General features: G+C 39.1%; 1 protein-coding gene and 4 pseudogenes across 1 annotated transcript; 2 read left to right on the forward strand and 3 right to left on the reverse strand.

Moving 5' to 3' along the window:
• Nucleotides 1-1,417: 1,417 nt before the first annotated feature.
• Nucleotides 1,418-4,132, forward strand: LOC112314337 (histone H2A.Z pseudogene; annotated as a pseudogene).
• A 23-nt stretch (nucleotides 4,133-4,155) lies between these two features.
• Nucleotides 4,156-15,149, reverse strand: NXPE4 (neurexophilin and PC-esterase domain family member 4). The gene is given in 5 exon segments (XM_024570938.4): nucleotides 4,156-8,831; nucleotides 8,834-8,959; nucleotides 8,962-9,114; nucleotides 11,577-11,792; nucleotides 13,116-15,149. Coding segments are annotated over 5 exon segments (909 nt in total). The 5' UTR covers nucleotides 13,279-15,149; the 3' UTR covers nucleotides 4,156-8,580.
• Nucleotides 15,150-16,736: 1,587 nt separating this feature from the next.
• Nucleotides 16,737-18,366, reverse strand: LOC112314240 (spermidine synthase pseudogene; annotated as a pseudogene).
• A 6,575-nt stretch (nucleotides 18,367-24,941) lies between these two features.
• LOC112314410 (COMM domain-containing protein 3 pseudogene) lies at nucleotides 24,942-25,542 on the forward strand (annotated as a pseudogene).
• Nucleotides 25,543-71,769: 46,227 nt separating this feature from the next.
• Nucleotides 71,770-72,089, reverse strand: part of LOC112314171 (4-trimethylaminobutyraldehyde dehydrogenase pseudogene) — a 1,477-nt pseudogene continuing 1,157 nt past the window's right edge.

The raw sequence follows: 72,089 nt of genomic DNA on the forward strand, positions 1-72,089 counted from the left end.
TCCACATTTAGAAGTCAAGTAGTGGAGGTGGAATTGGCAGAATGGGAATGAACCTTTAGGGAGGTAGGAGAAAAACAAACCCTCACAGAAACAAAGGAAAGTGAGGGTTTGAATAAAGAACGCATATTCAGTTGGGCAAATGCTATTGAGACGCTGAGTCAGATGAAAGCAGAGAAGTGGCTATTGGATTTGACAACACAAAAGTGACCTTAAGTGGAACGGTATAGAACCTAAACCCAACTGGAATGTGTTATAAGAGAGAATAGGGTGTAGTGAGGACAGTGACTGTAGATCACATTTTCAGGAAGGTTTTGTGCAAAGGGAAGATATGTGAGTATCTGAAGAGAAATATCAGGAGAGATATTTATATTTGTACATTTATATATTTTTATTTAAAATTTTTAAAATTACAGTTTACATTTCAGTATTATTTTGTATTAGTTTTAGGTATACAGCATAGTGGTTAGACAATCATATACATTACAAAATGTTCTCCCTGATATTTCAAGTACCCATCCAGCACCCTACACAGTTATTACAATGTTATTGACTATATTCCCAAGCAGTACTTTACATCCCCGTGACTATTTGTGACTACCAATGTGAACTTCTTAGTCCCTTCACACACAAACACACACACATACACTTAAATTTTTGTTTACAATTTAAGATGCAAACAATTGTTAGAGCATGATCGTGTTTCCTAAGGAAATGACCCAGTAAAAAGGAATGGATTGAAGATTGTGACAGTTATCAATTCATTGTCGTCAGCTCCAAATTTACCCTTCAATAATTCTCTGCAATAAAGAACAGAATTCTTTTAAGCATCTCTCCTGTACCATGAGCAGTTGTTAAGCTTTCTCATTAGAAGGTATTGGCCGGACATGACAGGAGGAAGGAGCTTTCCTGCTATTTCTGGTGACTGAGTAGTGAGTCAGTGTTGTCGGTAAGGGGATCTAGTAGAGCTCTTCCCGAGGCTTGTTCCCAGAACCAGACAATCCCTTGGAGACCTTGCTCCTTGTCCTGGTCCAGCAATAACCTTCCCTGGTCTTCACCACACAGAAGAGGATACCCCAAGGCTTCCTGCCTGTGAAGGCCTCCTGCTGGCATGGGCACTGATTCCCAGTGCAGGTCCCTGCATAGCTCCTCTGTGTCTGGCTTCCCCACCCACTCAGGTTACCCATTTCTCTGCCCGCAGTACAGAGGGTCGCTGCAGACCAGTTATGTGCTAGGCAAACCTGCCACCTTCTCTGTTATCCAGTGGATTGAACTACACCTTCCCCAAATAGGTCTGACTCCCAGCCTTGGGGAAGGTCCCTTCTAAGCTGTTCCTTCCTTGATAACCTGGCTTCACCCTAAGGGTACCATATAGGGTTTCCTTATATCTTACAGTCACTTGTGTATCAGAGTTTAATAGTTTTATTTCAGACTTCCCCTGTTTAGTCCACTGTGTGGTTTCTACCTCCTAATTGGATCCAGACTAACACATGACAAGAAAGATTGTAACTTTAAGAATTCAGCACTAACTGGTTTCTTAGACTATATCACCTTTGAAACACGCTCCTTGGAAAGATCTTCATATGTAATTTAAAAAATTTCCTCATGTTCTCAGCAGTTTGAATCTCCGTGCGATGGAGTAGGCGGTGAGATCTTGCTGGGTGTCTGAGTAGTCCTTTTCCTGCCTTGCTTGTTTGAGGTTCAGCAGAATTAGAAATGGCTGGCGATAAGGTTGAGAAAGACTCCGGAAAGGCCAAGACAAAGGCGGTTTCCTGCTCACAGAGCACGGGCTTGCAGTCTCCAGTGGGCCATGTTGCTAGACACTTGAAATCTAGGACGACCAGTCTTGGACGTGTGGGAGCTACTGCTGTGGTGCACAGTGCAGCCACTGCGTAGTACCTCACTGCAGAGGAATGTACTTGCATTGGTAGGAAAAGCATCAAAAGACTTAAAGGTAAAGTGTATTATCCCTTGTTATTTGCAACTTGCTATTAGTGGAGGTGAATTGGACTCTCATGGAGGCTACAGTTGCTGCTGGTGGTATCGTTTCCCACATCCACAAAGCTCTGGGAAGAAAGGTCAACAGAAGTCTGTCTAAAGGATGCTGGGATTTCTCATTACCTCAGGACCCTAAATACTCTGACAGTTGTCCGGTGCTGGTGATTCCAGTGGACTACCTCTGTGAAAAGCACATTCTTGCCTTTTTGTAATTCTATTTCAGCAAGTTGGAAGTTTAACTAGTTTTCCAACCAACCAAATTTCTGCATTTGAGTCTTAACCGTATTTAAGTGTGGCTTCAAAGAAGCTATTGATTCTGAAGTAGTGGGTTTTGATTGAGTTTTCTATTTTTAAAAACTGTTTGAAAAAAAGAAAAGTAACAGATAAAAATAAATAATAAAATAAATAAAAACTGTTTGGATTTTAATTGTGATGCAGAAGTTATAGTAACAAACATTTGTACAGACATTATTTCTACTTCAGTGGGTAAGTAAAGTTCATATCCCTCCCCCGTCCCCCCACATCCAAAGTCTTCATCTTCTCTGTTTCTTCTCAGTACTGTATATTCATTAACATCCTTGTCTCTGGATAATGATTCCCTGGGAATATTTACTTCTTTGTTTCTCTTAGCAGTATTTATCCATCTTGTCTAAGAATCCATTCTATCCATTCACCTTCCCATTGTTATTGGGATAAAATTCCCATAGGCTACAATGCCATAGTAATTTGGCCCCTGCCTTCCTCTCTAACTTCTCCCTCCATATTTCCCTCATTGAGAATACTCCAGGCATAATGGTCCCCTGTTCTTTAAATAAACCAAGCTCTATCATGTCTCAGGGGTTTGTGCTTGTCATTTTTTTTACTCTAGGATCTCTGTCTGCATCACTTGAAATGCCTTCTCCTCTAAGATGCTGTCTGTCAGTGCTCTAACCAGGAACCTCCACTGCCACCACGCAGTAACTCTCTGGCATATCACCCTGTTATATACTGTGTCCATACTACTTTACCAGTATGGAATTTATATCTTTTTTGTTTATCTTTTTTCTTTATTACAATGGAAATTCTTTGATGGCAGAGAATTCCATGTTTTTTTGACCAAAATAAACCCAAAGACAAAAACAGTTCCTGGCACATGATTTTGACCATCTGAGTGTTTACTGGGCACTGGACGATAAACTGTGGTTCATAGGCAAATAAGCATAGAATTTAATATCCCTTGCCCAGAGGCAACTGGAGAAAGAGATTTAAGATTCCTATTATAATTGGTTTTTTCCTAGATGCGGCAAGAGTGGGTCAGAGGCCCAGTGGTATCTGGAGCATGATTTAGAGGGAAAAACTAAGAAGGAATATGATACCAAATTGCTTTATAATAATTATATTGCCTTATTCAATTGAAATCTTCTATCAAACATTCTTTTATTGACAAGTTTTGGGAAAGCATATTTTTAAAATTTTTATTTACTTATTTATATTCTTATCAGAGAAAATGCTTATTGATTTTATTTACTTACGTATATTTTTAAATACTTTATTGATTATGCTATTACAGTTGTCCCAATTTTTCTTTCTTTGCTTCCCTCCACCCAGCAACCTCCTCTTCCTCAGGCAATCCCCACACCAGGGTTCATGTCCATGGGTCATACATGTAAATTCTTTGGCTACTCCATTTCCTATACTGTCCTTTACATTCTCATGGCTATTCTGTAACTACCTATTTGTACTTCTTAATCCCCTCACCTCTTCACTCATGCCCCCACATCACCCTCCCATCCGGCAACCATGAAAACCCTCTCCATATCCATGATTCTGTCTCTGTTCTTCTTGTTTTTAAGATTCAATTATTGACACGTATGTACTTATTGCCATTTTATTGTTCATAGTTTTGATCTTATTTTTCTTAAATAAGTCCCTTTAACACTTCATAAAATAATAATTTGGTGATGATAAACTTTAGTTTGTTCTTGTCTGGTAAGCTCTTTATCAGCCGTTTGATTCTAAATGATAGTTTGCTGGGTAGAGAAATCTTGTCTGTAGGTCCCTGCTTTTCATGACTTTTGAATATTTCTTGCCAGTCCCTTCTAGCCTGCAATGTTTCTTTTGAGAAATTAGTGGACAGAGAAATCAGCTGACAGCCTTAAGAGGAGTATCCTCTTAACTCCTAACTAACTGCTGTTCTCTTGATGATTTTAAGATTCTCTCTGTATCTTTAACCTTTGGCATTTTAATTAAGATGTGTCTTGGAGTGGGCCTCTATGAATTCATCTTGTCTGGGATTCTCTGTGCTTCCTGGACTTGTATGTCTATTTACTTTACTAAATTAGGGAAGTTTTCTTTCATGATTTTTTTCAAATAGATTTCCAATTTTTTGCTCTTTCTCTTCTCCTTCTGGCACCCATATGATGCAAATGTTCGAACACTCGAGGTCGTCCGAGAGGCTGCTTCTACTATCCTTGATTTTTGGATTCTTTTTCTTCTTGTTATTCTGATTGGTTGTTTTTTGCTTCCTTATGTTCCAAATTATTGATTTAATTATTGGCTTTATTCACTCTATTGTTTCCCTGTAAATTTTTTTTTAAATTTCAATTAGTGTATCCTTCGTTTCTGACTGGATTTTTTTTATGCTATTGAGGTCCTCACTAAGTTTCTTGAGTATCTGTATCGCCAGTGTTTAGAACTCTGCATCTGATAGATTACTTATCTCTATTTTGTGTAGTTCTTTTTCTGGAGTTTTGATCTGTTCTTTCATTTGGGCAATGTTTCTTTGTCTCTTCATTTTGGCAACCTCCTTGTGTCTGTTTCTAAGTATTAGGTAGAGCTGCTATGACTCTCCATATTGGTAGTGTGGCATAATGTAGCAGGTGTCCTGTATGGTCCAGTGGCATAGGCTCCCCTATCACCCAAGCTGGGTACTTGAGGTGCACCCTTCATGTGGGCTGAGTATACCCTCTTCTTGTAGTTGAGTGTTGGTTTCTGTTGGCAGGTCAATAGGAGGGATTTATCCAAGCCAGTCAGTTGCAAGGATGGCTATGATCACTAACCACCAACCTCTACCCTCCATGGAGGATCAGCTGTTCAGGATGGTGGTGCTCCAATGTGGTCTATAGCTGTCCACTGGGTGTGCAGGCCCTTGGGTTTGCTGGATGGTGCAGGCCAAGGTCAGCCCCCATTAATGTTTTGCCCAGGACCTCCCTGGTGAGCTATAGAGCAATCTGAGATGGTTGCTACTTGTGCTGGGCTTGGAGATTCCCAGGCAAAGTCAATTGTGAATCTAGGCTGGCTGCTTCTAATGCCATGCCTGGGGCCTCTTAGCAAGAGGTACTGGAGCTGGGGGCTTTCTGAGGCCAGCTGTTGCTTGTTTGAAAGGATTTAGGAAGTTGTAAAGCTTGAGCCAACACCAGCCATTCATACGGAAAAGCTACTGTTAACAGCTGTAAGTTGGGTAGGATGGAGCCTCAGGGGATCTCCAGGGCAGGGCAAACAGTGTTAGCCAGGTTATGGGGTCTCAGATATGGTACCCTCCTGCCAGCTCTGTGGCTCCACCTGCCTTTCTGTCTGAGAAAAAGCTGTCTCCCAGCTCTTGCCTTGATGCCAGACATTTCAGTTCCCTCCTGCATGCCACTGGTGCCTTTCAAGCTGCTACCCCAGTGCTGGAGCTCATAGGGAGGAAGTCTGAGTAAGTCCATGTGTGGGTTCCTTAAGAGGAACTGCATGAGACTCCAGAACTTTCTTCCACCAACTCAATCCCTGATAGTTTTTGCAGCCAGAAGTTATGGGGACTTATCTTTCTGGCACTGTTACCTTGGTCTGGGGGATCTTGTGTGGGGCTGGGACTCCTAACTCCCAAGATATCCCTCCAAAAGTTTTAGCCATCACACATGTATGTGGGACCAGCCCATTCCACATCTCCACCCCTTCAACCAGTCTGGATGGATATGGTTTCTTTAATTCTGTAGTTGTCAGACTTCCATTTAACTTGATTTCTGCCAGTTCTGAGTGATGGTTGTTCTATAAACTAGTTGTGATTTTGATGTGGTTGTGTTACAGATGGGCACAGGTAACCAGGTTATTGGTGATCGGGACACAGAATTGAACCAAACACCCAGAGTTTATAGCAGAGAACATGGGAGCAGGCCAACTCCAAGCAGAGATTGACCTCATGGGCTGGAGGGATTCTATTCTTATAGGGTGTATCCTTCCTGGGTAGTTTTGGTGGGCTTTTACTGAGCATGTACAAGTAGTTGTATTACTTTAAAGCTACTACATGTGGTCTCCCATGATTTTCCCTGATTGGCTACCAGAGAAGGGGCCATACAATGTTACCGAATGGACCCCTCCTCCCCTTCTCCTGGGGTCCCTTGTACTAGGTTCACCTTGCGCACCACCAGGAAATTATAGCTCTCCATGTCAGAGATTGGTGAAAAGGAAAGGAATTATTTATTCAAAAGTTATACAGTTTTAAGAGTAATGACTTAATGTCTTCATTAAAATCCCAAAGTCCCTTAAAGCACCCACAAACAGAGTCTTTCCTTCCCCCCTTTGTCTGGTCCAGAGTACTGTATCTCAAGAAAAGAAATAGAGGTCTGTGGCTCAGGTAGCCCCTGGTTCTTCCCAGTAATCTATGCTTGGCTGGCAGGCCTCCCTCGGTTCCCAGCACCATCAGCTGTGTCCCTGGGATCTCCAGTTCTTAATCCAAAACCACACGGCACCTTCTCATGGCTGACCAGTAAAAGTCCTTTCATCCCTTTCCTTCCCACAGCGTCTCTCCTGCACTCTTCCAAACTGCTAAGAGAGAGCTCTGCATTCCTGCTACATCTTGCTTTCTGGCTTCCTAAGCTGCATGGCAAAGGGAGACCCAAAGCCAATGGTTCTTCTCCGCCAGAGCTGTGTGGTTCTTCTGTCATGGCTGCCGCACCTGTGTTTAAACCCCAGCGCCAATCTTCCTCTGCAGCCCCATTTCTGCCTCTTACCACAATTGACTACACTTGCCAGCATTCCTGGTTTTTTTTCCAGGTTTTCTGGGCTGCCATAGTAAGTCCAGGCAGGCATGGCCCTATGGTGTGGAGCCAATCATCTCCAAGCTCTTACGCAGGCTCTGTAACCAGAAGGAGTTGCCTCCCAATTACATCTTGGGTGGAAGTCACTCCACCTCCTGGCTCAAATCATGGCCACAGCTATTTAATATATCTATGAAACCAATTAAAGGCTATAGATATGTTAAATGACCATTCTAGAAGTTATCTGTAAAACTGTTACTATGCTCAACAACTCTCAATGGCCCTGCTCCATGTGTCCCATCCCCCAGTTCAGAATTGTGGGGGTGAGGACATCCCATATTTTAATATTTCCTGGACACCCCGAGTTCTGGACCCCATTACAAATCCCTATTTGGGGCCCCCAGCTGCACCCTATTACAGTAGTGCATGTAAGCAAGTCGTGTTTACCTATGCCCACTTATTGATTTTAGCGAGAGAGGAAAGGAGGAAGAGAGAGGAAGAGAGAGAGAGAGAAAAAAAAACATCAATCAGTTGCCTCTGGTATGCGCCCTGACTGGGGACTGAACCCACAACCTAGGCAATGCCTTGACTAGGAATCAAACCTGTGACTCTTTGGTTTATGAGACAATGCTCCAACCAACTGAGCCACGCTGTTCATGGTGGGAAAGCCTATTAAAATGCAAGTGAGAGTGATTAAAAGGTTAAACTACATGTGTAGATTATGGAAAACAATGTGGTTGATTATCTGCATAATGGTTTCAAACATGTTTTAAGTACTGGAGCTTGTTTCAAACCAAAGTCCTCTGAGAAACCCAGTCCAAACTTAGGTAAAAATGGCTACTGTTCTAACTGGCAGGGCAGAACTCCCACCCTGCCCCTGAGCACCTCTGCTAATTTCTGTCCCCAGGGCAGTACCTGAAGTACCACTACAGCACCCAGTATTGCACATAGCAAGGTTTAAAAATCACAAAGCTTAGACTAAACTTTTGTTTGGAAAACTGAGGCCCACAGAGCTGAAGTGACTTATTCAAAATTATAAAATTAAGGGCTACAAAAGGACTGAAGCTCAGCTCCCTGAATTCTACTGTACTTTCTCCTGCGTTATCCTATATTCCTGCAGGATAAGTTCTATCAAGTAAGATTTTTCTCTCCTAGCAGTGGGATTCCTATAGGTAGTGTAAAGTCAGAGGTTTTCAGTGCCCTGGAGGCCTTGCTTGGAGTTCTGCTTCTCCTCCAGGACTATGGACCTGGAGAACTGCCTCACAAGTCTTCTCTTCCCACTTTGAAATCATCTTGAACTTGTATTAATGGTAGAAATAAGGAAATGGAACTTCTTTTTCCAAATATTTATTTTACAATGACTATATTGTTCTGAATTTTTATGAATTATAGAGAAGTTTTAACCATTAGGTGTCTTGACTTCCCTTTTGTAAAGAGTGGCATGACCCTGATCATGGGGTGGTTTATGAATCAGCCATTGTGCAGATTATCTGATGTTAACTGGGAGTTCAGAGCTGAACACAGCATCTGGTATGACAGAAAACAGTAAATGTTCTTAATTAAGTGAATGAATTTCAGAGGTATGTATTATTTAGCAAATACAGTTTAATAATATTTTAATTTGATGTCTTACTACAGATTGAGGTAGATGGACATGATTTGTGCTATATACAATTGTTACATCCCAGGTATCAATGATGCCCATGTTGAGATCCTGGAAAATGTCCTTTATGGCAAGATATTGAATGTAACCATGAAAGTCATCAGATTTCTCCACATCACTGTGCATCTCCCTGATGTCCTCTGTTTTAATGATAAGCATAGTGTCTGGACTTCTCAGAAAAGACATTGAACAGCTTCATGCACGTCAAGAGCCTTTCACATAAAAACATCAATGGGAAAGGGTCTGAAATGCAAGCCCAGAGAAATACCAGTGACAGTATTTTTTTCTCCTCCAGTTCTGTCAAATACCTGGGGATGTACTTGATCTCTTTAACTGAATAGGTCAGTGATCCAATCAAGGACTTACCTTGTTTTTGCCACTGGATGGTGATACTCTTATCCAAGTGCACAGCAAGCTGCTGTTGAAATTTTCCAGATTTATGAAGATCCATTGACTTCAGAGCTGATGACAAATAGTCCCAAAATGAAAAGAGAATAAAATTACAAAGATCAAAAGGACAGAAGAAAAGATTTGGTGTTTGTAATTGAATAAGTTAATCATGGCTGATTTATTATAGATTTAAATGAAGAAATCGTTGTGAAAAGTGTTTGAGCAATCAAAAGTGTTATACAAATAAGAAATTACATATGCCCCCTTGTAAAACCACGAAGAACCAAATGGACTGCAGATGGTAAGCATTAGAAGATATTATGTCAATTTATAGATATTATTTTTGTAAATTAACCACAGACTAAACTCCTTTGAGGGTAGAGAAGGTACTAATTGATGTCTTTACATTTCTAAAAACAAGTAAACTCATTTCCCCAAACACTCTGTAAAGTTTCTTAAGACTGGAATTATATTTTATACTCCTGTGTTTCCTTTACATATGAGTATGCATGGAATGCTACTAAGTACATCATCTATAGTAGTAGTTTTATTATTCATTTCTGAAGGACTTTCCAGTTTACAAAGCATTTATTTGGACCAATATATGTATTTACCTCAAAGCATGTACACTCTCTCCTCCCTCTACACACACACACACACACACACACTTAATTTTCATGTTATAGAAAAGAAAATCAAGAGGAAAATGACCTGCTCAATATTACACAGCTAATAAGTAATAGAAATTGCTCTTAAATTTGAAGTTTCTCCCAATTCTTGTGAAAATAGTCTACACAATCTTAAAACTTCTGAAAATATGATATAATGTGAATAGAATGAAACCAAGTTCTTTCATTTTTTCATTGGTAATGTGATTCTTATCAAACTCTCAGGGCCAGGTCCTCTGTAGTTAGAACTTCTGAGGAAAGAGTGTTTTATTAACGTTTTGTAACATGTGCTGTCTTATGAAGTAAAGGGCTACATTTAAAGTCTTAATCCAGTAAGGTTGGAAAATGGAGATGCTGGAGGGTTGGTTGGAGGAAAATGGCAGAATTATATTCTTTATTCTGCTTCCAGCTTATTTTAATTTCCATTTCCAAAGCACACTAATGGAATAGAATTTAATTTTTTAACAGAATGTGAAATAGATGTTTTGTTACCATAATGTAAAAAATTAGTCAAAGAGGGTAGGTAGGTTAATTCAGAAATTCAGTACTTTCTATAACCTAAGAGATCCACTGTTATGGAATGTGATGCTAAAGGTTATCACCAGACTCTTAATTTTATAGATGAGAAAACTGAGGCCCTGTCAAATTCAATCATTTACCACAGGTCACAGTTAAAACTCTCCCATTCTGTTGGGAATTCCACTTATAGCTTGGAGCCAAGGACCTACAGATTTTCCCTTTTTATTGGGAAGGTAAGCTTACTCTCTAAGTTTGAGTACACAAATGTGGTATCATGTCAAGAAATCCAGAGTGGACCCTCACCAGCTGCACTGTCCTCTGTGATAAAAACCAGGGCCCAGGGCGCAGGGGGACAGGCAGTGACAATTTTTCAGGTACAAGTGCTAAGATGTACTAGTAGATTCTGAGTTATGATTGGTGCACTCTTGGTTTAAGAAAAAGAGCAACTAAATTTGGATTCTAGCAACTGGATTGTAGCCCTGATTCTAACATTAACTAATGATAATAATTGCAAAAGCTATTGTTTACTGGGCATTTTCTAGGTGCCCATGTGCCTTGCAATATGTTAAATATTTTACACATATTACCTCATACTACCTCAGATACTGTTATTATTCCTGGTTGATTGATGAACAAAATGAGAAATAGAAAATAAGTAACATGACCACTTCTAAGTGGCACAGTTTGTGTGTTAGACTCCAAATCCCATGCCTTTCACCATTGTGCCTACCTGATGCAAAGCTGTTACCTTGTTCCTGGCATGGGTCATTTCATATCATAATAGTGATAATAGCTTCCATCAAAGAGAACTTACTATGTAGCAAAAAGTATTCTAAATGCATTGCACATATTACCTCATTTTACCAGAAGGGTACTATTTTCATCTCCATTTTACAGATGAGGAAACTGGGGGACACAATGGCTATGTAACTTGCCCATGGTCACCCAGATATTGGATATAGAGAAGCCAGATTGTGATTCCAGGCAATCTGGATCCAGAATCCATACTCTTAATCATCATGGCAACTGTAGAAAATGGATAATATAATAACTTAAGTTATTTTCAGCTCCAATGATGATTTTCTGTGTATGCTGGGTGAATTCCGAGCATACTGAAGTGTGAATTCTGCAGGAATAGGGATGTAGTAAACCTTTTCTACACTGGCTCCCTTCTAGTCAGATAAATGTATTCTTTAAAGGAAAGATAACAATATCTTATAAAAAGATTTGTTGTGTTGTGATTAAGAAATATAAAAAAGAAGAAGCATTTCCCATATTCCTTTTTCTCTTTAAAATGAAAAAGAATTTTTGGAAAGGACATGAATAATGGCTTAGACTGAGACATACTGTTAATACTGCCTTTGAAGTATTCCATCCACTGGCATATCGTGAAATCTCCCATTAGATATATACATTTTCTTCTCAGGCAATCTTTCACTTCAATTGGAGCCCAACTATAAGAGACAGGATTCCATGTGTCTTTCCAGATATGTCCACTGGGGATTGAGGATGCCATTCCAAACTTGTATTTCTTTTTCATTGAAACTGTTTTTTTCTGCCAAACTATCAGCAGGAGAAGACCTTCCAAAATATCATATTATCCACCAGTATTTCTTAAGAACCTATTATTTTTTCTAAGTATGCTCTTAATAGGGCATGCAGGTGGTAGAAAAGTCTTATTGAAGCACCATCCTCTTAATGGAATAGTAATTTTTCAGTAAATTTTTCTCTGGTATGAATTTTCTAAGTGATACACATTAATATTCATTAGAGAGGACATGTTTTCTCCCAGAAAATAGGTCCTCTGGGTAAAATTGAAGTATTTGTTTGCCTTTTTATGAAAGTAAAGCCATCAATTCTTGCTTAGTAATGAAGCTCAATTATTATATTATTTAACCCACTTTACCCTTAAGCTTGTCATATACTATTACAGTGCCTTAAATGCCACCATCAAACTGTAAATCTTTTGAGTTAAATGCAAGGTGATATTTAAAAAATGAATAATTAGTTTGGCTTGGAACCTGGCCAGACCACAAAGAAATGGCTCTAGGCTGGAATACCATCCTAGAGGTCCAAGATGGGCCAGATATTATCCCACTAGTCACTGAAGAGTCTGGGAATCTGAGGGACTGAGTTGGCTAGGATGGTGAAGGAGCCATTGGTAGTCCTGTGCAGTGATTATACACTGACCAAAGAGAGTAGTTTACTATTTTAACATCTGGTATCAGTGTACTTGTATCCTTGGTGAAAATTCCATTTTATACCTCTACGTGCATATTTATGCTTCAGGGCAAATAAGTTTATTAGTGATTAGGAAGCTGAACTTGCAGAGATACAAAAGCTTCTGTCTTGAATCATTTCATTTGGGGATTTCCCAGTATGTTTGGAGCCAAATATATTGATGAGGAATTAATAAATGTTAGATATAGAAGTGCTATTTTGTATGTTAAAATAGTTTGAAAGGTGACAAAGCCCAAGAAAGGGAAATTGTAATGAAATGACTCCCAGATGGTAGGTTGGAAACCTCTAGATGACAATCTTGTGATGTGGAATGTGCTGATGGTGGTGGTATGTGGAGGTAAAAACTTAGGTGTCAACTGGGAGAGAGTTTTAACTTTTGAAAGTTATTGTGTTAAATGGGCAGGTAATCTTTTGCTTGATAAATAGATTAATGACGGGAGTTACAGTTACTAAAACAGGTTTATGGTATCCTAGTGATTTCAGTCATTTATTCACTTAAGTAACTTGTATCTTGGCCCACCACAGACAAGCTCAATAAGTGGAATACCAATAGTACTTGTAATAGTGAAGAAGTTCAGCAGAAAATAGAGTCCTTTAAGTGAGTTTAGTACTAAGTACAACCCATCAAATATAGAGAGAACTTACTATTGCATTTGGCAATATTTATAGTGTTGAAGTTTTCCATAATCTCTGTACCCACAGAGACAAACACAGAAATTAATCTGAAGGTGGACCTAAAGATCAGGAAACAGGGTTCAAGATAATAGTTGCATAGGAGGATGCTGAAGTTACACCCTCCCATGAGCATGCTGAAATATATGTATATACACAGAGCAGTTACTCCTGAGAGATGACAGGGCAGAATGAATAGTTTCTGAGCAACAAATCAGAGACAGAGGCTGAATAGAGAAGGCTGCTTAGAGCTTTCTTGGAGCCATGACAACTCTCTGTAACAGAGGTGCTAGTGAGTGCCATTGTTTATGCCCCCCTCCACCTCAATAGACAGGTGAGAGTTCTCTTCAGGTGCTGTGGCCTAGCTTTCAGGTCACCACAGTGCATTTCCAGCCACACTGCCTACAGACTATTTTAGATCTGAAGAAAGGAGCAAGTAGGATCAATAGGGTGTCACCACATGCAACTGGCCACCTTGCCTGTAGCCACTCCAGACCAGTAAACCTGTGCCCCAGGTACCATAAGCACCTGCTTGGCTCCAACTGACCTACCTAAACTACCCAAAATATACAGCCTACACAGATGTTCCTTCTATACAAGACTACTTTCTGTACAACAAATGAGAGAGAGAGAGTATAAAGAAGGCTGGGGAGACACAGGTGCTCTTTGGGAACATAAGGAATTTTCTAGGGTTGGAAGTGCTGGTGATTGTCATTGTTTAAGTCACCCTCTACCTTGAAAGAGCAGGCGGGAACTCTATCCAGTTCTCTGATCTACCTACAAGGTCCCCATAGATTGTCCCCAGGGCACATTACCTGAACCCATATAGGTTCTGAACAAAGGGAGCAAAGAGGATCAATAGAGCATTACTACAAGCACCTGGCCTTCCTGCCCAGAGCTGCTTCAGCTTGTAGACTAGTGCCCAAGACACCACAGGCACCTACTGAACTCTAGCCAGCCTGCCAAACGACCCAACACATAGAGGTCACTTCTAAACAAGGCTGTTTTTTCAAGACTGAGAGATATATCTATTTTGTGTAATTCATGTAAACAAACATAGAAAGTAAAACAAAATGAATTTACATAAGAATATCTCTCAAATAAAGGAACAGGAAAAATCTCTAGAAAAAAAGAAAAAGGAAATGGAGATAAGTAATATGCCTGATAAAGAATTCAAGGAAATGATCATAAGGATATCCACAAAACTTGAGAGGTGAATAGAGGAACTTAGGGAAAACTTGAACAAAGAGTTAAAAGGTATAATTAAGGACCAAGCAGAGCTGAAGAATACAATAACTAAAATGAAAAATACATTAAAAGGAGTCAACAACATACTCACTAATACATAAAAATGGGTTGGCAACCTAGAAGACAGACTAGTGTAAATAAACTATTCAGACATTAAAAAAAAAAAAAAGAAGAAGAAACCAAACCAAACATAGTTTAAGGGACATCTGGGACAGCATCAAGCATACAAACATTCACAATATAGGGATCCCAGAAGGAGAAGAAAGAAAAGAATAAGAACTTTACTGGAAGAAATAATCTAGAAAAGGAAACAGACATACAGATCCAGGAAGGAAGAACAGAGAACTCCAAACAAGATGAGTACAAATAAATCTATAGCAAGACACATTGTAATTAAAATGGCAAAAGTTAAAGAGAAAATTTTGAAGGAAGCAATAATAAAACAATAGTTAGTTACATACAAAGAAAATTCTATGATTTCTCAGCAGCAAATTTATAGGCCAAAAAGGAGTGGCAGGACATCTTTAAAGTAGGAACTGACAACCTAGAATAATTCCATCAGCAAGATAATTATTAAAAATTGAAGGGGAGATAAAGAGTTTCCCACAAAAGCAAAAAATGTAAGGGTTCGTTACCATTAAATCAACTTTTAAAGAAATGTTACAGCATCTTCTTTAAGCAGAAAAGTAATGATCAGAACTAGAAATAAGGAAATATGAGAAAAGAGATTGTCTTGAATCTATAGATTGCTTTGGGTAGTATGACATTTTAATGATGTTAATTCTTCCAATCCATGAACACAGTATATGCTTCCATTCATTTGTATCTTCCTTAATTTCTTTCTTCAGTGTTCTGTAGTTTTCTGAGTATAGGTCTTTACCTCCTTGGTTAGGTTTATTCCTAGGTACGTTATTTTTGTTGTTGCTATACCAAATGAGAATTTCCTGATTTCTGTTTCTGATATTCCATTGTTGGTGTACAAAAATGCCTTTGATTTCTGAATATTGATTTGTACCCCACTACTTTGCCAAATTTATGTATTAGGTCCAGTAGTTTTTTGGTGGAGTCTATAGGGTTTTCTATGTACACTCTCATGTCATCTGTAGACAATGACAGTTTTACTTCTTCCTTCCCAGTTTGGATGCCTTTTATTTCTTCTTTTTGTCTGATCACTGTGGTTAGGTCTTCCAAAACTATGTACTTGCTCAAAAAAATTAAAAATGGAACTGCCTTTTGAGACAACAATTCTACCGCTGGAATTATACTGTAAGAATCCTGAAACACTAATTCAAAAGAACCTATGTACCCCAATGTTCATAACAGCACAATTTACAATAGCCAAGTGCTAGAAGCAACCTAGAAGTCCATCAGTCCAACCTGTCCATCAGTAAGTGAATGGATGAAAAAACTATGGTACATTTACACAATGGAATACTATGCTAAAGAAAGAAAGAAGGAGCTCCTGCCCTTCATGACAGCATGGATGGAACTGGAGAGCATTATGTTAAGTGAAGTAAGCCAGGTGGTGAAAGACAAATACCATATGATATCACCTATAAGTGTAACCTAATCAACAAAACAAATAAGCAAGCAAAATATACCCAGAGACATTGAAATAAAAACAAACTGACAGTAACAAGAGGGGAAGAAGGAGAGAGATAACAGGGGAAAGAAGGGAAAGGGACATCAAGGAACATGTATAAAGGACCCATGGACAAAATCAAAGGGGGAAAGGATGGAGAGTGGGAGGTGGGGGAAAGTCATGGTTTCGAAATGGAGACAGCTCTGTTCGAACAAGAATAAAAAATGATTTAAAAACTTAGTTTGCTTGAATACTCCCTTCTAAAATTTTCTATCTCACAAAATTCATTCTTCCCTAGAAGCACCTCCTCCCCTGGATCCTCAGTTTACACATAGACATTAGAAGTTTCTGCACCCAAAAATAAATGTTACCCGTTCCCCAACTTGCTCCATTTTGCAAATATTTTTTATACCTTTATAGTTTAAAGATGTTGTTCAATCTTATTCATAGAAACTATGGTAAGCTGGGTGTTAAGGCTTTGTTCTGAAGTCACTAGTCCACTACTGGGGTATCTTCCCTCTGTGCCAAAGTAAATCATAGGTGTAAGTTGAAGTCTGCATGCTTTTACCTTGGGTCCACAACTTCCTGCTTGTTTCAGCTAAAGTGAGAGCCAGGCATGCCAGCTCCACCTTAAGGAGAGGCCTGGATCACAAACTACAGTTATCAGTTCATGTAGAGGTGGGAAGTAAAAATGAAATTCTCATATTAGATTTGATAATTTTAATGTCCTAGATTTTATTAGTCTAATTCCAGTAAGTGTACAATAAATGCCTGACAAGTAAATGAGCAAATGAAGGTGAAGTTTGAATGATTGAGAGTAGATAGCCATCCATAGAAAGTTGAACTGCCTAGTTTCCATCTTATCCTTGTCATCAAGATCCAGTTGGTAGGATTCAAGTGCACAGTATCTCCTGCATAGTAGATACTCAACAAATTTGCTGAATTGAACCAGAAGGACCTCAAATACAATAGGAAAGACAAGATATTGATTAAATCTCAGACCAACTAAATAATAGCTTCCAGTCATGAGTTTGAATCCATGTGGAATTTTTATTCTTTGTTGTTGTTATAAATACATGTGTTTGGTGAGTGAAGAGTGACGGAGGGCAGACACAGTGTTGTACACAGCTGGTATAGGCTTGGAAGCTGAACACCACAGAGAGAGAAAATGGAGACAACTGTGTTTGAAAAAATGCCATATGATCTCACCTATAACTGTGACCTAATCAACAAAACAAACAAGCAAGCAAAATATAACCAGAGTCATTGAAATAAAGCAGGGCAGGCCAGGCAGCATCCTGGAGCCTGTAACACCTGGTTGGTAAGTGTGCTGGTGGGAGTCTTGTCCAGGGCTCCCAGGCCGAAGGTCCTGGGCAGTGTTGGCAGTGGCACCTGGGCTCAGCTCACATCGTTCAGGGTTTTGGGGACAAATTTAGGCAGGATGAAGACTACCAGGTACACATCACAGTTGTAGTATCTTAGCTGCATCTATTCAACCTGCTTCTGTGTTAGCTGTGGCACTGGCTCCTGAAGTTGGTGCTTGGGTTTTTGCTGCACAGTATGCAGCCGATCTGGCCACTGGGGTAGTTGGGGATGGTGCAGTAGGCACAGACCACCATGGGGAACAGTGACCCACAGAAGTGCTGTGTGTCCTTGTGAAGTCCAAGTGGAGCCACTGGCACTCGCCCTGGCAGTGGAGGATCCCATTCACCTTGAGGGGCTGTCTTCATGAGCTGGTAATAGACTCCTTGAAGAGTATCTCAGCAGAACCCAAGGAGTCTGAGGAGTCAGGGATGATAACATCAAAGGCGTCCTGGTTCTGTTTCATGAACTCAAAACCATCACCCACGAGGAAGGTCAGCTTTGGGCTAGAGTAACCAATACCATGCCTGACAGGGAATTCTTAGAGACTTGAATGACATCCTCATTAATCTCATACTGGATCACAGACTCCACAGAGGACTGCTTCAGGACACCCTCATCCCCACCCCCAATGATCAGCATGTTGGGGTGTTGCAGAACAGCAAGTTGGCTATCATCTCCTGGTAGGAGAACTCATCCCTTTCTGTACACTGGATGGCACTGTCCAACACCAGCATGTTGCTGTTGTCTTAGCTCTTACTGTGGAAGACACAGTATCCTGATACTGTGAATGCTGATGGTGTAGTAGCTGCTCCACCTGCATGGCAGGGCAAGGCAGGGCCTGGCCTGGCCACCAGCAGCACATCTGGTGGGACAAGCACTGGAAGATGGTAGAGGACCCGAAGCAGCAGGTCTGTGGGGCCAGGCTCCATGGCGGGTGGCACAGTGTGCAGGCCTGGGTCTGCCGGCCTTGCAGAGCATCGGCACAATGGGATGAGCTCCTGGATTTGTGCTCTTGACCTGATAAAAATGATGCCAGAAAGAGAAGGTGCCCAGGACAAATGCACCAGTGCCCACAGGAAGCAGTAGATGATCATACTGTGGATCCTGCCACAGTTTAATTTGTGCTGTCCCACACAGGAAGTTAAACATGTCCATCAAGTCTTCTAGATATGTGTGTGTGTGTATGTGTGTATGCAACAATCAAGATCTGTTTCACAAGGATCTTTTAGATTTTGATAATCCTTCCAATATCCTTGACTGTAATCTACCAAACTAATCTTAACAATGATTCTTTATGTCTTTACGTGATGACAGTTGGAAAAGCTGTTTTAACCATATATAACTGGATCAATGATTGTTCAAATCTGTCCTAGGTAGCCACTAATAAGAAATAAATATTTGCAGTGGGTCTGGTTTGGCTGCTCTTTAGGAAACTGATGCCAGCAACTACCCAAGTTCATAGTTTACTCTGTGACATATAAATATATGAATTTTAATTTGTTTTGTCACATAGATATTAATATTTATATTAACATGGCATTTTAACGAGATAGGCATAATAGATATGCTTGACTTAAAGAACTGAGAGTACAGAAGACAGTTTGAAAGAGTTGTCCAGATTATCCAGTGAGCTTCAAAACAGAGCTGAGACTAAGATTCTTGTCACTTTGACCTCTGAATCAGAGAACTTGCCCCCAATCAGCATGACTCCAACACATATGGTATAACCAAGTTCAGGTATATCCTATGGTGTATATATTTGTTGTCCATTATGCTTAAAATCAAAAGCTCTAAAGCTTGGTGGGAACAAGGTATATGGTTCCCCTTAGTGTGCTCTCTTTGCAGCTAGTGTGAGGTTTCATCATCATCTCTGATTGGGTAGTTTCCTTCCCCTTACATTTATGGACCAAAATGAGGGATCTAAACATGAGAGTTCAGTCAGCTAGAAATATGGAGCCATGATTTTACACAATGATATACAACCCAGGAGATCATCAGTCTTTAGGGTAAGAGCAGTGCTAACCAGGATCTAAAAGAGTCCAAGCAATGTGGGCAGACCATCAATATCAAGCAAAGCAAAGGGCAGATGTCCAGAGAACACTCAGTGGGGACCGAATTAGGGAAATGGCTTCTGTAGCCTCAGGAATCAAACAGGATATGCCTCATTGCCAAGGAGCCTGCACTGATAGGAATGGTAGGAAGTCTTATGTCCATGGGATGGATCTGAGTACAAGGAGAGGGCCTCTACCCCTGGAAAAATAAGAAAAGATGCAATAGTCCAAAAGAATCCAGATTCCAGCAGTGAAAACATGGCATAGAACTATTTATGTTACTAAGAAATAATGCAGGGTACTGGTTGCTGCAGCTAACCATGTTATTGGAGGAGAAAGGCCAATGATGTGGCACATACCTGGATAGATAGCTCACTATGGCCTCAGATTCACTAGTAACAGAGGGTCATGGACTCAGTGCCATTTTTAGGTATACTATGAGAAAATGTATGAAGTTCAGATGACTGCCATGCCCATAGTCCTCTTTGAAAAACATGGTTGCAAACCCAAGCCCTTCCAGTTAGTTCCTCAGCAACACTTACAATCTCTGTGAGGCACTGGAGAATGTTGGGATTATGGAAGGGAGGATTTTTGCTCACCTTCCAAATTCTCGGACAGGATTCTAAAATGTGAGAAGCTGTCATGAAGCCAGTGACATGTGTTACAAACACAACTTATATTTTTACTCACTGTTAGCATGAAACATGTTTCCCATGAAGATGAAAATAAAACACAGGAAAACCATGAGCATCTTGTCAAATGCACCTGACTTTGACACTTCAGTGATACTAAGAGTACATGTCTAGGGATTCTCAATTAGGTAAATGAACATGTTTGTTCAGATAGTGGTGTGGTTATACTCCTGAACAACCTAATGGATTTGTACAAACTGAACAGTAGAATATGGACATCTGGCCATCCAGTCAGTTTTTGACCAAACTGAGTAACAGGCTAACCTGGCTGAGACTTACCTCCAAGACAGAATGAGGAAGAACTTTAAAATTTTGCAAGAAGCCTTGCCCTTCAGCATAACTAAAACTCCTTTCTTACCAAGATGCTTTTAGTTAAATGATTGTGAAACAAGTGTATGCCCACCTTTTTGCCTGTGGAAAATGTAAATAAAATGGAGCAACTTAAATATAGACATTTCAGAATAAATGTTCCTTTTCATAATATAGATACATTGTTAAAGTGCTTCATTTCTCTGCATAATACCGCAGTAAGTGATAGTTTCTGTAGGCAAAGTCTGATGATGAATCCTAAAAAAACTAGAGGGTGAAAATTTGAAGAGCAAAAAGAATATCTTTCCATCAGTACATTTATTAATTAAAAAGTGAAAAATAGTAGCTTTACAGTGGAGAAAATCTAAAGACACCAGTGTACCCAAGTGATCAAGGTTAATATTACCAGTAATAAGACATATCTTTTTTCATGAATGTTGTATTGAAAAGAGCACACCACATCAATGGCATTCTTCACAAAAATGCCTGCCTTCAGTCTAATTATTAGAAAACTTTAGATAGAACAAAACTGAGGCACATTCTACAAAATAACTGACTAATAATCTTCAAAACTGTCATGACCATGAAAACCAGTGCAGCACTAAGCAATCAGAGAGATTAGAAGAGACTAAGGAGACATGATGGGTTGGGTTCTGAAACAAAAAAAAAGGACATTAGTGGAAAAACTTGTGAAATTCAAATGAAGTCTGTAGTTTAGTTAATAGCCAATAATTACCAAGGTTAATTTATTGGTTCTGAACATTGCTTAATGGTTATCCAAGATGTTGTCATTAAATGAAGCTGGCTGAAGGGTACATGAGAACTCTGTACTATTTTTGAAACACTTCTGTAATTATAAAATTATTTCAAAATTAAAGTTTAAAAACATTCTCAAATGGAGAAAATAACTTATTTCTTCATGAAATGATTAATTTTCTCCATGTCATCTACCAAATAGTTAACTAGGAGCAGTGTAGTAGCAGCATCTGGTATCACTAGAAAACCCTGAGGATAAAGAGGAGAAACTTACATTTACAAATGAATGAGCTTATCCTAAACTTTATATCCTCCCCCATTGCTACCTATAGGGGCACTACTGTCATTTTGTTTGGGACAGTACTTCATTGTGTGGGGTTCTTCCATAGTATGTTTAGTATCCCCAGCCCCTTGATCAAAATGTGTGTAGTAACCCAGCATCTTCATAGCAACCTCCAAATTTCCCTCACACATTTTCAAATACCACCTTTGGTTGAGAACCTCTGGTTTAGATGATTAGATCCCAAGATGACTGTGGCTCTTGAGAAAAGGTGTGCTAGGATGGAGGTACAGAAAAGTCACTTAAGGTCAGTGTCACATTTTGTGTGTGAGGGATAGAATGGGAAATTGCTGAGGATAGATCAAAACAGGGTATTAGCACTGAAGAACTCATCTAAGAATCTCCCTTAACTCAATACTAAGGGCATACTTTAAGGCTTGGCTTTTAGCTTATTCTCCTAGGGAAACATTAATGTTGATAATAACAGATAAACCCAGAGAAATGTGACCTCAGAGGGAAAAATAATGAGACATCTGAAGAGCGCAACTATTATACAAGACAGCAAAAAGGAACACAATACATAGAGCAAGAATTAGAATTAAGTATAATAAATATCATCAGAGAGAGATAAAGTATTGTGACACTGATTGTGTAATTGTAAAGCAGAAACAAACAGTCATAAACAACTAGTTGAAGATTCTTTGTGTGTGTTTTCCCTTTGGCAGCTTGTGTATACCAATCAGCTCATCATAATAATATCTTGAAGATTATCGATCTCAAATACATAAGAACTAAAATAAATAATAGTCTGGTGCAAGAGTAAAATGTATATGAAAGTCAAGTTAGAGAGAACCAAGATGGCAGCGTAGGTAGACACACTGTGCCTCCTCGCACAACCAGAACTGACAGAAAATCGAACAGCAAGGAAGTCGGACACCAAGTAGATAAAAGAGAGGCATACATCCAGACTGGTAGGAGGGGCGGAGATGGGCACCATGGCAGAGAGGACTCACATGGCCGTGGCAGGACCTAGACTGGCTGAGTGTGGGACTAACAGCGCAGGCAGTCCGACCACTAGCAGACCTGCAGCCCTACAGTCGCGCACAGATGAACTGAGAGGGCCGGACTCAGAGTGGTGGAGAACAGGGCAGGTAGAGCGGCGGGTAGCACCATGCAGCCCCACATTCACCCATAGATAAACCGGGATGAATGGCGGGGAGGGAAGAAGACCGCATAACCCAGGGCTCCAGCTCGGGGAAATAAAGCCTCAAACCTCTGATTGAAAACGCCAGTGGGTGTTGGGGCGGCAGCAGGAGAAACTCCCAGCCTCACAGGAGAGGTCGTTGGAGAGACCCACAGGGGCCTAGAGCATGCACAAGCCCACCCACTAGGGAACCAGCACCAGAGGGGCCCACTTTGATTCTGGGTAGAGGAGGGAGTGACTGAAATCCTGTGGAAAGTGCAGCAGGCGCCATTACTCCCTCTCAGCCCCTCCCCCACGTACAGTGTCACAGTGCAGCACCAGCATTAACCCACCCCACCCCTGGAGCACCTAAGGCTCCGCCCCTCTAAGTAACAGATGCGCCAAGACCAAAAAAAAAAAAAAAAAAAAAAAAAAAGGCCCAAATGACAGAACACTTCAAAGCTCCAGAAAAAAATACAACTAAGCGATGAAGAGATAGCCAACCTATGGGATGCACAGTTCAAAACACTGCTTATCAAGATGCTCACAGAACTGGTTGAATCTGTTCAAAAACCAGATGAAAAAATGAGGCCTATGCTAAGAGAAACAAAGGAAAATGTACAGGGAACCAATAGTGATGCGAAGGAAACTGGGACTCAAATCAATGGTGTGGACCAGAAGGAAGAAAGAAACATCCAACCAGAAAAGAATGAAGAAACAAGAATTCAGAAAAATGAGGAGAGGCTTAGGAACCTCCAGGACATCTTGAAACGTTCCAACATCTGAATTATAGGGGTGCCAGAAGGAGAAGAGGAAGAACAAAAAATTGGAAACTTATTTGAACAAATAATGAAGGAGAACTTCCCCAGTCTGGCAAAGGAAATAGACTTCCAGGAAGTCCAGGAAGCTCAGAGAGTCCCAAAGAAGCTGGACCCAAGGAGGAACACACCAAGGCACATCATAATTACATTACCCAAGATTAAAGATAAGGAGAGAATCTTAAAAGCAGCAAGAGAAAAGGACACAGTTACCTACAAAGGGGTTCCCATGACTGTCAGCTGACTTCTCAAAAGAGACCTTACAGGCAAGAAGGGACTGGCAAGAAGTATTCCAAGTCATGAAAGGCAAGGGCCTACATCCAAGATTACTGTATCCAGCAAAGCTATCATTTAGAATGAAAGGGCAGATAAAGTGCTTCTCAGATAAGGTCAAGTTAAAGGAGTTCATCATCACCAGGCCCTTATTATATGAAATGTTAAAGGGACTTATCGAAGAAAAACAAGATAAAGGCATACAACTGTAATTGAATAACAATAAAAATTAAAAAAAAATAAGATAAAAAATAGGAACAGTAAAAATGACAGCAAACTCACAGTTATTAACAACCACACCTAAAACCAAAACAAAAGCAAACTAAGCAAACAACTAGAACAGAAACAGAACCACAGAAATGGAGATCACATGGGGGGTTATCAATAGGGGATTGGGAGGGGGAGAGAGGGGGGAAAGGTACAGAGAATAAATAGCATAAATGATAGGTGGAAAATAGACAGGGGGGAGGATAAGAATAGTGAAGGAAATGTAGAAGCCAAAGAACTTACATGTATGACCCATGGACATGAACTATAGGGGGGGAATGTGGGAGGGAGGAGGTGGGCAGGATGAAGTGGAGTGAAGGGGGGGGAATGGGACAACTGTAATAGCATAATCAATAAATATATTACAAAAATAAAAGTGGATTAAATGTTCCAACCAAAAGACATACACTGACTGAATGGATAACCAAACAAGACACTTACATATGATGTCTAGAAAGTACTCACTTCAGAGTGAAAGGCACACATAGGCTGAAAGTAAAGGGATGGAAAAAAAAACTTAAAGAAAATGGAAACAAAAAAACCCACTGGGATAGCAATATTCATATCAGACAAAACAAAGGCTATAACAAGAGGCAAAAAAGGACCCAGCAGAAGGAACCTAGCACTTCCACTTCTGGGTATTTATTTGAAGAACCCCAAAACATTAAATTTAAAAGGCATATGCACCCATATGTTCATTGTAGTATTATTTACAATAGCCAAAGTTTTGACGCAATCTAAGTGTCCATCAATTGAAGAATGAATACATAAGAAGTGGTATGTATATACAATGGTATTTGACTCAGCCATAAAAAAGAATGAAATCTTTCCATCTGCAACAACATGGATTGACCTAGAGGGTATTGTGCTGGGTAAAATAAGTCAGGCAGGGAAAGACAAGTGCCATATTTCATTTATATGTGGAATCTAAAAACAAAATAGGGTGCATGTGTCGAAGGTCACAGCATGCTCACAATGGAGCTCTCAGAGTATGTGCAGAAAGGCTTCCAGATGCTGGCCAATCCTGGCTGTTTTGACTCCAACACCTTAACACTTCTCTTTTGGGCATCTTTCCAGAGCCTGCTGTACACCCAGGCGGAGGAGGCCCTATTAGATCACCCAGACTTGAAACATATCGACTCAGTGGTTTTAAAACACTGTCATGCAGCAGTTGCAACTTACATACTGGAAGCAGGAAAGCAAAGAGCTGACAAATCGACTCTAAGCACTTATCTAGAAGGCAGTAAATTTGATAGCGAACAAAACTGTTTTGGGTGGAATATCAGAATAATAAGGATTCCCTAGAAATCCTATTGGGAAGTATAAGCAGATCTCTGCCTCATATAACTGATGTTTCTTGGAGTTTGGAGTATCAGATAAAGACCAATCAACTTCATAAGATACACAGACCTGCATATTTGGTGACCTTAAGTGTAGAGAACACTGATTCCCGATCCCACCCAGAAATTAGTTTTAGTTGCAACATGGAACAATTACAGGACTTAGTGGGAAAGCTTAAAGATGCTTCAAAAAGCCTAGAAAGAGCAACTCAGTTGTAACTTGGGGAAGTTAGCGATCAGCCTGGGTCTAGAAGACCAGGAACTCCTTGGCATCAGCAGAACCATCGGTACCATTGTTTGTGCGAACTGGATATACTCCTTTGAAAAAAAATTTTTTAATTTGAATTTTAATTTTTTAATTTGAATTTTAATTTTTTAAATTTTTATTCAGTTACAATTGTCTGCATTTTCTCCCCATCCCTCCACCCCACCCTAGCCAGTCCCTAGCCAGTTTCCCTTTTTAAGAGAAAGAAAATTCTTTTTGGATTTATGCCATTTATAACCTTTGACACTTTTTTTACACTTGTGAAAGAGTTAAGAGGGAAATTCTGCCTAAGTATTTGAATCTTTTCTAATTGTACATCGATCAATTTTGATCATTTTTGAAGTCTTATAAAAGGAAGTAGACAGTATTTACATTCTGGATAAATAAGTTCCCACCCAAAAATTTAAAAAAACAAAATAAACAAGCAGAACAGAAACAGACACATAGATGCAGAGAACATTTTGACAGTTGCCAGATGGCAGGGGGTTGGGAGAATAGGTGAAAAAGGTGAAGGGAATAAGAAGTACAAATTGGCAGTACAGAACAGTCATGGGGATGTAAAGTACAGCATAGGGAATATAGTCAATAATATTCTAATAACTGTTATGGTGTCAGATGAGTATTAGATTAATCTGGGTGATCACTTTGTAAGTTATATAAATGTCTAATAGCTGATTGTTATAGACACCTAAACTAATACAATATTGTATATAAGCTCTCATTGGAAAATTAAAAAATACTTAAAAAATAATACCTACCCTAAGCACCAAGTAACTCCAGAGATATGGTGAACTTTAGGTCACCATAGCAAAAAAAAAAAAAAAAAAATCCAAAAAACTAAAAACTCAAACCCAGCTCAACTCCTGACTAGATTAAGTGAAGCTCTCCCCTTCCCCCACACTGATGGCCTGGGAGAAGAAATGTACCATTTTTATGCATAGTACAGTTTATTTCAGTTACACTGTTCTAAAATTTATGATAATAAGTAAAAATGATTAGACACAAAAAGTCAAGAAAAAATAATCCTCAGTAAAGGACTAAGGCAATCAATAGAATCCAAGATAATTCAGATGTTGGAATTATCAGACAGAAACAGTTACAGAGATGAATTATGCTTTTGATGGCTTTGATGGTTAAGTTTATGTGTCAACTTGACTGAGTTAAAGGATGCCCAAATAGCTGGTAAAACATTATTTCTGGGTGCATCTGTGAAGGTGTTTTTAGAAGAAATTACCAATCAAGCCCAAGGTAAACTGAGTAAAGAAGATTGTCTTCAATCCTCACACATGTGGGTAGGCATCACCCAACCCACTGAGGGCCGGGAAAGGATAAAAGTTGGCGGGGGTTAGAATTTGGTTTCTCTGTGTGAGCCAGTACACCTGTTTTTTCCTACTCCCAGACTTCAGTGCTTCTGGTTCTCAGGCCTTTGGATTTGGATGGTATATGCATTCCCCCAAAACTCACAATCCAATAAAAAATGGTCAAAAGTTTAAACATTTTACCAAAGGAGATATACTATGGCCAATGGGTATATAAAAAGTTGCTCAACATGATCACATTTAATAAAATGTGAAAATGGGAAATAAAAAGATGAAATACTACCATCGGCAACAACAAGTGTTGACCTTGAGAATATTATGTTAATTAAAAGAAGTCAGTCAGAAAGTTAAGAACCATATGATTTCACTCATGAATGGGATATAAAACTGAAACTCAGAGACATAGACAACAGTATGGAAGGGGGTGAGGAGATGGTGGTAGAGGGAAGATGATTTACCTATGTATGGGTGGTGGGCACACAATGCAATATACAGATTATGTTATCAGATCATAGTAATGTACACCTGAAATCTATGTGACCCTGTGAACCAATGTCACCCCAATAAATTTAATACAAAATTAAACAAGCACCATCTTTGTAGCTTTTAGAGAAAGATAAAAGATACCCTGGAGTGACATTTTAAAAAATGTATTTCATAACAATAGCCAGAGGGGAGTTTGGAGGGGATAGTGGGGAGAGGGGTTTACAGGAGCTACTATAAAGGACACAAGGACAAAATCAAGGGGGAGTGTAGAGGTGGGGGAGGGAGGTGGGATTGGCTGGGGTGGGGTGGGGGGATGGGGAGAAAATGCAGACAATTTTAACTGAATAACAATAAAAAAATAAAAAAATAAAATTTAAATTAAAAAAATGTATTTCAAAGGACATCTATTCCTTGCTAGATTGTATGCTGTATTAAGGCTGAGACCATGTCTATCTTGTTCACCACCATTTGTCCAGATTCTTGCATAGTTGTACATTGTGGGTGCTAAATAAAAGCATGTTGAATCAATAAATATATGGAAGGGGGATAGAAAAATTATAAAGAGATAGTACTACACATCTATTAGAATGTTTTTTAAAAAGCTGACAGCACCAAGTGCTAACAAGAAGGTGGAGCAACTGAAACTCTCATACATTGCTGGTGAAGTATGCAAAACTGGTGCAGACACTGTGGAAAACAGTATGGCAGCTTCTTATAATGTAAAAATAGACTTACCATGTTACCCAGCATGACCACCACCCAAGAAACATGAAAACTATTCACACAATAACCTGTACATGAAGGTTTATAGAGGTTTTAATCACAATTGCCAAAAACTGGAAATAACCCAAATGTCTTTTAACTGGGTAAAACTAGGATAATCCACATATGTTCTACTTATCAGTAAAAAGGAACGAACAACTGCTAGACACATAACATGTGTAAATCTCTAATGTATTATGCTAAGAGAAAAAACCTAGCCTAAAATAGTTTATATGACATTCTGGAAAAGGCAAAACTGTGGAGACAGAAAACAGATAAAAGGGTTACTAGAACTTGGGGGTAGGAGCAAGGACTGATCACAAAGGGACATGAGATAATGTTTTGGTGATGGAACTGTTGTACATCCTGATCGTGGTAATGGTTACATTGCTGTCAAAACTTCATAGAACAGTATACTAAAAATGATGAATTTTGCTATATGTAGATTATACCACAATATTGACTTTACAAAAACCTAGACAAATTGTCGTTTTCCATATTTGCTCTTGTTAGACTGTTCTGCATACCACATACACAAAAGAGCTCCTTGAAGCTATAGCTTCCTTATGGGGACAACATAACTTTGTACACACTTAAATATATAGTGCCATATATTATCTTATATCCCCATTTTCAATATAAATTAGTTTTATTATAGATATATAAAATATATTTGCCATACTTTTCCCACTTTTTTATTAAAATGATATTACTTTGGCAAAATACAGAACATACTATCTACTTACAAGATAATTTTTAAATGTTTGCTATTCTCTAAAATATTCTTTTAACCAGTTATATGATGAATAATTTGAAATGCTGATTTTTCTCTCCCAATAATCTCTCCACTTAGCATGTTGCAGTAATATAGCCCTGGCTGGTGTGGCTCAGTGAGCACATGCCTGGCTTGCAGGCCAGGTCTCCAGCTGGGGGTGCGTGTGAGGCAACTGCACGTTGATGGTTCTCTCTCTTTCTCCCTCCTTTCCCTTCTCTCTAAAAAAAAATATTAAAAACTCTAAAATAAAGAATCTTGCAGTAATAACATCTTGATGCTCTGTTAACAAAAATGTATGTCTTAAACTTGTTTAAAAAATTATCAACATAGTACATGTTTGTTTGGTTTTTTATCCCATTGTAGGAGATACTTTACTGAGGGTTATATTGGTACTCAATATATCAGTTCTAAAAAGGAAGATTTTGAAAAGTCTGAAGATCTCAAAGCATTCAAAGAAACATGTAATATTATCTTTTAAAATACAAGTTTTCTGAAGCCCACATAGTTAACACTGAATGTTATTTAGTAGGACATGGAGAGCCAGAACTGACTGCTGAAAGTCAGTGTAGGTAGGAGATAGTTTGGAAAAAAATCATGATCTACAGTCAGAAAGGCAGAGGGAAGAGGTGGCAAATGTCAAGGTACAGTCAAGGTCAGAATCCAGGACTCAGAGAAGGCCTAAGACTATCAAAGTTAAAAGCTCCTCCTTGGAATTGTCCCCTCCTATGTCATATTGCTCTAACTAAAGCTGTTATTTATTGAACACCGACAATGCAAGGCCTTTACTTGCCCTAAACCATTTATCTTCATGACAAACCTGTGTGTTACTATTATTCTCATTTTACAGGAGAAGAGGCTGAGCTAGTGGCAGGGTCAGGAATTGAACACACCATTGTGATTCCAATGTCCCTACTTGTTTTACAAATCCTGAATGTTATGAGCACTGCTCAGCATTCAGGCTTATTTGGCCCTACTGCACTTTCCCCAGATTTCTGAAGACTCCCCACATCTTTGGACAAACGCGCCACTCTTTCCACTGGCCCTGTCTCCATTCTTTATGATTTGTAGCATATTCTAGACCTCAGAAGGGAATAGCTCTCTCTCTCCAAGGCCCTTACCATTTCCCACCTTTTCTCCTCTAAAGCAGGTTCACTTGTATTTATAAGACAATTGTAACTGAATAAAAAAATAAATGAATAAAAATAAAAATAAACATTGGTATACAAAAAAATAAAAAAATGTGAAGTAAAAAAAAAGTATCATCTTCTTGATACACAGCAGTATTTTCAGTTTTACAGCATTCCTTGCTTGTCTGGAGATATTGTCAGTCTTTTTCTTTTTTGTTGTCATAGTCTTTACTGTGAAAGTTCCACAGCTTGTTGATTACCCTGAACTTGGAGGCAGGGAAAAATTTTTCCCCTAAAAATAATTTAATTGTGTTATTATCAAGATTTCAAATGTATATACTCAGATCAGTTTTGGTTTGTTTTCATCTATGGACTCTCAAACCAAAGATAGTTTTGTATTTTTTTCCAGAAATCATAAGATTGTATAACTGAAATTGACCAGACTGGTAATTAAGAGACCTGTTTTATTCTAAATTCATTGTTCAAAAGCTATTTAGTCTTTAGTAAATCATACAAGGTCTGTCCAGAAGGTATCCAGCCATGTAATATGAAAAATAGAGACATTTATTGAAGAAGATACATGATACAAGAAACATTGTACATAGGACAATGATGCCTTAGTCCTCTTCAAAGTAGGCACCTAGGGACCTCACACAGTTCTCTTCAATTGCCATCAGCTTCCCTGTTGTATTTTCCTGAATCTCATCAGTGGTCTGAATCTTCCCTTTCAAAGGTTATTTTACTTTTGGGAAAAGCCAGAAGTCACAGGGTGCCAAATCTGGGCTGTAGGGAATCTGAGTCACCTGGGTGATTTGATATTTTGCAAAACAAAACCTCTGCATGAGATGTGATGCATGAGTAGGCACATTGTTGTGATAAAGCTGCCAATCACCCAGTTACCCATAGCTGTGGCCTTCTGTATCATCTGAATAGTTTCTGTAGAGGAACGTGCAAGCTTAACGCAAAATCTGATGCAGATTCATTACTCTAATTGGTCATTTTGAATGTGAGGGCCACACAGAACTCATGCTCACTCAGCAGCATCTACAGCCCCCACTGACCAGTACAGTGAAGTCGTCATTGTTTACACATGCCCATTCCAGTCCACTTTTGTTGGCTGCCAGGTTACATCAATGTCATGCAAACCATTCCCATTACATTAACAATGGTTGGACTTTTCCTGGATGGACCACAAACAACCACTTGGAACTTTGGTTTCTTGATCTGAAAAATAAAGCACAGTTTCACCAAATAATTTCTAAAGAGGTCTTAAAGACCCAAATCTCATTCTAGATTGCTAGTTTATGCATGTGACAAATGTATATTAACTAGAATATCAACTCATCTTGGAATGTTTTCTTAGTGTGTTTATGCTTTCCTTGTATTTACAGTCTCTATTTGAACTGAATTCTTGTTCAGTCATGATAGACAGAATCACCAAAGGAAAAACAAACACCAGCCCTCATTCACAATATGTATATACCTCTATGTGAAACATACATAGAACACACCCCTACATATCACATACATATATCCCACACACATATCACATACATATATCTCAGTGTAAACCTGACAGATTTTTTTCTTATTTTTCACAGAAGTGCCTGACATAAGCTTTGATTGCCGTCTACTTCAAAGATGCAATCTTGAAGAACCACATTGCCAGCCATGCGACTATATAAAGAACAAGGCCACTTCCTTTTACTGAGGCTCCTTTGTTTAGAGATTTTGGTTGATTTTGATAACTGACCATTTTGATCACCTGTTTTTTTTCTTTTCCCATTGCTTTAAATTCCTACTCTTATGGGTTTTTTCCCCTGAGGAAAAATATCTCTAATTTTATTGAATCTTTTTGCCCCATTAAAAAAATTTTTATTGTTGTTCAAGTGTAGTTGTCTGCCTTTTCCCCCACATCTCCCCACCAACCCCAGCCATCCCCACCTCCCTCCCCTGATTCCACCCCTTTTGGTTTTGTCCACATGTCCTTAATAGTCGTTCCTGAAAACTCTTCACCCCATGCTCCCATTATCCTCTCCCATCTTCCCTCTGGTTACTGTCCATTTGTTCTTAATTTCAATGTCTCTGGTTATATTTTGCTTGCTTATTTGTTCTGTTGATTAGGTTCCACTTACAGGTGAGATCATATGGTATTTGTCTTTTACCACCTGGCTTATTTCATTTAGCATAATGCTCTCCAGTTCCATCCATGCTATCATGAAGGGTAGGAGCTCCTTCTTTCTTTCCTCTGTGTAGTATTCCATTGTGTAAATGTACCATAGTTTTTTGATCCACTCATTTACTGATGGACAGGTTGGACTGATGGACTTGTAGGTTGTTTCCAGCACTTGGCTATTGTAAATTGTGCTGCTATGAACATTGGGGTGCATAGGTTCTCTTGGATCGGTGTTTCAGGGTTCTTAGTATATAATACAGCATTGGAATTGCAAGGTCAAAAAGCAGTTCCACTTTTAGTTTTCTGAGGAAATTCCATACTGTTTTCCACAGTGGCTGCACCAGTCTGCAATCTCACCAACAATACACTAGGGTTCCCTTTTCTCCATGACTTCTCCGACACTTGTTTGTTGCTTTATTTATGATGGCCATTCTGACTGGTGTGAAGTTGTATCTCATTGTGGTTTTAGTTTGCATCTCTCTGATGGCTAGCAATGCTGAGTATCTTTTCATTTGTCTCTGGACCCTTTATATGTCCTCCTTGGAGAAGTGTTTGTTCAAAGTCCTTCAGGAGAACATAGGCAGGAAAGTCTCAGATATTCCATGCAGCAATATTTTCACTGATACGTCTCCTAGAGCAAGGGGCATAAAGGAAAAAATAAACAAATGGGATCTCATCAAAATAAAAAGCTTCTGCACAGCTAAAGAAAACAGCATTAAAATGAAAGAGAACCAAACATATGGGAAAACATATTTGCTAATGATACCTCAGACAAGGATTTGATCTCCAAAATATATAAAGAACTCACATGACTCCACTCTAGGAAGACAAACAACCCAATTTAAAAATGGGCAAGGACTTGAATAGCCACTCTTCTGTTTTAAATTTACCAGTACACAGTGAGCTCACAACACTGTAGTTCTCCACCTCAATCCCAATAAAAGCAGAAGTTGAGGCCCATTCTCTCTTTCTACCTGTGACCTTCCTCTGTGTCTTCAGGTGGGCTGCGTGATTTGCAGGTCCTGCAGTAATACACATTTATTTTTTAAAGTTTCCTGATGGCCTGATGGTCATCACAGAGGAGTGTCTTGTCATCATAATAAGAACCACAAGGGCTGGTCCAACCACAACATAGTTGCTAATAGGATAAGACCATCACAAAACATACCCATGCATATATGTATCAAAAACACAAACATAGGTTGGACATTGTAAGACCATCTAAGCTCCCCACTTCTGAAATATGTACCCATTTGCCTTAATCTGTTTGAGCTGTTATAACAAATTACCATAGACTGGGTAACTTATATACAACATAAATTTATTTCTCACAGTTCTGGAGGCTGGAAGTCAAATATGAGGATGCTGGCAGGGTTGGATTCTGGTGAGTGCCCTCTCCTGGGCTTCAGATTGCTGACTTTTTCCTGTGTTCTCACATGCAGAAAGAGGGCAAGAGAGGTCTCTGAGCCTTTTATAGGGGCATTAATCTCATTCATAAGGGCCCTCCATTCATCACCGAATCACTTTCCAAAGGTCCCACTTCCTAATACTATCATATTGAGGATTAAAATTTCAACATATAAATTTTGGGAAATGTATACATTCAGCACAAAACATTATTAATTCTTTCATTCATTCAACAAATTTTATTGACCGTTTACTATGTGCTAAGTTTTATTCTACTTGTGCTATGATAACCACATGGTCCAGTGAGTTATTTAAGTATCCACAGCTATTTTTATGAAGATCCAGATCCTGAAGACAGTTATGGAACTAGTTTTGCTCTTCTAAAACTTAAGGAATCTTTCTTATTTTTGTAATTAATTCTTTACATTTCACAAGTCAAGAAACTGAGAAACAGGGAGAACCAAGATGGTGGTGTAGGTAGACACACTGCGCCTCCTCACACAACCAGAACTGACAGAAAATTGAAGGGCAAGGAGGTCCGACACCAAGGAAGTGAAAAATAAACATTCATCCAGACCAGTAGGAGGGGCCGAGACGGGCACCAGGACTTGGCTGTAGCGGGACAGAGACTGGCGGAGTGTGGGACGAACAGGGTAGGCAGTCCGACTACTAGCAGACCCTGCGACCCCACATTCACGCACAGATAAACTGAGAGGGCCGGACTCAGAGTGGCAGAGAATGGGGCAGGCAGAGCGGCGGGTAGCACCTGGCGGCCCCACATTCATGCAGAGATAAACCAGACAAACGGCAGGGATCAAAGCAGACCAAGCAACCCAGGGCTCCAGAGCAGGGAAATAAAGCCTCAAACCTCTGACTGAAAACGCCTGTGGGGGTTGGGGCGGCAGCAGGAGAGACTCCCAGCCTCACAGGAGAGGTCGTTGGAGAGACCCACAGGGGCCTAGAGCGTGCACAAGCCCATCCACTCGGGAACCACCACCAGAGGGGCCCAGTTTGACTGTGGGTAGCGGAGTGAAGGATTGAAATCTGGAGGATAGTGAAGCGGGCGCCATTGCTCCCTCTCGGCCTCTCCCCCACGTACAGCGTCACAGCTCAGCTACCAGCATTACCCCACCCTGGTCAATACCTAAGGCTCCGGCCCTTTAAGTAACAGATGTGCCAAGACAAAAAAAAAAAAAAAAAAAAAAAGGCCCAAATGACAGAACACTTCAAAGCTCCAGAAAAAATACAACTAAGCGAGGAAGAGATAGCCAATCTATCAGATGCACGGTTCAAAACACTGGTTATTAAGACGCTCACAGAATTGGTTGAATCTGTTCGAAAACCAGATGAAAAAATGAAGCCTATGCTAAGAGAAACAAAGGAAAATGTACAGGGAACCAATAGTGATGCGAAGGAAACTGGGACTCGAATCAACGGTGTGGACCAGAAGGAAGAAAGAAACATCCAACCAGAAAAGAATGAAGAAACAAGAATTTGGGAAAATGAGGAGAGACTTAGGAACCTCCAGGACATCTTGAAACGTTCCAACATCCGAATTATAGGGGTGCCAGAAGGAGAAGAGGAAGAACAAAAAATTGAAAACTTATTTGAACAAATAATGAAGGAGAACTTCCCTAATCTGGCAAAGGAAATAGACTTCCAGGAAGTACAGGAAGCTCAGAGAGTCCCAGAGAAGCTGGACCCAAGGAGGAACACACCAAGGCACATCATAATTACATTACCCAAGATTAAACGCAAGGACCTACATCCAAGATTACTGTATCCAGCAAAGCTATCATTTAGAATGGAAGGGAAGATAAAGTGCTTCTCAGATAAGGTCAAGTTAAAGGAGTTCATCATCACCAAGCCCTTATTATATGAAATGTTAAAGGGAGTTACCTAAGAAAAAGAAGATCAAAAATAGGAACAGTAAAAATGACGGCAAACTCACAGTTATTAACGACCACACCTAAAACAAAAACAAGAGCAAACTAGGCAAACAACTAGAACAGGAACAGAACCACAGAAATGGAGATCACATGGAGGGTTGTCAATAGGGGGGTGGGAGGGGGAGAGGGGGGGAAAGGTACAGAGAATAAGTAGCATAGATGATAGGTGGAAAACAGACAGGGGGAGGGTAAGAATAGTGTAGGAAATGTAGAAGCCAAAGAACTTATAAGTATGACCCATGGACATGAACTATAGGCAGGGAATTTGGGAGGGAGGGGGTGGGCAGGATGGAGTGGAGTGGGGGGGGAATGGGACAACTATAATAGCATAATCAATAAATATATTTAAAAAAAAGAAACTGAGAAACAGAGTGATGAAATAAATATTTAAAAAGTGTAATTCTTATAAACCAATTCTGACTAATAACTAGACAAGTTTTTCTCTAAAATATTAATTTAAAGCATACCTGTGAAGTATCAATAAAAGATTTCTAAGTGTTCATTGAGTTGGAGGTCATTCATTTATTAAATAAAACATGCTACATGTCAGTCACTGTACTAGATAGAGGGTGCATTTAAACTAAGTCCATACATTGTATGATACTCCTCTAGAGTGGGACTGGACTTGACTTGCTTGTCAAAAATATAATTTGGTGGAAGTGTGTGTGATCAGGTCATAAAAAACATTGCAGTTTCCTGTTTCTGGTAATTTCTTTTTCTCTTGGATGTCATGTGATGAGAACACTCAAACAGTCCATGGAGAGCTCCACACAGTGAAGAACTGAGGCCCCTTGACAACAGCCATGTGAGTAATTCATCTCAGAAATGGATCTTCTGGCCCCAGTGAAGTTTTCAGATGACAATTGTATATCCAGCTGACATTTTGACAGCAACCTCAGGAGACACTCTAAACCAGAACCACTCTGTAAGCTACTCCTGAATTCTTGACCACCCAAACTGAAATAGTAAATTTTTATTGTAAACCACTAAGTTACACAGCAATAAATAACTAGTACACAGACGACACAGGAATGAAAGATAACAGTTCTTGACTTTGGGTCATATACAAAAAGAGACAAACAAACATTATGATAAGTGCTGTGATAAAAATGAGGCTGGTGTTCTCTGGGTACACAAATAAGGGGCTCTAACCTTGACCTTGACTAGGAAGATGGATGTCCAGGAAGTGTTCTTAGAAATGATACTTGAGGTGTATCTGGGCAGATGCGTAATGTGCCTGTTGTTAAGCTATTGCCCCTCAAGTCCAAACTACCTTTCTATATTCAGCTTTGTGATGCTGGAACTGGGACTCTGCAAAAGTCAGCTGGGTCCTTGCTAGGGTATACCACTAAAGGGCACTAAAAAGAGATTTCAAGGCTGAAAGAAGACGAGGGACTATTCCTTTCTCTCTAGTTCCTATCCAGCTAGTAAAGTCAAGTCAATAGCCTTTCATCCTGGCGGTGGCATCTAGTTTCTTTTGGCTTTTCAAGAACCACTCTCACCGACCTCTATTCTGATTTTAAGCATCCACAGAGCAATGCCCCTTTTAAGTTTCCTGAGCCCTACTTCACTGGGGCCCTCTTTGAAGCCTAGGGGTTTCGATAGCCCCACCTATACTTCCCCATGCTCCCCCAGCTCTGGGGTGCTGGCTTCTTCCCTGTTAGTCTCAGATACACCACTGGTTCTCCCCTCTGGTTTTCTAAATCCTGCAATATTTGTTTAACTTGTACTCCAGTTTAACTTCTCTCTGTTGGAATATCTAGTGTATGCTTTCTGATTTTTAATGGGCTCTGACTGCTATAGGTAGAAATTAACCTGGTGAAAGAGGGTGAAGGATGCTCCAGAGAGAAGAAAGAGGAAGGCTGAATCCAGGAAGGCACAAGTGAGAGTGCAAGGTATTTTTAGAACCTGGTCTGACATAGAGGGCAAGTGGGAAAAGGAAGAAGCTAAGAAGGTAAATAGGAGTGGGCAGGGATTATGACTTTTCTTTATAGCTTTTTCCACAACATATCAATAAGTAGTTAGTTCATCTTCTAAAGAATATTGTAAGTATAAAACCAGACTATGGGGGCATGACTTAGGGAGCAGTATCATTAAAACCTTGGAAAATGTACCCTCCCCCAATCAATGGGCCAAAATGATCAAAAACAACCATTTCAGAACTCTGGAAATTAACCAAATGCATACAACAAATATAAAAGTGTTTATTTGAGATAAGCTACTGAACCTTGATAAAGAAAGTAGAATCTGACATTTTAACTCAGGGTTGCTCCCATCCCATGCCCTGCTCCATAGAGCAGTAGCTATGATGAATGGCAGCTGGAGGGGGTGACCTGATTCAGAGCTCCATGTGAAAGCCCTGTGCTCAGGGCTGATTTCAAAGACAATAACAGTCCAGAGACAACTCTCAGAATAGTGGTGTGAGGAGCAATGTAGACCCTCTTCCCGGTGAAACAGGTATAACTAGTGAAAAGTATAAAACAAAAAAATGATGATTCAAAGTCTCTGGAAATTATTGTAAGGACAAACACCAAATAAATAAACATGTTTTCAAAAAATCTAAGTCTTGGTAAAAACAGCAAGAATCTATGGCATTTGAACAAAAAATAAATAATGCTTCCTTTCCTCATCCCTAGCCCCCATCAGAAGAACAGAAATTACTCTGGTGAGCACAACCAGGAACACAAGGCTTCCTTTACCACAAGGTTCCTATAGAAAGTATCTCCCCAGAAGGGTTAAGCCAAAGCGTTTTTATTCTTTCCAGCTCCATGTTGCAGAAGCTCTAATCCAGGCAAGAGTGGCTGAGAAGTCTGGGGCTTTCTTTCTCCATTCTTCCCTACTTGTAGGGCAGAAACTATTCCAAATGTGGCAGACTAATAATCACCCCCAATCCAACTTACTTGCTGGTGGAGATGAATTGACATCTATGTGCAAAACTAGGGTGTCACTTTGAGAAGAGTTGGCCACTATCCTTGTCCTCAGTTCTGGAGCAATACCAGAGATTTTGGAAAGGCAAGACATAGAAGAGAATACTCCAAAGATTTTTCAAAGGCAGGAGACAACTGTATTGAACAACAATCAAAAAAAAAAAAGATTTCCCAAAGGGGATAACTTTATTTAGGAAGTTGAAGCCTAAGGACACTCTAAAATCAGTGGGACATTGGTAGGTAACTATGAGGAGGCTGGTCGTTCCTTGAGAGTAACAAGTCAAACCGTAGACTGACTAGTTCACAAGAGAGAACTACAGAAAGAGGCAGCTAACAAGAACTCATTGGAGACAAACCCCAAAGACAAGTCTCAAAGGTTTCCCCTACAAAGGGGCCCACATTTAATTGGATCAGTAAAAAATAATAAAGCAATCAGTAAGCAATTAGTAAAGTCTAACAAGCTGGATGTTAAAATTAACAAATACAGACAGTTTAGTGGAAAGATCATTGTAAGAGGTAATCAAAGAAAGCTTTAATAAAACCACAGGCATCTCAGGGTGATTGTATACACATACATGGTTATGTCATCTGAGGAGCAACATTTAAGGCTGTATAATCTAGGAGAAACAGATTTTACTAACAAGACCTAGCCAAGTCACTAAACAAATAAACAGGCAAACAACAATATCAAGTTCCCTGGGCGGGGGGGGGGGGTGCTCAATGTATAGAATTACTACAATATATTATTTGAGACATGCAAAGAAATAAGATATGAACCCTTTAAACAAGAAAATAGCAGTCAACAGAAACTGCCCCAGAGAGGACCAAAATACCAGCTCTAGTGAACAACCATTATTAATATGTTCAAAGTACTAAAGGAAACACTGCTTAAAAACATAAAGAAAGGCACTGCAACAATACCCCATCAAAGAGAGATCATCAATAAAAAGAAATTATAAAAAATTAAGAAACAAATAACCAAATGGAAATTCTAAAGTTAGAAGTACAATAACTGAAAAGAAAAGAAAATCTACTCAGTCCTTGCTGAGGACCAAAAGGTCACAGGTTCAATTCCCAGTCAGGGCACATGCCTGGGTTGTGGGTCAGGTCCCCTGTTGGGAGCATGGGAAAGGCAACTGATCGATGTATCTCTCACACATTGATCTTTATCTCTCTCTGCCTCACCCTCTCTCTTCTCTCCACCCCTCTCTCTAAGGTAAATAAATAAAATCTTTAAAAAAAAAAAGAAAATCTACTCAATAGTAGATTCGAATGGACAAATAAGCATATTTAAAGACAAACTGATAGAGATCATACATTCTGAAAAATAGAAAATACTGAGATAAATAAATATATACACAGAGATATGTGGTATAATTTTAAGCACACTAACAAACATATAATGGGAGAACCACAGGAGAGGAGAGAAAAATATGAGTGGAAAAAATATTTGAAGAAGTAATGGTTGAAAAGTTCTCAAACTGATGTTATTTTTTTAATTTTAATTTTTTATTGTTATTCAATTACAGTTGTGTGCCTTTTCTCCCCATCCCTCCACCCCACCCTAGTTGAACCCCCCTCCCTCCCCCACCTTAACCCTTCCCCTTGATTTTCTCCATGTGTCCTTTATAGTAGTTCCTGTAATCCCCTTTCTTCACTATCCCTTCCTCACTCCCCCATGCACATGGTTAGATTGTTCTTTTTTTTTTTTTTTTGGATCCTTCAAATCTTTTTTTTTAAATATATTTATTGATTATGCTATTACAGTTCCATTTCCCGACGCCCTCACTCCACTCCATCCTGCCCACCCCCTCCCTCCCACATTCCCCCGCTACAGTTCATGTCCATGGGTCATACTTATAAGTTCTTTGGCTTCTACATTTCCTACACTATTCTTACCCTCCCACTGTCTATTTTCTACCTAGCATCTATGCTACTTATTCTCTGTACCTTCCCCCCCTCTCCCCCACCTACTCCCCTATTGACAACCCTCCATGTGATCTCCATCTCTATGGTTCTGTTCCTGTTCTAGTTGTTTGCTTAGTTTGTTCTTGTTTTTGTTTTAGGTGTGGTCGTTAATAACTGTGAGTTTGCCGTCATTTTTACTGTTCCTATTTTTGATCTTCTTTTTCTTAGGTAACTCCCTTTAACATTTCATATAATAAGGGCTTGGTGATGATGAACTCCTTTAACTTGACCTTATCTGGAAGCACTTTATCTTCCCTTCCATTCTAAATGATAGCTTTGCTGGATAGAGTCATCTGGGATGTAGGTCCTTGCCTTTCATGAATTGGAATACTTCTTGCCAGTCCCTTCTTGCCTGTAAGGTCTCTTTGGAGAAATCAGCTGACAGTCTTATGGGAAGTCCTTTGTAGGTAACTATCTCCTTTTCTCTAGCTGCTTCTAAGATTCTCTCCTGTTTAATCTTAGGTAATGTAATTATGATGTGCCTTGGTGTGTTCCTCCTTGGGTCCAGCTTCTTTGGGACTCTCTGAGCTTCCTGGACTTCCTGGAATTCTATTTCCTTTGCCAGATTAGGGAAGTTCTCCTTCATTATTTGTTCAAATAAGTTTTCAATTTTTTGTCCTTCCTCTTCTCCTTCTGGCACCCCTATAATTCAGATGTTGGAACCTTTCAAGATGTCCTGGAGGTTCCTAAGCCTCTCCTCATTTTCCCAAATTCTTGTTTCTTCATTCTTTTCTGGTTGGATGTTTCTTTCTTCCTTCTGGTCCACACCATTGATTTGAGTCCCAGTTTCCTTCGCATCACTATTGGCTCCCTGTACATTTTCCTTTGTTTCTCTTAGCATAGGCTTCATTTTTTCATCTGGTTTTCGAACAGATTCAACCAAATCTGTGAGCATCTTGCTAACCAGTGTTTTGAACTGTGCATCCCATAGGTTGGCTATCTCTTCCTCACTTAATTGTATTTTTTCTGGAGCTTTGAAGTGTTCTGTCATTTGGGCCATTTTTTTTTTCTCTTGGCGCATCTGTTACTTTAAGGGGCGGAGCCTTAGGTGTTCACTGGGGCGGGGTAATGATGGTTGCTGCTCTGTGATGCTGTGCGTGGGGGAGGGACCAAGAGGCATCAATGGCGCCCACTCCCCTCTCCACCAGATTTCAGTCTTTCACTCCGCTACCCACAATCAAACTGGGCCCCTCTGGTTCTGGTTCCCGAGTGGATGGGCTTGTGCACGCTCTAGGCCCCTGTGGGTCTTTCCAACGACCTCTCCTGTGAGGCTGGGAGTCTCTCCTGCTGCAGCCCCGACCCCCACAGGCGTTTTCAATCAGAGGTTTGAGGCTTTATTTCCCTGAGGTGGAGCCCTGGGTTGCGCAGTCTGCTTCATTCCCTGCCGTTTGTCCGGTTTATCCCTGTGTGAATGTGGGGCCGCTGGGTGCTACCTGCTGCTCTGCCTGCCCCATTCTCCGCCACTCTGAGTCCAGCCCTCTTGGTTTATCTGCGCGAATATGGGGCCGCAGGGTCTGGTAGTGGTCAGACTGCGTGCCGCTTTCGGCCCACACTTTAGGTCCCACAGTGTGGATCCTGCCAGGGCCACCCAGTCCTCTTCGCCCCAACTGCCCATCTCCACCCCTCCTACAGGTCTCGATGAATGTTTATTTTTCACTTCCTTGGTGTCGGACCACCTTGCCGTTCGGTTTTCTGTCAGTTCTGGTTGTGCGAGGAGACGCAGTGTGTCTACCTACGCCGCCATCTTGGTTCTTCTGTTAGATTGACTTAACTTCAATGTCTCTGGTTATATTTTGTTTGCTTTTTTCTTCTGTTGATTATGTTCCAGTTAAAGGTGAGATAATATGTTATTTGTTCCTCACCTTCTGGCTTATTTCACTTAGCATAATGCTCTCCAGTTCCATCCATGCTGTTACAAAGGGTATAAGCTCCTTTCTCTCTGCTGCATAAAACTCCATTGTGTAAATATATCATAGTTTTTGGATCCACTCATTTGCTAATGGGCACGTAGGTTGATTCCAGTACTTGGCTATTGTAAATGTGCTGCTACGAACATTGGGGTGCACAGGTTCTTTTGGATTGGTGTTTCAGGGTTCTTAGGGTATAATCCCAGCAGCGGAATTGCTGGGTCAAAAGGCAGTTCCATTTTTAGTTTTCTGAGGAAATTCCATATTGTTTTCCACAGTGGCCTCACCAGTCTGCATTCCCACCAACAGTGCACTAGGGTTCCCTTTTCTCTGCATCCTCTCCAACATTTGTTTGTGGATTTGTTTATGTTGGCCACTCTGACTGGTGTGAGATGGTACCTCATTGTGGTTTTAATTTGCATCTCTCTGATGGCTAGTGATGCTGAGCATCTTTTCATATGTCTCTGGGCCCTCTGTATGTCTTCCTTGGAGAAGTGTCTGTTCAAGTCCTTTGCCCATTTTTTAATTGGGTTGTTTGTCTTCCTGGAATGCAGTCGTGTGAGTTCTTTATTATTTTGGAGATCAAACCCTTGTCTGAGATATCATTAGCAAATATGTTTTCCCATACTGTTGGTTCTCTTTGTAATTTGGAACTGTTTTCATAGCCATTCAGAAGCTTTGTATTTTGATGAGGTCCCATTTGTTTATTCTTTCCTTTATGTCCCTTGCTTTAGGGGACATGTCTGTGAGGATGTTGCTGCGTGGAATGTCTGAGATTTTCCTGCTAATGTTTTCCTCGAGGACTTTTATGGTGTTACAACTTATATTTAAGTCTTTTATCCATCTTGAGTTTATTTTTGTGTATGGCATAAGTTGGTGATCGAGTTTCATTTTTTTGCACGTAGCTGTCCAGATCTCCCAACACCATCTTTTGAAGAGGCTGTTTTTGCTCCATTTTATGCTCCTGCCTCCTTTGTCAAATATTAATTGACCGTAAAGACTTGGGTTTATTTCTGGGCTCTCTGTTCTGTCCTATTGGTCTATGTGCCTGTTTTTATGCCAGTTCCAGGCTGTTTTGATGACAGTGACCTTGTAATACAGTTTGATATCAGGTATTGTGATCCCTCCTGCTTTGTTTTTCTTTCTCAAAATTGCTGTAGCTATTCGGGGTCATTTATGGTTCCATATAAATTTCTGAAATGTTTGTTCTATATCTGTGAAATGTGTCATGGGCACTCTAATAGGAATTGCATTGAATCTATAAATTGCTTTGGGTAGTATGGCCATTTTGATGATGCTAATTCTTCCAATCCATGAGCATGGTACATGCTTCCATTTGTTTGTGTCTTCCTTTATTTTGTTCTTCGGTCTTGTGTAGTTTTCTGAGTACAGGTCTTTTACCTCCTTGGTTAGGTTTATTCCTAGGTACTTTATTTTTCTTGTGGCTACATCAAATGGGATTTTTTTCCTGATTTCTGTTTCTGCAGTTTCGTTGTTGGTATAGAGGAATGCCTTTGATTTCTGAGTATTGACTTTGTATCCAGCTGTTTTGCCAAATTCATTTATTAGGTCAAGTATTTTTTTGTTGGAGTCTATAGGATTTTCCATGTACACTATCATGTCATCTGCAAACAGTGACAGTTTCATTCCCTCCTTTCCAATTTGGATGCCTTTTATTTCTTTTTCTTGTCTGATTCCTATGGCTAGGACTTCCAATACTATGTTGAATGGGAGTGGTGAGAGAGGGCATCCTTGTCTTGTTCCTGTTCTTAGTGGGAAAGCTCAAAGTTTTTGTCCATTGAGTCTGATGTTGGCTGGAGGTCTCTCATATATGGCCTTTATTATGCTGAGGAATGCTCCCTCTATTCCCACTTTGGTGAGTGTTTTAATCAGAAATGGGTGCTGTGTCTTATCAAATGGTTGTTCCACATCTATTGATATGATCATGTGATTTCTGTCTTTGCTGTTATTTATGTGATGTATTAGTTTATTGATTTGAGAATAGTGTACCATCCTTGCATTTCTGGGATGAATCCCACTTGGTCATGGTGTATGATATTTTTAATGTATTGCTGGATGCGGTTTCCTGATATTTTCTTGAGAATTTTAGCGTTTATGTTCATCAGAGATATTGGTCTGAAGTTTTCTTTCTTCGTTGTGTCTTTATCTGGTTTTGGGATTAGGATGATGCTGGCTTCATAAAAAGAGTTTGGGAGTCTTCCATCAGGTTGGAGTTTTTGGAATGGTCTGTGAAGGATAAGGGTTAGCTCTTCCTTAAATGCTTTGTATAATTCTCCTGTGAAACCATCTGGTCCAGGGCTTTGGTGTGTTGGGAGTTTTTTGATGACTGCTTCAATTTTGTCTGCTGTTATTGGTCTGTTCAGGTTTTCCGCTTCTTCTTCATTCAGTTTTGGAAGATTATATTTTTCTAGAAATGTGTCCATTCACCTAGGTTTTCAAATATCTTGGAGTACAGTTCTTCATAGTAACTTCTTACAATCCTTTGTATTTCGGTGGTATCAGTTGTAATATGTCCTCTCTCATTTCTAATTGTGTGTATTTGGATCCTCTCTCTTTTTTTCTTGATGAGCCTGTTTAAATCGATTTTGTTTATCTTTTCAAAGAACCAGCTCCTGGATTCATTGATCCTTAGAATTGTTCTTTTAGTCTGTATGTCATTTAACTCTGCTCTGATATTGGTTATTTCCTTCCTTCTGCTTGCTCTGGGCTGTCTTTGTTGTTGTTCCTCGAGTTCCTGTACATGTACAGTTAGGTTGTTTGTTTGAAATGTTTCTATCTTTCTAAGGTAAGCCTGTATTGCTATGAACTTCCCTCTGAGGACTACCTTTGCTGTGTCCCATAGGTTTTGGGTTGTTGTGCATTCATTTTCATTTATTTCCAGAAAGTTCTTGATTTCTTCCCTAATCTCGTTCTTGACCCATTCATTGTTTAATAGCATGCTATTCAGTCTCCATGATTTTGAGTATTTTGGGTTTTTTTCCTTTGGGGTTGGTTTCTAGTTTCAGCCCCTTGTGGTCAGAGAAAATGCTTGATATGATTTCAATTTTCTTGAATTTGTTGAGGCTTGCTTTGTGTCCTATCACGTGGTCTATCTTTGAAAATGTTCCATGTACACTTGAAAAGAATGTGTATTTTGCTTCTTTAGGATGAAAAGCTCTATATGTATCAGTTAAATCCATTTCATCTAAGGTATTGTTAAATGGCACAATATCCTTCTTGATATTTTGTTTGGAAGACCTGTCCATTTTTGATGTGGGGTGTTAAAGTCCCCTACTATAATTGTGTTGCTGTCAATATATTTCTTGAAGTCCTCCAAGATTTTCTTTATGCATTTGGGTGCTCCTATGTTGGGTGCATGTATATTTACAATGTTTATGTCTTCTTGGCGGATTCTTCCTTTGAGTATCATGAAATGACCTTCTGGGTCTCTCTTTATGGCCCTTCGTTTGAAGTCTATTTTTTTGATATGAGTATTGCTACCCCTGCTTTTTTTCCCTGTCCATTTGCCTGGAGAATTTGTTTCCAGCCCTTCACTTTCAGTCTGTGTAGATCTTTTGTCCTGCGATGGGTCTCTTGTAGGCAGCATATGTGTGGGTTATGTTTTCTTATCCATTCAGCTATTCTATGTGTTTTTATTGGAGCATTTAATCCATTTACATTTAAGGTTATTATCGATAGATAGTTATTCATTGCCATTTTTTCCTACCTGTGTTCCTTTCTCTTTCTCTTCTCCTTCCTTTCCTTAAAGCAGTCCCTTTAGCATCTCTTGCAGAGCTGGTTTGGTGGAGCTGTATTCTTTTAGACTTCTTTTGTCTGGGAAACTCTTTATTTGGCCTTCTATCTTGATTGAGAGCCTTGCTGGGTAAAGTAGCCTTGGTTGCAGGCCTCTGGTTCTCATTACTTGGAATATTTTTTGCCATTCTCTTCTGGCTTGGAGAGTTTCCATTGAGAAGTCAGTTGCTAACCTTATTGGGGCTCCCTTGTATGTTACTTCCTGTTTCTCCCTTGCTGCCTTTAAGATCCTCTCTTTGTCTTGGAAATTTGCCATTTTAATTATGAATGTCTTGCAGTGGGCCTCTTTGGGTTCCCCTTGTTTGGGACTCTGTGTTTCCTGGTTTTGGGTGACTTTTTCTCTCCTGAGATTAGGGAAATTTTCCATCATTACTTTTTCAAACAGGTTTTCTATCCCTTGCTCTTCTTCTTCTCCTTCTGGTATTCCTATTATACGGATATTGTTACGTTTCATGTTGTCCTGCATTTCCCTTATTGCCTCTTTATTCTTTCTGAGCCTGTTCTCCTTTTCTTGCTCTTTCTGGGTGTTTTTTTCTACTTTGTCCTCCAGCTCGCTGACCCAATCCTCTCCTTCATCAAGTCTGCTTTTGATTCCTTTTACTCTGTTCTTCAGTTCAGAAATTGTATTCTTCATTTTCTCTTGGCCCTTGTTGATAGTTTCTATTTCCTTTTTCATGTTGATATAGTTTGCAGTGAGTTCATTGTAGTTTCCCTGTAGTTTCTGGTAGTTCTCTGTGACGTCAGTGAGCTTCCTTATCACCAAATCTTTGAATTCAGTATCTGATAGTTGACTTGACTCTTGTTCTTTCAGCATTCTTTCTGAGGCTTCCTCATTTCCTTTCATTTGGAGATTGTTTCTTTGTCTTCCCATTGTTTGTGAGACTCTTCTTGTTAGCCTCTGCTTCTTAAATTGATGTATTCTGACTCCCTGGGTTAATGGTATGAACTTCTATGGTAGAATGCCAGTGGGATTCAGTGGTGCAGTCTCCTTAATCTCCTGTGCTCATCGGTCTTGAGCTGATGTTTATGAGTCTAACACAGTCTAATTCTGTTCTTTTCAGTACTCCAGGTTTTATTGTCTCACCTGTGGGAAAAAGAGAAAGGTGGGTGGGAAGAATAAAAAAAAAGGGAAGGAGGGAAAAAGGGAATAGAAATGGAAAGGAAGGAAGGAAGAAGGAATAAAGAAAGATTGGAAGCAAGATAAGAAGGAATTTTAACAAAAATTAAAACAAAAGTATAAATAAAAGATGGCAGGAAGAAGGAATAAAAAAGGTAAAGGATGGAAGGGAGAAGGAATGAAAAAAGAAAGAAGGACAGAAAGGAAGAAGGAATCCAGGGGGAAAGGAGGAAAGAAAGAAAAACTAAAAGTCTTCTGCTGGCTTTAAACTGGTCAGGTTAGTTCTGCTGGTCTTCCTGTCTGTGAAACAGGAGGGGGTGGTTGGAAGGATTGTTTTCACTTTTCTCCATTCCTGAGCCACACTCTTCGCTGTTGTTCAGCCTCCAGTCCAGTTCCTCAGGGTCCTTCAGCTCCCCACTAGGCCTTTAGTTCACCAGTTGTGGTGTCCTTGAGTTGCACCAATTAGGGGCAACTCACACTCCCCCTTCTTGCTCTTTGCTGTCTTAGATGCTAGGGGCTCTCAATGCTGCTATGGGGTAGTTCAGCCCCCTATTGGGTCAAGCCTTTCCGGGGCATGCAGTCTCCCCTAGCCTTGCAGCTCCCCTCTGCTGGTTGTTCTGCCTTTGTCCTAGCGAGCCAGAAGGCCCTGCAGGCCTCAGTGCACAGCGTCTAGGTAGGAGTTTTTCAGAACTGGTGCTTTTAGGTGTGGTTGCTCCCAGGCAGCCAGGCCGTTGATAGGCTGATCTGCTGCTTTGGGCTTGGGTCAAGCTCAGCCAGTGGGTCCGCAGCTTTGGGCCTGAGTGGGGCAGGGCCAGCCGGTCTGTCGCTTTGGGACTGAGTTGCATGGCCAGCTGGTCCACTGCCTTAGGCCTGTGCGTGGGGCAGCTAGCCTCTGCTCCTTGTGCGCACCCACCAGAGGTTTCAGGTGTGGGCGGCCAGCTGTGGTTTCAGTTGTGGGTCCCCAGTCCGCTGATCTGGGTGCGCCCAACCCGGCTTCAGGTGAGCGCTGGGGCTGGTTATCCCGAGTTCACCATCTAGGGACTGAGGGGGGTGGGGCGCCGGAGGCCGAGGCTGCTGTGGAGAGTTCTCTAACTAGCTGCTGAGTACCTCTATTTTCTTTTTCTTTTTGAGAAATTCTTCCTATTCAAGCCCCCCCACTGGTCCAAACAAGCACCTGGCTGCTCACACAGCCCAGCCTGGCTCTCTCCCAAGAATCCTGCAGCAGACCCTGTTCCCCGGGCTGGGGGCTTCAGCCACCCTGGTCCCCGCACAGGTCCCAGGGACCTTATTGTCCTTAAGCACTCTTCTTACCATCTGATCTTCCAATGTCCTCTATCTTTGGTCTCTGATCTTCATATATGCTGGAATACCATTGGCTGTTCACTCTGTTCCTCAGATCAGCTAGGTGTTTCACTGGTGCTGAGGGGAAGTGGACTTTGCTCCCAACTATCTTTCCACCATCTTCTCTCAAAACTGATTTGAAAAAATATTGTAAGCTACACATGCAAGAAGTTCAACCAACTCCAACTAGGATAGTATAAAGAGATCTTCATCAAGAGACAACATGGTGAAAATGTTAAAATGACAAAGACAAAGTGAAAATATGAAAATATGAAATATAAAAATGACTAGTTACACACAAAATAACCATACTAAGATTAATAGATGATTTCTCATCAGAAACAATGGAGCATGAGGCAATAGGATGGCATTCAACGTGCTGAGAGGGAAAAAAAACCCAAAACAAAACTCATCAATGACAATCTTTAATCCAGCAAAAAGACATTCCCAGGTAAATGAAAACAAATAGAATCTATTGCTGACAGACCCACCTCACAAGAAATAGTAAGAATTTCTTCAGGCTGATAGTATGGCCCAGTGAGTAATTTGAAAGAACACACACACACAGCTACCATGAATAATGAGAATCTACTGTTTATGTTAATTTTTAAAACATCCGTTAGATATTAAAAAATAGTGAAGGTATCATTAAAGGAATCGAGTTACACCAGAAAATATTGAATTAATGCAAAAGAACACAGTAAAGAAAGAAGAGAGGAACAAAAAGACATGGAAAATATTGAAAACAAAAACATAAAGCAACTATCTTAATAATAATATTCAATGTGAATGGGTTAACCAATCAAATCAAAGAAGCAAAGCTTGCCAGATTGGCTAAGAAGACCAGATCCAACGATATACTGTCAATAGGAGACACTCTATATTTAATGATGGAAATAGATTAAAAGTAAAATGATGGCAAAAAACATCATTCATTCAACAGTCATAAGAAAGTCATAAGGAGTTGCTATACTTATATTAAACAAAATTGACTTTAAAACAAATAATGTTACCAGAGATAAGAGAAATATTTTCTAGTGATAAAATTGTCAATGCATAAGAAATATATAATAATTAGAAAAATATGTGCATCTAAAAATAGAGCTCATTCTATGAGGCCTGTGTTACTCTGGTAACAAAACCAGACAGAGACACTACAAGAAAGCTATACACAAATATCTAATAAATATGGACCCAAAAATGCTGAATAAAATATTAGCACACCAAATCCATTAATTTATAAACAGGAGTATACACTATAACCAAGTTGGATTTTTCCCAGTAATGCAAGTGAGTTTAATGTGTGAAAGTGAATGTACTACAACTTATCAATAGAATAAAGGAAAAAAGTCACATGGATGTCTCAATAGACACCAAAAAAAAAAAAAAAGCATTTGACAAAATTTAAGACCCTCATGACTGAAACACTAAACATAATAGCAATAGAAGGGAATTTTCTCAATCTGATAAAGGGCATCTGTGAAAACCCACAACTAACATCATACTTAGTGGAAAAAGACTGAAAGCTTCTCCTAAAATCAGAAAAAAGCAAAAACATCCGCTTTCACCACTGCTATTCAACAACATACACGAGACCATAGGCAAAATAATTAGGCAAGAATGGAAATGAGGCATTCAGATAGGAAAGGAATAAGTAGAACTACCTCTATTTTCAGATGACGTAAGGCCCTATATAGAAAATCCTAAACAATCCATTAAAAAACTATTTAGAACAATTAATGAGTTCAGCAAGCTTATAGGGTATAAAATCAATGTACAAAAAATCACTATATTTCTATAAATTATCAATAAACAATCTTAAAATGAAATTACAAAATTAATTCTATTTATAGTGGCATCAAAAAGAATTAAGACTGGTGGTGCTGAACACATGCTACAATATACTGATGATGTGTCATAGAATTGTATACCTGAAACCTATATAGTTTTATTAACCAATATCACCCCACCCCAATAAATTCAAGAAAAGAATAAAAATTAAAAATAAAATTTATTTTATTTTTGACAGAAAAATTAAATATTTAGGCATAAATTAAATAAAATAAGTGAAAATCTTATAATCTGAAAATTACAAAATATTGTTGTAAGTAATTAAATAAGATCTAAAAAAAGTGGAAAGAGATACATCCAAGTTCATGGATCAGAGGACTTAATATTGGTAGGATGAGAATTCTCTCCAAATTGATCTTCAGATTAACACAGTATCTATAAAATTACCAGCTAGCTTCCCCTCTCCCCCACCCAACATTAACAAGTTGGTCCTAAAATTCATGTGGAAATTCAAGGGACCTAGAATAGCCCAAACAATCTTATAAAATAAAACTGTCACAAAATTTACATTTCCCAATTTTAAACCTTGAACAAATTAATAGTAATCAAGCCTGTGGGGTATTAGTTTATGGATAGACTTGTAGATTAATTAAATGGAGTTCAGAGCCAAAAATAAACCCTTACATTTATAATCAATTGGTGTTTTTGTTGAGGGTGCCAAAGCAGATTAATGGTTGCATACTGGAAGTGGGGAATGAGTAAGGACTATATATGGACATGAGCACTCTCATCTGGATGATCAAAATATTCTAAAATTGAATGTTAGTGATAGTTTTATAATTAGGTAAATTTATTAAGAGTCAGTAAACTGTATGCTTAAAATGGGTGGATTTTATTAAATTGGTTAATAAAACTATATATAGGTTTCAAGTATATCATAGCTCAATTAAGCTATTAAAACAAGAAAATACATTTTATGGAATATATTCTCTGATAGTGAAAACATCACATGCTGGGAAAGATCAAGGGAAAATCAGTTCATTCTAGGGCTGGAGGGTACTAAATATGGAATGTGGAATATGAAATGGGACCTATTCTTGGTTTCACCTATAGTACCCTCTTCTGTGGAATTCCTCCTTTTTTGAGGATCATTTTCTTCTGCTAATATGAATTACTACCTTCCTCTCTTTGCTATTAACCTCTCCCATATATTGTAAAAGAATTTAGTATTGAGTTCGTGACCTTCCTCCCCACCTCAAATCTCATTCTCATTCTCTGTGAGTTCTTAATAGCCAGGTAAATGACACATCTGACATCTAAATCCTCACAGTTTATTGCCTCTTCAATCTTTACAGCACTTTAGATAATTAGACCCACGGGCACATATTACAACTTGTCATTAACCATCATTTCTCTGCCACACTCCACAATTCCACTTATGAGTAGAGACTCCGTTTCTTCTTGTACTCAACTCACATTTTAGGAAGGACCAGATGATAAATATTTTATGCTTGTGAATTATATGATCACTGACACAAATACTCAAGTCTGTAGTTGCAGGGAAGAAGCAGTCATCTGCAACATGTAAGCAACTAGGTATAGTTGTCTTCCAGGAGAAACCTCATTTATAAAAACAGTCCTCAGGCCATATTTAGTCCATGGGTCATAGTTTGCCCACCTCTCTCCTTGCCTTAGACAGAGGCTTATATAAATATAAGCGAACTATTTTGCTTCTCTGAGTCTCCCTTTCTCTATTTATATAGTGGGAAAATGCTTTTAAACTCCTAGTTTATAAGAATTAAATGAGTAGATGAATTGAAAGCTCAAGTGCAATTGATGACAGATAGTACTGAGGAAGTTCACAGCTTTTTAAAGGGGTTCTAATAAATATCTTTTCTTTTCCAGACCAAGTTCTGAATGAGTGGAGAAATTAGAAAAGAGGAAGCAAATGGAGAACCCCTGCCTGACCCTCCCAAATTCATGGTTACATCTAACAAAGTTGAAGTTGGAAAATGTGGCTTATTCCCGTGAAGCAAGTGGTCTTTCTGATAGTGAATCTCAGAATCAGAGAAGATTATCTTCCCAATCCTACCTACGGCAGTAGTCCAAGCCAGGCCTTCTTGAATAAGAAGGTACAGGAGATTGGGTACTTTCTTATGAAAAATCATAAATGTCCTGCCAAATGGATGGAACTATAAGGAAAGAGTTCTTAATATTCTACCTAGAACAAACATTTGTTCCCTTCCTCCACTGTCCCCACTGTGGATACGTACTACATCCATGAGGTCAGGGCAGCATCTGCCACAGGGTGCTGGCAACACACATGTTCTCGTGTTTTTCTCTGACTGGGTGCCAGGGGAGTTTCTCTGAGTTGCTCAGACTTCTCTGTAACTGTATTCCAAAAGCAGAGAAGAAGGAACTTTAACCTCCAGCGACCTATGAATATTGCTTAAAAGGACCTTGTTAAGGGATTACAATTCCTTGGCAATCATTTTTTTTATCCTTAAAATTCACACAAATGTTACGTTCCCCATGTGGAATAAATACTAAAGTTTCGATCGCCAAACATGTATAAAGTTATTTACCAATTAAATAACTTTAATTTGCTCCCCTCCAATCATTGAGTAAAATTAATACTATAAGAAAATGTGCTTTTTAGACATTTCCTCCAAATTGGGCCTCCTCTGAAATGGGCCTCATACTCCTTCATAATTGGGCGAAATAATTTTGATTTGAGAAGCACAAGTCAACCAAAAATCAGCTCTCCTTTATTATATTTCTTTCCTCTTCTATCAGCCTCTAGCATTGTAGAGCCATACCCTGAACCCACTGTGCCCTATTCTGTGGGCTGCAGGTGTACAGTCCAGGGCCTGCAGCTCTAGTCTCAGCTCAACTGTGGACACTGATCTTAGACCAGTTTGACTCCTTTTTATGTCTCAGACTCTTTGTTACACAGGAATAGTACTTTCTTCCCTGACTAGCTTCTCTACTACTATGAAAACAAAATTAGTTAATTACTTATTCGTGGGGTACAAAGCATTAGACTGTTTACTATGCTATTATCTATGTGGCTGTGGTAATTATGCTGAGGCTCAGAGCACACACTTATCATCAAGCATTTACGGAGCCAAGGGTTTTCATTTAGTTCACATGGGGGACAAGACTTCCAGGGTTTAGTTAAGAATTCTGGACACTTGAAAATTGTCACAATACTGTAGTACAAGGTAGCAGAGAGAAAGATTCCTTAATAGGGGTGGGAAGGATTGGTGGAGTCTATATCTCTTTTCTTTCAATAAATTCCTTTAGAAATTATCTACTGAGTCTCTGTAGATATTCATGTTGTCAGTCTCCAAAATGCTGTGATCACAGTTCTGATATTCACATAGTTATGTGGGTATGTGCCTGAAGCAAACAAACAAATGTCATGTGTATATCCATATATCAAAAAGTATATGAAATACATGTATGTATATTTATATACATATCTATATTTAGGTACCTGTATCTATATCTACCCTGTTACAGATGCAGGTTGCAGTGGGATTTAGACCTGTGGCTCTTCTTTTTATGGCCTGAGATTTAATTTAAATCATCATTTTTGGAGTGCTTACTGTATGCAGTTGCTTAGAATGAGGAAAAGAGTTTAAAAAGAAAGTGATCCAAATATTAAAAACTAGCCAAATCAGTTCTCAGTTGTTCAGGAACTGTGGACAAGGGCTTTTGTTTTCTTTCTTTCCAGTTTTTCAGATACTTCTGCTACTGTGGGAGTGACTAACCCTGCTTGACAGCAAAACAAAGGCAAGACAAGGGAAGTGCGCTGTGTAGGGACATATGGAAGACTCCAACCAAAGGTGAGCCTGGGCTGTGATTAGATATATCCGTTCTCTAAAACAAACTTAAGTACTCCCTCCTGGCTTCGTTCTTCTGGCTCTGTGGAGTGATCAGGAACAAGTCATTGAAAGGGAGGCCTGTGATTCCCACTGGCACACTGTGGCCTCAAATGGCATTTCAACTTTTGATCAGTGAAACTTATAGGGAAACTCCAACTCTGAAATAAATGCAAAGACTGCTTCAATCAAATAAATTCTAGACAGCTGTAATTCCTGTGTGAGGGTATGAGAGTCTGATGGAGCAAGTAATTCATCCATAGATGTGAAACCTTCCAACTCTTATTTGCAGGCTTAAAGGCAGAACACAGGAGGGCAAGCCATAGACCAGTCTCTGCTTTTCAAATGAAGTGTTGTAACTCTCTAGGGATACTAAAACAATTTTATGTAGACATGAAAACATTTTTAAAATGTGATATAATGGAATGAAATAACTAGAAAATATCACAGTACATGCATGCAGTAAGATAAGTATTGTTTTATGAGATGTGTGTGTGTGTTTGTGTGCCCTGAAATGGGATTTGATAATTTGATATAATTTCCTTACCATGGGGCTGTGCAAAAAGTTAAGAAACATTGCCATAATTTAGCTCTTTGCCACATACTTTTAGTGTTCAGGGTTTAAAAACTAAAATTAAAATTTCAGCCACTCAACACTGACAATTCTCTGAAGAATACACCCTTTCCCTTTATGGCAATGTTTCTCAAACCTGAGAGGGAAACAAGATACCTAAAAATGCAAGTGGGAGATTTAGAAAGAAGCCTCGGAAGCCAGGTTAAGACCAAGGAGAAAGGGCATCAGATAAAGCATGTATATAAACACATGTGTGAGTGTGTGTCTATACAAGAGAGAGTTAGAAACAAGGATTCATTGGAAGGCACCAGAAGAAAGGGTTTCTTAGGGTAAACATTTGGTATGGGTAAAAACCTTGCTATGTCCACTGAGTCTTGATGAGAGAAAAGGCTTAGAGCCTGGATGTGACTCCAAGTTAAAGCATTAACCTGAGAGTCAGGGACCAGGTTCAACCAGTTCCAATTCCCTGCTTCAGGGAGGACTATTGTTTCTGATTTCTATTGATATTAGAACATTAAATGGAACTTTCTGCAAACCCAGAAGATAGAAATGTATAAAGAATAACACTGTTCTGGAAAGCACTGAGGAGGAACCAAAGTATACAGAGCAATGTCATGTTTATTTGATTTAATGTGTGATTATTTCTCCTGTTCTTTCTTATAGATACTCCCTTTTTCCCCAAATGCCACAGCATATAAATTACTGATGATACTGATATTTATCTTAGTTTTCTAGATCATTTACTTGGCTTCAAAAACATGAAGGTAGGAATTGTTTCCTTTTTCAGAATATCAGAGAAGGTCACAGTGACTTTGAATACTCATCTTTCTCAAGGCAAAAATTAAAAGTCAAAAGCATCTCATCTTAACAACAGATGTGGATGAGAGGGTTCTCTGTTTAGCATTAATCCCTTTGACAATAAGTACACTATTACTGGTTTTGGGGTTTTTTTTTAGTGGCAGGTGGATTTCCAGCCATCTCTGTAAAATTTGGCACTGCTAATCATCCTGCCTAAAAATTCTCTGCAACCTTTGCTTCAGAGGCTCCAATCCAATTAAATATGTTTTAGTCCTTTGCCTTCTGCACAGGGGTTTTCTTATTCTTTGCATAGTTCAGTAGGTGTTTTTATTTTCCCTTTCATTAGTCTTTTAACTGATCTTGTTTCACTTTCTCCCCCTTGCAACCATTTGTAAAAAAAAATGATCTTTCAAAACTTCTGCTTTCATTATCCTCTTGTCCTGATCAAAAACTTTCTTTTTTTTCTTTTTTTATTAAACATTTTTTTATTGCTGTTCAATTACAGTTGTCTGCATTTTCTCCCCTCCCCCCCACCCCACTGATCAAAAACTTTCATCATGATTTTCACATATGACAGAACCGATGAGATCAACTTCTTAGTTAGTTATTCAAGGCTCTTCTAAATTTGAGTCCAACTTCTTTTAAAAGGTCTCACCTTGGTCTAATAGCCCCTGCTCCAAACAAGAAGGACCACAAGTCTAGGACATTCAGACAATGATGTCAACTGGTAAATGATAGAGCTTTTAGACCATAGCTCAGAAGATTTCTCTTTTTGAGTCCTTCCTATAGATGTCTCTGTTCTCTACAATTCTTCCTTCAACCCTCTTCTCTTTCACACTGGTATCCTTTAATTTGTATGCATAGGTCCCACCTACTACCAATATTAATGTTTCATAAAGTGAGATCTGGACAAGAACACCTGTGTTTGTGAGTATATGTGTTAAATGTAGATTCTTGGGCCCTATTCGAGAGCTACTTAAAAGAAATCTCTGGGCTTGAGCCTAAGATTATGAAGTATTGACACACTGGAGGGGCACTACTACATGAGTGCAAATGATCTGTTAGAGTGTGGTTGCGGAAGGTGTTCCTAAGGATGTGTCTGAGCTGAGTCCTGAGGATAGCCAAGAGTTACCCAAGAATACGATGATGTTTCATGGGTCACAGAAAACAAAACACACACAGGACTTGCAGGCAAGATGCAGGCATAGTTAGATAGGCTTTGCTTCCTGACACAGCCAAAAGAAGGACAACAACATTTAAAAACAAGGGACAGTCAAAACGGTGAGAAAATAGAGCTGTATGTCAGTCCAACAACCAATGAGTTAAAGAAGAAACATTCATCCAGACTGCACCACAACATAGCAATGTGGGTTGCCCTGCCTTGGTGAATAACTAAAGTTCCACCAATTACAATTTAACAGGTTCACTGAGACAAAGAAATATGGCCCAAATGAAAGAAAAGATCAAAACTCCAGAAAAAGAACTAAGCAACAGGAGATAGCCAACCTACCAGATGCAGAGTTCAAAACACTGGTAATCAGGATGCTCACAGAAATGATTGAGTATGGTCACAAAATAGAGAAAGAAGTGAACACTATATAGAGTGAAATAAAGAAAAATATACAGGGAACCAACAGTGAAGGGAAGGAAAGCCGGACTCAAATCAATGATTTGGAACATGAGGAAGAAATAAACATTCAATCAGAATAGAATGAAGAAACAAGAATTCAAAAAAAAAAAAAAAGAGCGGCTTAGGAACCTCCAAAACAACTTTAAATATTACAACATCCAAATCATAAGGATGCCAAAAGGAGAAGAGGAAAAGCAAGAAACTGAAAACTTATTTGAACAAATAAGGATGGAGAACTGCCCCAATGTGGCAAAGGAAATATACTTCCAGAAGTCCAGGAAGCTCAGAGTCCCAAACAAGTTGAACCCAAAGAGAAACACACCAAGACACTTCATAATGAAAATGCCAAAGGTTAAAGATAAAGAGAGAATCTTAAAAGCAGCAAGAGAAAAGGAGACAGTTACCTACAAAGGAGTTCCCAGAAGACTATCAGCTGATTTCTCAAAAGAAACCTTGCAGGCAAGAAGGGGCTGGAAAGAAGTATTCAAAGTCATGGAAGTCAAGGACCTACATCCAAGAATACTCCATCCAGCAAATCTATCATTTAGAATGGAAGGTAGTTAAAGGAGTTCATCATCACCAAGCCCTTATTATATGAAATGTAAAGGGACTTATCTAAGAAAAAGAAGATCAAAACTATGAACAGTGAAATGACAACAAACTCACAACTATAAACAATGAATCTAAAAAACAAAAACAAACTAAGTACTGAGAGAAAGAGAGGAACACAAGTACAAAAGGAGTAAAATGGCAATGAATAAGGACCTATCAATAATAACCTTAAATGTAAATGGAGTGAATACTCCAATCAAAAGACATAGGGCAGCTGAATGAATAAGAAAATATGACCCACACATATGCTGCCTACAAGAGACCCACCTCAGAACAAAATACCTACACAGAATAAAAGTGAAGGGTTGGAAAAAATTATTCTTAGCAAACAGACATGAAAAAAAAAAGCTGGGGTAACAATAGTTATATCAGACAAAATAGACTTCAAAACAAAGGCCATAAACGAGACACAGAAGGACACTTCATACTACCCAAGGGAAGAATCCATCAAGAAGATATAAATATCGTAAACATATATGCACCCAACATAGGAGCACCCAAATATATAAGGAAAATCTTGGAAGACTTTAAGAAATATATTGACAGCAACACAATTATAGTAGGGGATTTTAATGCCCCACTGCCAACAATGAACAGATCTTCCAAACAAAATAGCAACAAGGATATTGTGGAACTGAATGATACATTAGATTAAATGGACTACACTGACATTCCTTATATATTTAGGTGCTCTTATGTTGGGTGCATATATGTTTACAATATTTATGATATATATATCCTTTAATTAAAAAGAAGCAAAATACACATTAATTTCATATACACATAGAATGTTCTCAAAATAGACCACAGGATATGACACAAAACAAGCCTCAACAAATTCAAGAAAATCAAAATCACATCAAGAATTTTCTCAGACCACAAGGGCCTGAAACTAGAAACCAACCTCAAGAAAAAAATTCCAAAATATTTCCTCAAAAATTAAAAATGGAACTGCCTTTTGACCCGCCAATTCCACTGCTAGGATTATATCCTAAGAACCCTGAAACACCAATCCAAAAAACCTATGCACCCCTATGTTCATAGCAGTACAATTTACAATAACCAAGTGCTGGGAGCTACCTATGTGCCCATCAGAAAACTATGGTACATTTACACAATGGAGTTCTATGCAGCAGAAAGAAAGAAGGAGCTCCTACCCTTTGTGACAGCATGGATGGAACTGGAGAGCATTATGCTAAGTGAAATAAGCTAGGCGGTGAAAGACAAATATCATATGGTCTCACCTTTAGCAGGAACCTCATCAACAAAACAAACAAACAAGCAAAATATAACCAAACACATTGAAATTGAGAACAAGCTGACAGTGACCAGAGGGGAGAGGGGAGAGAATTTCGGGAAAGAGGGTGATGGGTTTTCAGGAACAATTATAAAAGACACATGGACAATAACAAGGATGGGGGTGGAAACAGGGGAGGTATGTGGGAAGGGCTGGGTGGAGAAGGCAGAAAACTGTACTTGAACAACAATAAAAAACATAAAATAATGTTTTGTGTTAAAAAAATTAAAAAATATTCAAACTCATGGAGATTGAATAGCGTGCTATAAAGCAATGAATGGGTTATGAGTGAGATCAAGGAAGAAATTGAAAAATTTCTGGAAGCAAATGAAAATGAACTCACAAGAACCCAACACCTATGGGACACAATGAAGGCAGCCTTGAGAGGGAAGTTCATAGCAATACAGGCCCACCTAAAAAAGATAGAAACATTTCAAATAAACACCCTAACTGTACATCTACAGGAACTGGAGGAACAACAACAAACGAGGCCCAGAGCCAGCAGAAGGAAGGAAATAACTAACACAGAGCAGAATTAAATGACTTAGAGACTAAACAAACAATTCAAAAGATCAATAAATCCAAAAGCTTGTTCTTTGAAAAGATGAACAACATAGACAAGTATTTAACCAGATTCATTACAGAAAAAAGAGAGAGGACTCAAATAAATAAAATCAGAAATGAAAGAGGAGAAATTGCAACTGATACCACAGATATAATGATTGTAAGAAATTACTACTAACAACTATATGCCAAATAATTTGAAAACCAGAATGAAATGGACAAATTTCTAGGAAAATATAATCTTCCAAAACTTAATCAAGAAGAAGCAGAAAGCCTGAACAGACCAATAACAGCTGGTGAAATTGAAGCAGTAATCAATAAACTCCCACCACACAAAAGCCCTGGACCAGATGGTATCACCAGATAATTTTACAAAACATTTAAGGAAGAGCTAACACTTAGCCTTCACACACTTTTCAAAAAAAAAATCCAAGAAGAAGGAAAACTACAAAACTCTTTTTATGAAGCCAGCACCATCTTAATTCCAAAAGCAGATAAACACACAACAAAGAAAGAAAACCACAGGCCAATATCGCTCATGAACAGAGTTGCTAAAGTCCTCCACAAAATATTGGCAAACCACATCCAGCAATACATCAAAAAAATCATTCACCATGATCAAGTGGGATTCATCCCAGGGATGCAAGGATGGTACAATATTCAAAAATCAATAAACATAATATATCACATGAATAAAAAGAAAGATGAAAATCACATGATCATATCAATAGATGTGGAAAAAGTATTTAAGGTACAAAACCCATTTATGATAAAAACACTCAGCAAAGTGGGAGCAGAGAGGGCATACCTCAACATAATAAAGGTGATATATGAAAAACATACAGCCAACATCATACTCAATGGGCAAAAAACAAAAGCTTTCCCACTAAGATCAGAAACAAGAAAGGATGCCCAACTTCACCACTTCTATTCAACATAGTATTGAAAGTCCTAGCAACAGCAGTCAGACAAGAAGAAGAAATAAAAGGCATCCAAATTGGAAAAGAGGAAGTAAAACTGTCATTGTTTGCAGATGATATGATAGTGTACATGGAAAATCCTATAGACTCTACCAAAAAACTACTCAAGTTAATAAGTGAATTTTGCAAAACAGCGGGATACAAAGTCAATACTCAGAAATCAAAGGCATTCCTGTACACCAACAATGAAATATCAGAAACAGAAATCAGGAAAAAAATCCCATTCGCTATAGCAACAAGAAAAATAAAATACCTCAGAATAAACTTAACTAAGGAGGTAAAAAACCTGTACTCTGAAAACTACACAACACTGAAGAAAGAAATTAAGAAACACAAATAAATGGAACCATATACTGTGTTCATGGATTGGAGGAATTAACATCATCAAAATGCCCATACCAGCCAAAGCAATTTATAGATTCAATGCAATCCCTATTAAAATACCAATGACATATTTAACAGATATAGAACAAACATTTCAAAAATTTATATGGAACCACAAATGACCCCAGGTAGCTGCAGCAATTTTGAGAAAGAAGAACATAGTAGGAGGGATCACCATATCTGACATCAAACTATATTACAAGGCCACTGTAATCAAAAGAGTCTGGAACTGGCATAAGAACAGACACATAAATCAATGGAACAGAACAGAGACTAGAAATAAACCCAAGTCTCTATGGTTAATTAATATATGACAAAGGGGGCAAAGGCATAAAATGGAGCAAAAAATAGCCTCTTCACAAATGGTGTTGGGAGAGCTGAACAGCTACATTCAAAATATGAAACTCGACCACCAACTTACACCATACACAAAAATAAACTCAAGAGGTTATGAGTAAAACCTCTTGAGTTAAAAAATAAACTAAAAAAACTTATATATAAGTTGCAACACTATAAAAGTCCTAGAGAAAAACATAGGGAGGAAAAATCTCAGATATTCCACACACCAATATTTTCACCGACAGTCCCCTAGAGCAAGGGACATAAAGGAAACAATAAACAAATGGGACCTCATCAAAATATAAAGTGTATGCATGGCTAAAGAAACCATCAGCAAAATGAAAAGGGAACCAAGTGTATGGGAAAATATATTTGCCAATGATATCTCAGACAAGGGTTTGATCTCGAAAATACATGAAGAACTCACATGACTCCACTCCAGAAAGACAAACAACCCAATTAAAAAATGGGCAAAGGACCTGAACAGTCACTTCTCCAAGGAGGACATACAGGGGGCCCAGAAACATATGAAAGGATTCTCAGCATTACTAGCCATCAGAGAGATGCAAATTAAAACCACAATGAGATACTACTTCACACTGGTCAGAATGGCCATCATTAACAAATCAACAAACAGTAAGTGCTGGTGAGTTTATGGAGAAAAGGGAACCCTAGTACATTGTTGGTGGGAATGCAGACTGGTGCAGCCACTGTGGAAAACAGTATGGAATTGTCTCAAAAAAGCTACAAATGGAAGTACCTTTTGACCCAGCAATTGCAGTGCTGGGATTACACTGTAAGAATCTTGAAACACCAATCCAAAAGAACCTAGGCAGCCCAATGTTCATAGCAGCACAATTTACAATAGCCAAGTACTGGAAGCAACCTAAGTGCCCATCAGCAAATGAGTGGATCAAAAATCTATGGTATTTTATGCAGTGGAGAGAAAGAAGGAACTTATACCCTTTGCAACAGCATGGATGGAACTGGAGAGCATTATGCTAAGTGAAATAAGCCAGCTGGTGAGGAACAAATACCATATGATCTCACCTTTAACTGGAACATAATCAACAGAAGAAAAAAGCAAACAAAATATAATCAGAGACATTGAAGTTAAGAACAATCTAACAAGAGCCAGGGGGGAGTGGGGAGGGAACAGTGGGGAGAGGGGATTACAGGAACTACTATAAAGGACACATGGACAAAATCAAGGGGAAGGGTGGAGGTGGGGAAGGGAGGTGGGTTCGGCTGGGGTGGGGTTAAGAGATGGGGAGAAAAGTGTAATTGAACAATAAAAATAAATAAAAACTAAGCAAACAACTAGAATAGGAAAAGAGTCACAGAAATGGACATCACATGGAGGGTTATCAGTTGGTAGGGGAAAGAGGAATAATGGGGAAAAAGGTACAGGGAATAAGAATCATAATTGGTAGGTACAAAATAGACAGGGGGAGGTTAAGAATAGTGTAGGAAATGGAGAAGCCAAAGAGCTTATATGCACAACCCATGGACATGGACTAAGGGGGCAGGGAATACTGGAGAAAGGGTGGATGCAGAGTGGAAGAGGATAAAGAGGAGAAAAAATGGGACAACTGTAATAGCATAATCAATGTAATATACTTAAAAAAATGAAGTATAAGAAGCTCCCCAGCAGATTCTTTTGTTTCCTAAAATTTGAGAATCTCTGCCTATATATTCAGAGAGCTGAGATCTCTTCTGTGTCCCAATCTTGAAATATGTGCTGTTCATCAGGTATCTCCACCTCAGTCATCCATTAATGTTACCAACACAGAGAAATCCACACTTAATCTGTCATCTCCCCCATCACCCTCCTTGGCAAAAACAAAAAACCACCATCAAATGAAAACAAATTCCCTGTTCTTTCTCCTACCTCTCCTATGTTGTCACAGCTGATTTGTCAATCAAACCAAAACTCTCCACAAGCAATCAGCCATTAATTCTCATAAATTCTACTTCCTAAATGTCTCTCAAATCCATCCTATTTTCCCTCCATCCTCTTTGTCTTTTTTTAGTCCAATCCTTTGTCCTTTCTCATCTATGGTGTTGAAATAGTCTTCTAATTTATTTCCCTTCCTCCAGTCTCAGCATGATTTAATCATTTGTTCAACGACATTTGTTGAGTATAGGTTGTGTGCCAGACATTAGAGATACACAGATATATCATCTGCATTCAAGAATCTGAGATTATATTTCTAAGATGAAAATTTGGGTATGTTACTCTAACCATCTTCAGTGTTTCCTCATGCGGCAGGTTAGGCCCAAACTACTTGCCAGTATCTCAATTAGCCTCATTTAATTAAAGGGCACAAACACCTGCTTAAGATGGTTCAAGACATCATTACACTGGCTGTTTCCACTGCCTATTCTTTCTCTAGGTTTTCACATAGCTAACACTCTTCCTTCAAGTTTTTGCTCAAGTGTCATCTTTTTTATTTAACACTAGAAACAGCTTCATCTCCATCTCTTGGCATTTCCCTCACTCTTTTTTCAATAATACTTTTTACTTTCTAAAATACTCTATAATTTATATATTATGTTCACTGATTATTGTCTGTCTTGACCTACTATAAGATAACCTCCATAAGAGCAAGGATTTTCACCTGTATTTACTTTTTGGTATACCCCAAGTTCCCAGAGCAGTGTCTGGCATATAATAAATAACTGTTAAATAACTAAATAAAGACTTCTGGTGATCTGACAGGTAATGGTAACCTGAAATTAGATACTAACAATGATGATGAAGAATAATCAATGAATTTGAGATGATATTGACTGGAATAGTGACTGACTGTTGGGGAGAAGAGGTGGATTATGTGGGAATTTTTCCAGGCATGTATGACTGCATGGCTGGTAATGCCATTCATTAAAGAATAGAACAGAGTAGGAGAAATAATTTTGGTAGATAAAAGATAAGCTTAGATATGAACAATCTATTTTTCAGGTATTTTTAGGTCATTTAAATGAAGATGTTGCTAAATTTAGTAGAGTGTTGCATATAAAAATGTAATGCTGAGAAAGACCTGATTTAGAGAAACAGATTTAGGAAGCATAGGAATATAAATGGCAACTCATGTTATTGGAGTCTGTGACATTTCCTAGGGTGAGCTGTAGAAGGACAAGAAAAAGTAGCTGATGATATTGCCCTGAGGAAGGAAAAAAAGCAATGGTCTAAGAGGTGATAAGTGAGTGGTAGGACCGAAAGTGAACACAGGGACTCTTGAGAAGCACGATTGGGTAAGGTTGGGTAATAAGTGAAAGTTACTATAGTAGTTAAAGGGGAAATAGGAGACTTAAAATTATTTTCTTTTTCAATGTAAAAGATACTTGCATACATTTGAATTCTTGTGAAAAAAAATCTAACAAACAAATAAGAAGTAGGAAATAAAAGGTGTGGGTAGACTTAAGTTGGGCAGGGTGACAAGAAGTTGAATTACCATTTGAATACTCTTAGGCCTTCTGAGTCAAAAGCCTAAGGAGTAAAGAGATCTAGATACTGGAGGTGTTGCTTTGGGGAACATTGAAGTTGACATGGAGGTTGTCAGGACTTTCAGTGATGGAGGCCAAAAGCCAAGATCCTCAAAAATCTCCAGTCAATGACTGTATAAAACCAACAGGTTAGAAAATCATAGAGAAGAGGAATAGTTATAGTAATTAATGATATTAAGTCAGCTGTATTATGGAAAACAAAAGTTCTTAGAGTCACCTGAAAAAGGCCCAATATATAAAATATATATGTATTTGAAGTATATATATTTGATATTTATTAAATATAATCCCTGACATGTATATCTGATGTATATATATGAAACAGTTCATTGAGATAATGAGGCAACTGGGCTAAGAGTGAAATTGAGCATTGAATGCTGACCCTAGCTCTGCTACTACTATTATAAAGAGACTTTCCTTTTTATATGCCTAACTTAATGGTCTAGCACAGAATTATTTGTTTTTCCTTGCTCATATTTATGGCACATACATTACATACTATTTTTGAAATGACAAATTATTGAAATAGAGAACAGAAAAAAGGTTGCCAGGGATTAAAGGATTAGGGAGGGGTGGGAGTAGGAGGAAATAAGTGTGGCTAAAAAAAGGCAACATAAAGGAGCCTTGTGGCTAGTAATGGAAATGTTCTGTATCTTGACTATATCAGTGCTAATATCCTGGTTGTGATATTTTACTAGAATTTTGCAAGATATCCCCATTAGGGAAACTGGGTAAAAAGTGCATGAAATTTCTCTATTATTTCTGACTACCTGTGAACTTACAAATATCTTTAAAAAATCCCCCCTTTACTGTATTTCTGTTTAAAATCTCATTACAAAATGAATCTTATCCAAACAATATTTTTCTTAAGAGTTTAGAAGTCAATGTGGTGCTTAGCTTTTCTTTGTCAGAACTTGTTCAAGTGTTCCTACCTAATCTCAGGTGCTACAGGACATCTGGGGAAGCATGTAGGTTCCTCACTCAGGCTGAGAAACCTTCTTTCTGCCCCATTTATCTGGCTGAAGGGCCAGAAGCAGGGGCCCCAGAGAAGCTTGGGAAGATCACAGAGAATGCAAAGCTCAAAAAAGCTATTCCATAAAGTAGTGGAGAAACTTCTGGGCTCAACTCTGAGTTTAGCATGGGTTGATGTTACCCTGAATAGCACACCAAAGGCTTTGGGAATTCAACTACAGGCTGGATCCCTGCCCAGGTCCCAGACTGGACACTGGTTATCACACACATGGGACAGATTTAAATAGCACAGTAAAGGATGTTAGAACTGAATTGACCTTGGAACTAGAGCCCACAAATGGTGGGTTGAAACTTGTGGCCTAAACTAGATAACTTGTTTGATTAGGAAAACAAAAGAAACAAGGTTTTAAACAGATTCATAATTGAACAGCATAATATTCAAAATATGAAGAGTAGGAGTCAAAACTATTCAACATATGAAGAATCAGGAAAATCACAATCTGGAAGGGAATAACCAACAGTCACCAACCCTGAGATAACATAGATGTTAGAATTATCAAAGACTTTAAAGCAGCAGTTATAACTGTATTAGTTTTCTATTGCTGCTGTATCAAATTACCACAAACTTAGTTGCTTAAGCACCAGAATGATATTACTGTGCTAAAATAAAGGTATTGGCAGAGTGTGTACCATTCTGGACACACTAGAGAAGAATTAATTCTCTGGTCTTTTCCAGCTTCTAGAGGCAATCTGCTTTCCTTGGTTCCTCCATCTTCAAAGCTGGCAACATTGGGCCACAATCTTCTCATTTTCCAAGAAACAAATGCCATCAGATCTGTGAAATACAAGCAAATACAGTTTTATTGAGACATAATTTATATATCATGCAATTTACCTATTTAAAGTACATAATTTGAGTACCTGGGAAGCTTCCAGCCAAGGTGGAGGCATAGGCAGATATACTTCGGTTCCTCGCACAGCCAGAGGAAGGATAACCACCAATTTAATAACAAAAAGTAACCAGAAGTGGCAGAAAATCGAAATGTATGAAAGTCTGACAACCAAAGAGTTAAAGAAACATTCATCCAGACTGGTAGGAGGGGTAGAGATGGGCAGCAGGTGTGGAGAGGACCAAGGTGGTGGCTGGTATTCTGGGCAGTCCCACATTCATGTGTGGATAAGCAGGGAGGAACAAATGGGGACTGAGATAGACCGTGCAACCCAGGGTTCCAGCAAGGGAAAGTAAAGCCTCAAACCCTCTGGCTGTAATAACCTGTGGGGGTTGTGGAGGTGGGAGAAACTCCCAGTCTCACAAGAGAGTTTGTTGGAGGGGCGCACAGGATCCTAGAATGTACACAAGCCCACCCACCCAGGAATCTGCACCTGAAAGGGCACTATCTGCTTGTGGGAAGGGAGGGAAGTGATGGAAAGCATGGCAAGAGAAAAGCAAGTAGAATTGCTCCCTCTCTGACCCCTCCCCCTGACACAGCGCCACAGTACAGCAACATGGGTTGCCCCATCCTGGTGAATACCTAAGGCTCCACCCCTTACAATGTAATAGGTATGCTGAGACAAAGAAATATGGCTCAAATGAAAGAACAGATCAGAACACCATAAAAAGAACTAAGTGACAAGGAGATAGCCAACCTATTAGATGTAGAGTTCAAAGCACTGATAATCAGGATGCTCACAGAAATTATTGAGTGTGGTTGCAAAATAGAGGAAGAAGTGAAGACTATACAGAGTGCAATAAAGAAAAATATACAGGGAACCAACAGTAAAGGGAAGAAAACTGGAAATCAAAGAAATGATTTGGAACAGAATGAAGAAATAAACATTCAATCAGAACAGAATGAAGAAACAAGAATTCAAAAAAAATGAGGAGAGGTTAAGGAACCTCTGGGACAACTTTAAATGTTCCAACATCTGCATCATAAGGGTGCCAGAAGGAGAAGAGGAAGAGCAAGAAATTGAAGACTTATTTGAACAAATAATGATAGAGAACTTCCCCAATCTGGCAAAGGAACTAGACATGCAAGCCCAGGCAGCTCAGAGAGTCCTAAAGAAGTTGAACCCAAGGAGAAACACACTAAGACACATCATAATTACATTTCCCAAAATTAAAGATAAGGAGAGAACCTTAAAAACAGCAAGAGAAGAGGAGGTAGTTACCTACAAAGGAGTTCCCATTAAACTGTCAGCTAGTTTCTCAAAAGAAACCTTACAGGCAAGAAGGGGCTGGAAAGAAGTCCGGAAAGGCAAGGACCTACATCCAAGATGACTCCATGCAGCAAAGTTATCATTTAGAATGGAAGGGCAAATAAAGGGCTTTCCAGATAAGGTAAAGTTGAAGGAGTTCATCATCACCAAGGCTTTCTTATATGAAATGTTAAAGAGACTTATCTAAGAAAAAAAGATAAAAAAATATGAACAGTGAAATGACAACAAACTCACAACTATCAACAACTGAACCTAAAAAACAAAAACTAAGGAAACCACTAGAACAGGAACAGAACCACAGAAATGGAGATCACATTGAGGGATATCAGTGGGGAGGGGGAGGAGGAGAATGGGGAAGAAGTTACAGGGAATAAGAGGCATAATTGGTAGGCATAAAATAGATAGGGGGGAGTTAAGAATAGTATAGGAAGTAGAGAAGCCAAATAACTTATATGTACAACCCATGGACATGAACTAAGAGAGTGGGGAATGCTGGAGGGTGGGGCAGCGGTGCTGGGGGAGGGTAGATAAAAGGGAGAAAAACATTGGGAAAACTGTAAAAATATAATAAACAAATATTGTGCACCTCTTTAAAATAAATATTAAATACCTCTAAAAATGTCAAGCAGTAAACTGATAAACATATTTTGTGTGAAACTGAGAGACTAAATGTTATAATGCTTATTATATAAAGAACTGGTATTAACTGAGAAATAAAAAAGCACTGAAACCAAAATTTTAAAATTGGGCAAAGGAAATAGACCATTAAGAGAAAATGAAACAAGTATTTGAGGGAAACTAAAGTTGAAACACACAGGTATTGAAATAAATATAATTTAAAATAATAGTAAGTCTCCATTTTCACTTGTAAAATTTGCAAATAGCTTTTTAAAATATATAATCTTTATTATATATTTTTCATTACCATTTAGTTCCCCTGTACCACCCTCCCCACAATCACCTCATTGTTGTCCATGTCCCTGAGTCCTTTTTCCTTTTTGCTCAACTCCTCCACCTCTAATTTCTCCTCCTCCACCCTACTAGATGTCACCTATTCTCCATCTATAAGTCTGTCTCTGTTTTGCATGTTAGTTCTGTTTGTTCATTAGATTCCACATATGAGTGAAATCATATGGTGTTTGTCTTTCTCTGGCTGGCTTATTTCATTTAGCATAATGTTCTCCATCAATACTGTTGCAAAGGGTACAATTTTCTTCTTTTTTATGGGCAAGTAGAATCTTATTGTGTAAATGTCCCATAGTTGTTTTATCCACTCATGTACTGATAGATACTTGGGCTGCTTCTATATCTTGGCGATTGTAAATAACTCTTCAATGAATATACAGGTGCTTATGTTCTTTCAAATTAGTGTTTTGGGTTCCTTCAGGTATATTCCCAGAAGTGAGGTTGCTGGGTCAAAAGGCAGATCCATTTTTAATTTTTTGAGGTATCTCCATACTGCTTTCCAAAGTGGCTGCACCAGTCTGCATTCCACCAACAGTGCAAAAGTGTTCCCCTTTCTCCACAACCTCACCATAACTTGTTGTTTGTTGATTTATTCATGATAGCCATTCTGACAGGTGTGAGATGGTATCTCATTGTGGTTTTTATTTGCTTTTCTCTGATGATTATTGACATTGAGCATCTTTTCATATGTCTATTGGCCATCTGTATGTCCTCTTTGGAGAAGTGTTTATTGAAGCCCTTTGCCCATTTTTTAATTGGGTTGTTTGATTTTTGGTGTTGAGTTTTGTAAGCACTGTATAAATTTTGGATATTAACCCCTTATCAGATGTATCAGTGAATATGTTCTAACATTCTGTGGGTTGTACTTTTATTTTGTTGATGATTTCCTTTGCTATGCAAAAACTTTTTAGTTTGATGAAGTCCCATTTCTTTAATTTTTTCTTTTGTTTCCCTTGCCTGGGGAAATATATCTGATAAAAAATTTCTATGAGCAATGTCTGAGATTTTGCTGTTTCTGTTTTCTTCTAGGATTTTTATGGCCTTGGGTCTAACATTTAAGTCTTTGATCCATCTTGAATTTATTCTTGTGTGTGGTATAAGAATGTGGTCTAGTTTCATTTTTCTGCATGTATCTGTACAATTTTCCCAACACCATTTATTGAATAAACTATCTTTAGCCCATTGTTTGTACTTGCAGCCTGTGCCAAATATTAATTGACTATAAAGGTGTGGGTTTATTTCTGGGCTCTCTATTCTGTTCCATTGATCTATGTGTCAGTTTTTATGCCAGTACCAGGCTGTTTTGATTAGTATGGCTTCGTAGTATAGTTTAATATCAGGTAGGATGATTCCTGAAACTTTGCTCTTCTTTCTCAGGATCACTGTTGCTATGTGGGGCCTTTGTGTTTCCATGTAAATTTTTTGAATATTTGTTCTAGTTCAGTGAAATATGTCATTGAAATCTTGATAGAAATTGTGTTAAATCTATAGATTGCCTTGGGTAGTATGGACATTTTAATGATATTAATTCTTCCTGTCTATGATATGGTATGTACTTCCACTTATTTGTATCTTCTTCAATTTATTTCTTCAGTGTCTTAGAATTTTTTGAGTATAGGTCTTTTACATCCTTGGTTAGGCTTATTCCTAAGTATTTTATTCTTCTTGAAGCAATTGTGAATGGGGTTGTTGTCTTAATTTCTCTTTCTGTTAGTTCATTATTGGCATATAAAAATGCAACTGATTTGTGAATAGTGATTTTGTATCCTGCTACTTTGTTGAATTGATTTATCTGTTCTAGTAGTTTCTTGGTGGAATTTTTGGGGTTTTCTATGTACAGTATCATGCCATCTGCAAATAAATACAATTTTACTTCTTCCTTTCCAATTTGGATGCCTTTTTTTTCTTTTTCTTATCTGATTGCTGTGTCTAGGACTTCCAGTACTATGTTAAATAAGAGAGGTGAAAGTGGACATCCTGATTTTGGTCCCAATCTTTTTTTTTTTAACATGTGATTTATTTAATTCCAGTACAGTGCAGTAGCATGGAAATAACTTGTCCATTTAACAGGTAACTGCTGTGTCACAGGAGAGCAAGCTAGAGGTCAAAGACACAGCCTGGGGGAGAACAATGCTTTCTCTGGCAAGTTAACGTTCACATGGGGGACTCATCCAGTGTCTGAACCCCTCTCTGTCCCAACTGTCAGCTTCACAGTGAAATGATAAGGAGCCAGAGTTGAAAGCATGTCAATGACCAGAAGTCCTCCATTTTGAGTCCACCAGGCACCTAAAAGGAGCAAGTTCTTTACAGGAAGCTAGAGAGAGAACACAAGTGGGGGTTGAGTCTGGGGAGGAGGCAGAATCCTGGCCTGTCCCCAGAAATGTATCACTGCTGTTCTGGGTCACACAGAAACTTGAATTGTGGGAAATCATGACTCTCTTGATTAGAATCTAAAGGCGCTTCTGCACACTTTCAGTAGCCAGGGATGACTGAGTCACAGGGAGAGACACTGGGCTGGACTCGTGCTCTGCGCTACCTCACTCTGGCCAACAGCTGCTCTCGTAGGTCCTTGGCCCATACGACCGCAGGCTTCACCAGTGCTTTCAAAAAACAGACCCCACCTCACCCATCTCCACACACATAGTCTTTAGTTGTGAATAATACTCAAGGGTCACATGGCTGTTCTCTCCACAGAGCCCTGACTTCTTATATTCACTGAAGCGCAGCTCCATGGGGCTGACGTTGTACTTGTTGATGTAGCAGAACCCCGCCTGCAGTTTGGCGGACACTCAGTGGATGTGCTGGGTGTCCCTGTTGAAGACACAGGCGGCCAGTCCAAAAGGGGTGTTGTTGGCTCTTTTCAGCCTTGGTGTCGAATGACAGGATGGACATAATTGGGCCGAAGATCTCCTCTTTCACACAC

Source organism: Desmodus rotundus, chromosome 5, assembly GCF_022682495.2.
Source record: "Desmodus rotundus isolate HL8 chromosome 5, HLdesRot8A.1, whole genome shotgun sequence".
NCBI classification, from domain to species: domain Eukaryota; kingdom Metazoa; phylum Chordata; class Mammalia; order Chiroptera; family Phyllostomidae; genus Desmodus; species Desmodus rotundus.